Source organism: Tachyglossus aculeatus, assembly GCF_015852505.1.
Source record: "Tachyglossus aculeatus isolate mTacAcu1 chromosome 12 unlocalized genomic scaffold, mTacAcu1.pri SUPER_6_unloc_4, whole genome shotgun sequence".
In the NCBI taxonomy this organism is placed as follows: Eukaryota; Metazoa; Chordata; class Mammalia; order Monotremata; family Tachyglossidae; genus Tachyglossus; species Tachyglossus aculeatus.
In genome coordinates this window covers 482935-555023 of record NW_024044831.1, presented here as the reverse complement: position 1 = coordinate 555023, position 72089 = coordinate 482935, and the positions used below count along the sequence as shown (strand labels likewise).

Below are 72089 nucleotides of genomic sequence, written 5' to 3'. Positions count from 1 at the left end.
TTGTACTTCCCAAGAGCTTAGTACAGTGATCTGCACATAGCAAACGCTCAATAAATACGATTGATTGATTGATTGATTGTTTGATAGTGCCGTCCACAGTGATGGAAAAGTCAGGGAGAGGGCAGGGTTTGGGAGGGAAGACAAGGAATTCAGTCTTGGACATGTTGAGTTTTAGGTGGCGGGCAGACATCCAGATGGAGATATCCTGAAGGCAGGAGGAGATGCGAGCCTGGAGGGAGGGGGAGAGAGCAGGGGCAGAGATGTAGATCTGGGTGTCATCAGCGTAGAGATGATAGTTGAAGCCGTGGGAGCGAATGAGGTCACCAAGGTAGTGCCTGTAGATTGAGAACAGAAGGGGACCAAGCACTGAACCTTGGGGAACCCCCACAGTAAGGGGATGGGAGGGGGAGGAGGAGCCTGCAAAAGAGACTGAGAATGAACGACCGGAGAGATAAGAGGAGAACCAGGAGAGGACGGAGTCTGTGAAGCCAAGGTTGGATAGCGTGTTGAGGAGAAGGGGGTGGTCCACAGTGTCGAAGGCAGCTGAGAGGTCGAGGAGGATTAAGATAGAGTATGATCCATTGGCTTTGGCAAGCAGGAGGTCATTGGTGACCTTTGAGAGGGCAGTTTCCGTGGAATGTAGGGGATGGAAGCCAGACTGGAGGGGGTTGAGGAGAGAGTTGGTGTTGAGGAATTTGAGGCAACGCATGTAGACATCTCGATCAAAGAGTTTGGAAAGGAATGATAGGAGGGAGATGGGGCGATAACTGGAATTAAGATGGGGTCAAGAGAGGGGTTCTTTTAGTATGGGAGAGATATGGGCATGTTTGAAGGCAGAGGGGAAGGAACCAGTGGAGAGTGAGCGGTTGAAGATGGAAGTTAAAGAGGGGAGATGGGACGGAGCGAGAGATTTCATGAGATGAGAGGGAATGGGGTCAGAAGCACAGGTGGCCAGAGACAGAGCCCCCTCCTTCCTCTTCCCCTCCTCCACCTCCCCATCCCCACCGGCTTACCTCCTTCCCCTCCCCACAGCAACTGTATATATGTATATATGCTTGTATGTATTTATTAATCTTTTTTTACTTGTACATATTTATTCTATTTATTTTATTTTGTTAATATGTTTTGTTTTGTTTTTTGTCTCCCCCTTCTAGACTGTGAGCCCGCTTTTGGGTAGGGACAGTCTCTATATGTTGCCAACTTGTATTGCCGAAGCGCTTAGTACAGTGCTCTGCACACAGTCAGCGCTCAATAAATACGATTGAATGAATGAATGAATTCTCACCCCAGAGTCATCCTAGAGAACGTATCATTATATTTTCCTAGCCATTACTAATGCTGAAATCATTATTATATTTATTAAGAGGTTGTGCGCCTATATTGTTCCATTTGCAGGAGTAGAAACAAAAGAATCAGTTTAGACACAATTCCTGTCCCACAGGGGCTTAGAGTGTAAGAGGAAGAAATATCCTAGGCAGGTTAAGTCACTGCCCCTAGGTCACAAAGCAAGCCATTATCAGAGCTGGTATCAGAGCTCGTCTCAATCAGTCATATTTTATTGAGCACCTTCTGGGAACAGCATTAAACTAAACACTTGGAAAAGTTCAATATAACAGAGTGGGTAGACACGTTCCCTGTCTACAGTGAGCTTACAGTCTATAGGGATTCCCCTTCCTTTTTGCCTTGATGCCTCCTCAAAACTGGGTTGTTAGTCATACTTCAATCTCAACCGGCTACCTCCCAGGCTTTGACAATTCATCAGCGTGCAGCGTTTTCTGTGAAACCTGGAGGTCCGCTAAGTATCTGACTAGGTCCAAGGACAATCCCTGGTTAAGAGGTGGTGTGAGACTATTTGCACAAAGAAAGAGACATTTTGTTCCAGAGTGGAGGCTGGGTCAGTGACCCTTTGAGGATCCTGACCATGACGGCCTTCATGTACCGGTTCCTCAGCTGTAGATGAGGGGGTTCAGGGAAGGTGGCACCACCGTGCTCAACACGGATGCCAGCAGGTCCACGATCAAGGAAGAGTCTTAGGGATGCTGAGGGTTAACAAATACACCCGCAACGAGGAAAACAGTGATGACGGCGAGGTGAGGCAAGCAGGTGGAGAAGGCTTTGGCCCGGCACTCAGAGGCCGGCGTCCTCAGCAGGGCCTGGAACATGCGCTCGTACGAGATGACGATGAGAATGAAGCAGATGATGCCTAATACTACCCCGGCGGTGACGCTCATGTCGACGGCGACATGGTCCCCGGGAGCAGATGATCTTCATCAGGGAGGGGACGTCACAGAAAAGCTGCCTGACGATTTTGGACCCACAGAAGGACAGGAGAAGGTCAAAGCTGAAAATAAGACCCCAAACAGGCTTCCGATGAGCCATGACACTGTGGCCACCTTCCCTCAGGCCCCCTCGAGCCATGACGACCTCGTAGCTCACGGGGAGGCAAATTGCGGCATAGCTGGTGAACATGGCCGTGAGGTCCAACAGCTCTGAGCTGAAAAACTAGAGCAGGGAGAAGACCTGAACAGCACAGCCCACTAGGGAGATGGATCTCTTGTCGGTCAGGAAGTTGTAGATGGAGTTGGGCTCGGTGACGTAGATGAGACAGAAATCTAGGACGGACGGGTACCGGAGTAAGAAGTACATGGGGGTGTGGAGGCGCCAGTCGAGGGCGGTGAAGGCAATGATAAGGAGCTTCCCTGTCAGGGTCTCCAGTTAGACCAAGAAAAAGAACGTTGCTTGGACCAGCTGCAGCTCCCGGACCTCAGAGCACCCCAGCAGGAGGAATTCCCTCACCATGTATATGCTGGTCATTGCTAGGTGATGATGACTCCTTGCACAGGACAAAGAGTTTGAGGAAGTGAAGAATTCAACAGGAGTTTTGCCGGCTAGCCTATGGGAAGAGCAACTTAAGGTAAATTGGAAGAGAGCTATCAATAACACAATGACCTAGAACCTTGGTAAAAGACTTCCGTGTAACATGGTGGGAATTCCAAAGGAGGATTGACACCATATTTTTCTAAGTGGGGACAACAAGCTGACAAAGATATAAGAGGGGCAACCAATCTCAGTAATAGTAGCAGTAATAGCAGCAAAAGCCCTAGAAGAAGTTGTAGTATCAATCAAGCAATTTAGAATCCGTATTTTTGAGCATTTACTATGTGCAGAGCATATTACTAAATACCTGGGAGAATACAATGTAACAGTTGGTAGACATGTTCCCTCCCCACAACAACTTTACAGTCCAAAGGGGGATAAAGGTTTCAATATATAATAAATTACGGATATGTACAGAGACTGTAAGCTCATTGTGGGTAGGCAACGTGTCTGTTATATTCTACTCTCCCAAGAATTAGTACAGTGCTCTATTGAATGAATATTCATTCATTCAATCGTATTCATTGGGCGCTTACTGTGTGCACAGCCCTGTACTAAGATGAATGACTGACTGATAATAGTAATAACGGTGTTTACCGTGTTCCCGGAAGACACAAAAGACAAGGATATACCAACCCTACAAGGCACACTGAAGCTCACAAATTCATTCTCATATACAAAATTACAGCCAAACATACATGTATCCAAGGACAAAACGCCCTCACATTTATTCCCTCTCACTCACAGACCAGGGTTCTTCCAGAGAAGGACAGTCTCACAAAGTCAATCATATTTATTGAGCGCTTACTGTGTGCAGAGCACTGTGCTAATTACTTGGGAAAATACAATGCAAACAAGTTGGTAGATGCATACATACATAAACGTATCTAAGCATTCATTCAGCTCTTCCCTGACTCCCAAACCTGCTCTGTATGGAGAGATGGAAAACATTCCCCACTGTTCCCTACGCAGATGTCCCCCTTCCCTACCTAAAGTCTAGGATTTGTTCCCTGATTCTCCTACCCTGCTCTGAGCGTGCACACACATGCACGCAAACATATACAAAGCTGCAGGTCCAGGGAATCCGATGGCAGCTGTCTCTTTATGAGGGAAATGAACTACAGAGTGAAGTCTGGCTAAACAAGGAAGGGTCTGGCGTGGGACCCCAATTGTATGCATTGCCACGGGATTGGCAGAGGACTGAGGGAAATGACTAATGGATGGTATTTATTGAGCGCTTACTGTGTGTGGAGCACTGGACTAAATGGTGAAGATGAGGACAATCCAACAGAGTTGGTAGACACGTTCCCTGCCCACAACGAGATGACAGTCTAGGGGATGGAAGGATGATGGGGCGTTGATGAAGGGACGATGGAGGAATGATGGAGGGTCGATGAACGGGTGTCAGCGAGATGAGGGAGGGGGGTGTCCTAGAACAAATAGCAGATGCGTGCTCGTCCAGGTACAAAGATCATGCGACTGAAAACCTGAGCATAGGAAGTGATTCCAGTACTAGTGGCTTGTGCTGTGGTACATGCCACCGTCTCGCCCGTGCAGAAGCCTGGTTTCTGCTCCTGAAATCCCGCCTGCAATGCAGCCCTGGTCCAGACTCCAGCCTGGAGGCCGAGTGCGAGATTCACAACAAACTCAGTACGGGCTACTGGCCTCTCCCCACTTCTCCATCCCGACCCCAGGGCACACTCACTGGAGCAGCGTGGGGGTGGGGGTCACCGACCTCTGCCAGGCTGGGCTGCTCCCTGTCTCTCCTAGGACTCCTGGGTTCAGTCAGCCATGGAGGGACATCGAGGAGCCCTCAGCCCCTCTCCACTCTCCCGCGGATACTGAGGTGCTTTTCCAGATGGACTCTGTCCCCCAAGATAGAACAGCCGCCGCTCTGAGGGAATCCCTGGAGGACCGGCTTGAGCCCTACCAAGGGACCTCGGGGCCTGGGCGACATGAAAATCCTCTGGTCAGGTGCTTCTTGGTTATTGAAACTGGTCTACATGATGAAATATTGTCTCAGACGTTGTTCTGCTGTCTGCCTCCTTGTTTTCAGTTTCTCAGTTTTTGCTTTCCATTCAGTAGTTGTTTGGGTATTCTGCTGTTGCTCATTTTCCTTTCATCACTCACTCAATCAATCAATCGATAGTATTTGTTGAATGTTTGCTGCGTGCGGAACTCTATACACCACCCCACATAGTAGTGTAAAAGTGAGTATAACTTTGATGCTGAGAGACTGACTACCATCCAGAACGTCATTATTAATGGAATTCGTTAAGCACTTACTATGTGCCAAACACTGTTCTAAGCACAGGGGTAGGTACAAAACAAACAGGTTCCACATGGGGCTCACAATCTAAGTAGGGGAGTGGAAAGACAGGTATTGAATCCCCATTTTATAGATGAGGATACGGAGGAATGGAGAAATGAAGTGACTTGCCCAGCATCACATAGCAGGAAATTGGCAGAGCTTCTGACAATAATGATAATAATGTTGGTATTTGTTAAGCGCTTACTATGTGCAAAACACTGTTCTAAGCGCTGGGGGGAATACACGGAGATGAGGTTGTCCCATGTGGGGCTCACAGTCTTAATCCCCATTTTACAGATGAGGGAACTGAGGCACAGAGAAGTGAAGTGACTTGCCCAGATCGTGCCCTTTCCACTAGGCAATTCTGCTTCCCTGATATTTTCTTGTAGTTTGAGAGTTAGTCTTGAACAATTAGTGATGCTGGTGAAACTCTGCTTCAGAAAGTGTGGTGCCTGGATGGCTTAGTGGATAAATCACGGGCCTGGGAGACATGGGTTCTAATCCCAGTTCTGACACTTGCCTGCTGTGTGATCATGGACACATCACTTCACTTCTCTGGGCCTCAGGTACTTCATCTGTAAAATGGGGACTAAGACATTGAATCCCAGGAGGGACAGGGACTGTGTCCAACCTGATTAACTTGTATCTATCCAAGTTCTTAGTACAGTGCCAGTCGTATAGTAAGTGCTTAGAAAATACGAGTTAGAAAAAAAAACACAAAAAAGCATTTATTTATTGATAGATCACTCTGGGTGCCAGTAAAAAAGAAAAACAAAACAAATATTAATTAATTACTCTGGGGAAAATTACTTTTGTTTGAGCCATACGGTGCACATGCATACAGGCACACACACACACACACACACACACACACACACACACACACACACACACAATTATACATGAAACACTCTAAAGAAATGCAAAAATAGTAACAAGGTACATTCTGCACAGAAAAACTGCTGGACGACGCTGGGCCCGCAGAAGGACAGGGAGAAGGTCGAAGCCGAAAACAACACTCCAAACAGGTCCCCACTGAGCCACGAGGCGGTCGCCATCTGTCCACAGGCCACTCTGTTCATGATGATCTCGTAGCGCAGGGGGAGGCAGATGGCAGCGTAGCGGTCATAGGACATCACCGTGAAGACAAAATATTCTGCAGCTGCAAAGAAAACCACGAAGAAAACTTTTGTGAAACAGCAAAGGAAGGAAATGGTTCTACCGTTGGTCAGGGAGTTGTGGATGGATTGGGGGATAGTGACGGAGATGTAGCAGAGGTCGAGGAAGGACAGGGTCCTGAGGAAGAAGTACATGGGGCTGTGGAGGTGCCAGTCGAGGGCGGTGACAGCGACGATGAAGAGATTCCCCATCAGGGCTGCCAGGTAGATCAGGAAGAACAGCACGGCGTGGACTGGCTGCAGCTCTCGGGTCTCCGAGAATCGCAGCAGGAGGAATTCCCTCGCATGGAGACGTTGGACATGTCCTGTAAGATGTCTTTCGGCATCATAATAGGATCTGATTTCAGACGGGGATTGAAAACATTCAGCGAGAAACTCACAAGGCAAGATAATGCCCTTGTTCTGAGATGAACACCTCTCTTTAGAGAAGCAGAAGCAGAAGGTTTAGGGAAACAAAGTGACTCAGTGGAAAGAGCACGGGCTTGGGAGTCAGAGGTCATGCGTTCAAATCCTGGCTCCACCAATTGTCAGCTGTGTGAGTTGAGGCAAATCACTTAACTTCTGTGTACCTCAGTTACCTCATCTGTGAAATGGGGATTAAGACTGTGAGCCCCACGTGGGACTCCATGATCACTTTATATTCTCCTCTGTGCTTAGAACAGTGTTTTGCACATAGTAAGAGCTTAACAAATGCCATTATTATTATTATTATTATTATTATTATGAACCTCAACCAATCCTTTAATCAATCAATGGTGTTTATTGAGTGCTTACTGTGGTGCAGAGCACTGTACTAAGCACTTTGGAGAGTCCACTACAACAGAGTTGGTAGACACATTCCCTGCCCACAACCAACTTGCAGTCTAAAAGGGGAAGCAAACCTCGTCAACTCGTCCTGCCTCCTGTCTGAATTCAGGATAAAATGGATAACTTTCCACATTGATGATACCTATTTTAATCTGAAACATCAGCAGAGATTGTGTCCAGTGTTCTGAACACGGTAAGCGCTCAATATGTTCCGTTGATTGATTTCAGCTTTGAAAATCTAGAACGCAGGGGTTGTATAACCACAAAACGATGTAGTTAAGGAAGGCTGGTGCTGTACAATTCACTTTGTCAGACACTACAGGCACAAGCAATTTCTTCCAGCAGCACAGCACACCGCATCCAAAAGGGCTGGTAGTGTAGAATGCAAGGTTGCAAATTCTCAGATGGCTTCATAACCAAGACATGTTCCAGCAAAAAAAAAAAAGGGATTATGGCAAAATGTAATCTATCAACAAACTTTTACTCTCTGAGTTTTTTATGGTATTTGTTAAGAGCTTACTATGTGCCAGCACGGTATTAAGCACAGTGGAAACAATCCCTGTCCCACACGGGGCTCACAGTCTTAATCTCCATTTTACTGATGAGGTAACCGGGGCACAAAGACGTGAAGTGAATTGCCCAGTGTCACATACCTGATAAGTGGCAGAACTGGGATTAGAACCCGTGTCCTCTTGACTCCCAGGCCCATTATCTTTCCACTAAGCAACATTGCTTTTAATTTAGAGAAATTGTGACTCTGACCCTTGTCATTCCAGTTCCCTACTGAAATTTCCCTCACCTTTCCCCTGCTCCTCTGCGGAGTCACCGGGCCTGTCGTGGGCTGGTGAGCATAGACCTCGCTGAGAAAGAGGCTCACTCCATCTCGTCTGTCCTGGATACAGGTGGTGGTGACAGGAAGGTCTGGGCGAGGGGTGAGAGCTGTCAGGATCCTCCCTCCCCTTCTCGGCTCTCTGGATGGCTGTGCCGTCCCCTAAGATGAATGTCAGGTTATTTTCTGGGTGATTCCCCATTGGAAGATGGGCCCGGAGTTCCGCTGAGACAGCTGACCTTCAGGGAATCTCGGAAGGCCGGGATGGTTGGCTCCCTGTGGTCCCAGCCCCCACAAGCTAATTAACTGCCCATTCTCGTGCGTTCCCACTCTGGGACTCCTTCTTATGGCATCATCAAGAGCCTAATCACCATTCCCTTTTTGTGATTCATAATAGCATTCTGGTTAAGCCCTGAGGTTTGGAGCTTCATCCCAAACCAGGGCTTAGGACCATCTGAAATCTGCAGCAATCCATCCTAGACATTCCCCTCTAGACTGTAAACTCATCGTGGACAGAGAATGTGTCTGCTAACTCTGTTATATTGTTATATCGTACTCTCCCAAGCGCTTCGTACCAAGGTCTGCACATAGTAAATGCTCAATAAATATGATCGATCATTTGATGTGCATCATTTTCCCATACTGAATTCCTATCTGCATTATCCATTTCTTCCAAGCTCACCATCTCACTGTGCCTCGTTGCCAACTCTCCTACTCAGGCTCCTACCTCATCATCTTTCCCCTGCTTGGAATTCCCTCTCCCTTCATATTCACTAGACCACAGGGCTTCCCATCGTCAAAACTCCTTCCTGAAACTCTGTTAAATCCAAGGGACCTTCGTTGATTTTTTTAAATGATACGTGGTAAGTGTTTACTATTTTCCAGGGACCGTTCTAAGCAATGAAGTACACACAAGCTTGTCAGGTTGAACACAGTCCCTCTTCCGCATAGGATATCCATTCTTAACCCCATTTTACAGATGAGGTAATTGAGGAAAGAAGTGAAATGACTTGTTCAAGGTCATATGGTAGAGAATCAGTGGAGGTAAAATTAGAACCCAGGTCCTGTGACTACCTGGTTTATGCCCTATCCACTGGTCTATGCTGCTTCCCTGTGCTTCCCTGTCTCAGGGTGCTTACTTGTCTCGGTCTGGGCCTGTGTAAAAAGCCCCCCTCCCCACCCTTAATAATAATAATAATAGCAATTATGGTATTTTATAAGCATTTATTATGTCCCAGGCACTGTCCTAAGCGTTGGAGTGGATACAAGCAAATTGGGTCAGACAAGTCCCACATTGGGCTCACAGTCTTTATCCCCATTTTATAGGTGAGGTAACAGAGGCACAGAGAGGGGAAGTGAGTTGCCCGAGGTCACACAGCAGACAGATGGTGGAGCCAGGATTAGAACCAAGGTTATTCTGACTCCCAGGACCGAGTTCTAAGCCATGCTAAGAGCACGAGTTTGTGAGTCGGAGAACGTGGGTTCTAATCCCAGCTCCACAACTTGTCTGCTGTGTGACTTCGGGCAAGTCACTTAACTTCTCTGGGCACCAGTTGCATTATCTGTAAAATGGGGATGAAGACTGTTGTCCCCACGCAGGACAACCTGATTACCTTCTGCCTCCCCCTGTGCAGAGAACAGTGCTTTGCACATAATAAGAGTTTAAAAAATACTATCATTATTATTATGATTAGCACTTGATAATTATATTTTTGAGTGCTAAGTGTGTGCAGAACACTAAACTGAGCGCTGAGGAGAGTTCCCTATAAAAGAGTTGGTAGACATCTTCCCTGTCCACAAGCAGCTCACCGTCTAGGGAGGAAGCAGACATTAATCAGTCAAACAATCGGAGACTTTTATTCAGCGTTTACTGTGTGCAAAGCACTGTACTAACTGCTTGGAAAAATACAATCTAAATATGTTGATAGACATGTTTCCTCGAGGAGCCTACAGTCTGGAATAATGAACCTTACCTTTAGCAGCAATATCCTTTTGGTCGGCGGATGCATAAGTCCAGAGATGGTCACTGACAGATAGTGGGAAGAAGTGAATTAGCTAAATCCCCTTGAGAAGATAGAATACCAGACGACTTTTGAGGATGGAATATCTTCGGGCTGGGGAAATGAAAAGGGTGGATTTCCAGGCCAAAGGAAAGGTGGTAGCCAGAGGTGGGACGAGGAAGCATCAAAAGCAAGTTACAGTAAAAGGGTTCTATTATCAGGGTTGTTTGAAGACAGCAGATAATGAGAAGCAGAGAGAACAGGTGAATGACACTGAAGTCAGTGATCAGACATTCACTGAAGTCAACCCGAATACAGTCCGTTATTCCTCTAGACTGTAAGCACGTTGTGGGCAGGGACTGTGTCTGTTTATTATTCTATTGCATTCTTACCAGCAATTAGTATGGCTCTCTACACACAGTAAGTGTTCAATCAATGCTACTGAGCGAATTAATCAATCAATCGTATTTATTGAGCGCTTACTGTGTGCAGAGCACTGTACTAAGCGCTTGGGAAGTACAAATTGGCAACATATAGAGACAGTCCCTACCCAACAGTGGGCTCACAGTCTAAAAGGGGGAGACAAAACCAAACATACTAACAAAATAAAATAAATAGAATAGATATGTACAAGTAAAAAATAAATAAATAAATAAATAAATAAAAAGAGTAATAAATATGTACAAACATATATACATATATACAGGTGCTGTGGGGAAGGGAAGGAGGTAAGATGGGGGGATGGAGCGGGGGACGAAGGGGACAGGAAGGAAGGGGCTCAGTCTGGGAAGGCCTCCTGGAGGAGGTGAGCTCTCAGCAGGGCCTTGAAGGGAGGAAGAGAGCTAGCTTGGCGGATGGGCAGAGGGAGGGCATTCCAGGCCCGGGGGATGACGTGGGCCGGGGGTCGATGACGGGACAGGGGAGAATGAGGTACGGTGAGGAGATTAGCAGCAGAGGAGTGGAGGGTGCGGGCTGGGCTGTAGAAGGAGAGAAGGGAGGTGAGGTAGGAGGGGGCGAGGTGATGGAGAGCCTTGAAGCCCAGGGTGAGGAGTTTCTGCCTGATGTGCAGATTGATTGGTAGCCACTGGAGATTTTTGAGGAGGGGAGCAATATGCCCAGATCGTTTCTGGACAAAGATAATCCGGGCAGCAGCATGAAGTATGGATTGAAGTGGGGAGAGACACGAGGATGGGAGATCAGAGAGAAGGCTGATGGAGTAGTCCGGACGGGATAGGATGAGAGCTTGAATGAACAGGGTAGCGGTATGGATGGAGAGGAAAGGGCGGATCTTGGCAATGTTGCGGAGCTGAGGCCGTCAGGTTTTGGTCACGGCTTGGATGTGAGGGGTGAATGAGAGAGCGGAGTCGAGGATGACACCAGGTTTGCGGGCTTGTGAGACGGGAAGGATGATAGTGCCGTCAACAGAGATGGGAAAGTCAGGGAGAAGGCAAGGTTTGGGAGGGAAGACAAGGAGTTCAGTCTTCGACATGTTGAGCTTTAGGTGGCGGGCAGACATCCAGATGGAGATGTCCTAAAGGCAGGAGGAGATGCGAGCCTGGAGAGAGGGGGAGAGAGCAGGGGCAGAGATGTAGATCTGGGTGTCATCAGCATAGCGATGATAGTTGAAGCCGTGGGAGCGAATGAGGTCACCAAGGGAGTGCGTGTAGATAGAGAACAGAAGGGGACCAAGCACTGAAACTTGGGGAACCCCCACAGTAAGAGGATGGGAGGGGGAGGAGGAACCTGCAAAAGAGACTGAGAATGAACGACCGGAGAGATAAGAGGAGAACCAGGAGAGGATGGAGTCTGTGAAGCCAAGGTCAGATAGCGTGTTGAGGAGAAGGGGGTGGTCCACAGTGTCGAAGGCAGCTGAGAGGTCGAGGAGGATTAGGACAGAGTATGAGCCGTTGGATTTGGCAAGCACGAGGTCATTGGTGACCTTTGAGAGGGCAGTTTCCGTGGAGTGTAGGGGACGGAAGCCAGACTGGAGGGGGTCGAGGAGAGAGTTGTTATTGAGGAATTCTAGGCAGCTCGTGTGGACAACTCGTTCTTTCCACTTTACAGGAATCTGCTGCAATCAGGTTCCCTGTGCTAGAAGCTGTATGCCTTTGTGTTTTTATGTGTGTGCATGCAAAGTATTGGGTAGCTGGAAGCAGCGAACAAGTTCAGGCAGTTGGGAGGGTTGAAGACAAAGATAGAAAAAGATCTCCTTTCACACTATAATCTCGATGTGGCCAGGGAATGTGTCTACCAATTCTGTTCAGGTGGCGGAGGAGAGACAATCTCAGGAATCCCCATTAAAATGACCAAAATAATGTGAAAATCTGGATCTTTCTTTATCCCTGCTGGATAAGAAACTCAAAGATCATTTTGAATTCAATAACTGTCTAATTTCCATTGTGAATCACTGGCAAATGTCCTGTCAGTTTCTACACTCAACTCATCAATGGACTCCAACTTTGGCTCTTCCCTCATCCACTGCAGAAAGTCAATGCTGCCTCCCCAAAATGCCTAACTTCTCCAGGGTGACGGGATTCCTCCTGCTGGGATTCTTGAAAGTCCGGGAGCTGCAGCTGGTCCACACTGCGCTGTTCTTCCTGGTCTACCTGGCTGCCCTGACGGGGAAATCAACTCATCACCACTGTCGCTGCCCTCGACCGGCGTCTCCACACCCCCAGGTACTTCTTCCTCAGGAACCTGTCCGTCCTCGACCTCTGCTAAATCTCCTTCACCGTTCCCAACTCCATCCAAAACTCCCTGACAGATCGTAGAGAAATCTCCTTCCTAGGCTGTGGAGCACAGGTCTGTCTGGTGATTTTCTTTGGACGTGCAGAATATTTTGTCCTCACAGCCATGTCCTATGAACGATAAGCCGCCATCTGCCTCCCCCTGAGCTACGAATTCGTCATGAACAGAGTGGCCTGTGGAAAGATGTGAGCCCCCTCATGGCTCGGTGCGGACCTGTTTGGAGTCTTGTTTTCAGCTTCGACCTTCTCCCTGTCCTTTTGAGGGTACAATGTCTTCCAGCAGTTTTTCTGTGACCTCCCCTCCCTGCTGAAGATCACCTGTTGCGAAGATCACGTCGCCGTCGACGTAAGTGTCATCGTCGGGTTAGCGTTAGCCACCGTCTGATTCATTCTCATCATCGTCTCCTCCGTGCATATCTTCCAGGCTGTGCAGAGGATGCTGTCCACTGAGGGCTGGGCCAAAACCTTCTCCACCTGCCTGTTTCACATCGTCGTTGTCACTCTTTTTGTAATGACTTCGTTCAGTGCTTACCTGAAGCCATCCTCAGATTCCCCCTCGGTATTGGACCTGCTGCTGTCCGTGTTCTACAGGGTGGTGCCCCCCGCCCTGAACGCCCTCATCTACAACCTGAGGAACCGGGATATGAAGGCCGTCTTAGGGAGGGGGCCTACGTAGGGAATGGGTTCCATCTTGGGGACATGAAGTCACCATTCGTGGCCTGCTGAATTTAAAATGACCACAGTGAATGCCCCAGCATCTTTCAGAGACCAGATCTCTGTGTCTTCCACCCACAGACAACTCTAGGAGAAGGTAAAACCATCTATAACACTTATTTAGAAAAGGTCCTTGTTTTCACAGGCAGATTGGGTCAGGCTAGATTCATCTTCTGCCTCCTGAGCTGAAGGATACCCTTCAATGGAGGGCATAAATATTAATGGGAGGTGACACTCAAAGTCGTACCTTTGTCAGTCGGTACTGATTTTCCCCGAGAAATAATAATAATAATAATAATAATAATAATAATAATAATGGCATTTGGTAAGTGCTTACTATGTGCAAAGCACTGTTCAAAGCGCTGGGGAGGATACAAAGTGATCAGGTTGCCCCATGGGGGGCTCACAATCTTAATCTTAATCTTAATAATTGTTTAACTACCCCTTGTGATACCATCGCTTATTTATATCATTGCTACTGTTTTATCACTTCTGCATCTCAATTGTTAACCTCCCGCTGTACTGTCACTCGCCCTGCTGACCTCACCATGAACTTTCAATTCCCTTGCTCCCAACTGCCATTCCCATCACCTTCTCCTTCCCCTCTCCCACCCAGCTTTTTCCCTCCCTCTCCCCCACCAAGACCACTCCCCCTCACCCCCTACCAAGGATCCCTCTGTACCAGCGCCAGTCCTCCACTCCTCCCTCCCAGCCCCCTATCTCCACTTCTCCCCGCCCCCACTCCAACCCAGTTCTCCTTTCCCATCGCCACTCCTCTTCCCACTCTCCCCGCCTAGGCCCCCGCCACCTCATCCCAATCCAAACCCTCCCCACCCCTCCTACTTTTCCCCCTCCCTCCCCTCCCTCGACAGCTGCTGTCAAGTGTGGCCTCTGGAACCCCCACTCCGTTTTAAGTAAGATCCCTTTCATCCTGGACCTATTCCTTTCCAGCTCTCTACTCCTCCTCGCCCTATCTGAAACATGGTTGTCTCCGGACGACACGGTCTCTTCTGCTGCTCTCTCCAGTGGAGGCCTCTTCTTCTCCCACTCCCCAAGACTCACCGGAAAAGGAGGAGGTGTCGGTTTCCTTCTCACCCCCCAATGTCGCTTTCGCACTATCCCTCCTCCCCCTTCCCTTTCCTTCCCTTCCTTTGAAGCCCACATTATTCGCCTCTACCACCTCCTCCAGATTCTTGTAGCCGTCATCTACCGACCCCCCGTCCCCACCTCCAACTTCTTTAACGATTTTGACCCCTTCCTCACCTTCCCTCTCTCCTTTTCCATGCCCACTCTGATCCTCGGATACTTCAACATTCACATGGATATCCCTGATGACTCCTCTGCCGCCCGTCTTCTATCTCTCCTCGACGCTACCAACCTCTTGCTCCACCCCACCCCACCCACTCAATAACTTAGTCATACCCTCGACCTCATCACCTCTTATCGATGCACTGTGTCCACTCTCACCAACTCTGAAATCCCTCTCTCTGATCATGATCTTCTCACCTGCCTCCTCACTCACACTCCTTTCCCCTGTAAATCCATATTACTCCCTCACAGAGATCTCAGCTCTCTTGACCCCGTCCATCTTTCTGAGCGCCTCACACCCCACCTCGCCGCCCTCTCCTCTCTACCCAGTCTTGATGATCAGATTACTACTCTCAACTCTAAGCTTTCTAATCAGCTAGACTCACTCGCTCCCCTTTCCCTTCGCCGCTCTCGTACCACTAACCCACAGCCCTGGATCACTGCCACTGTCCGCCTCCTTCGCTCTTATGCTCGAGCTGCCGAACGCTGTTGGCGAAAGTCTAAACACCATGCCAACCTCGTTCACTTCAAGTTTATCCTTTCCTGCCTTAACTCAGCCCTCTCCTCTGCCAGACAAATTATTTCTCCTCCCTTATTGACACCCATGCCCATCACCCCCGCCAGCTCTTCCGTACATTCAACTCCTTTCTCAGGCCCCCGGTTCCTCCCCCTCCTCCTTCCCTCACCCCCAAAGATCTGGCCTCCTACTTCATTAACAAAATTAAATCCATCAGGTCCGACCTCCCCAAAGTCACTCCCCCCCTTCTCCAACCCCCAGGCTCACAACACTTTCTGCTACTCTCCCATCCTTCCCAGCAGTATCCTCAGAGGAGCTCTCCTCCCTCCTCTCAAGTGCTACTCTGGCCACCTGTGCTTCTGACCCATTCCCTCTCATCTCTTGAAATCTCTCGCTCCATCCCTTCTCCCCTCCTTAGCTTCCATCTTCAACCACTCACTCTCCACTGGTTCCTTCCCCTCTGCCTTCAAACATGCCCATGTCTCTCCCATCCTAAAAAAAACCCTCTCTTGACCGCACCACACCTTCTAGTTATCGCCCCATATTCCTCCTACCGTTCCTTTCCAAACTCCTTGAACGAGTTGTCTACACGCGCGGCCTAGAATTCCTCAACAACAACTCTCTCCTCGACCCCCTCCAGTCTGGCTTCTGTCCCCTACATTCCACGGAAACTGCCCTCTCAAAGGTCACCAGTGACCTCCTGCTTGCCAAATCCAACGGCTACTACTCTATCCTAATCCTCCTCGACCTCACAGCTGCCTTCGACACTGTGGACCACCCCCTTCTCCTCAACACGCTCTCCGACCTTGCCTTCACAGACTCCGTCCTCTCCTGGTTCTCCTCTTATCTCTCCAGTCGTTCTTTCTCAGTCTCTTTTGCAGGCTCCTCCTCCCCCTCCCATCCCTTTACTGTGGGGATTCCCCAAGGTTCAGTGCTTGGTCCTCTTCTGTTCTCGATCTACACGCACTCCCTTGGTGACCTCATTCGCTCCCACGGCTTCAACTATCATCTCTATGCTGATGACACCCAGATCTACATCTCTGCCCCTGCTCTCTCCCCCTCTCTCCAGGCTCGCATCTCCTCCTGCCTTCAGGGCATCTTCATCTGGATGTCTGACCGTCACCTCAAACTCAACATGTCCAAAACTGAACTCCTTGTCTTCCCTCCCAAACCCTGCCCTATCCCTGACTTTCCCATCTCTGTTGATGGCACTACCATCCTTCCCATCTCACAAGCCCGCAAACTTGGTGTCATCCACGACTGTGCTCTCTCATTCACCCCTCACATCCAAGCCATCACCAAAACCTGCCGGTCTCAGCTCCGCAGCATTGCCAAGATCCGCCCTTTCCTCTCCATCCAAATCGCTACTCTGCTCGTTTAAGCTCTCATCCTATCCCGTCTGGACTACTGCATCAGCCTTCTCTCTGATCTCCCATCCTCGTGTCTCTCCCGACTTCAATCTATACTTCATGCTGCTGCACGAATTGTCTTTGTCCAGAAACGTTCTGGGCATGTTACTCCTCTCCTCAAAAATCTCCAGTGGCTACCAATCAATCTGCGCGGTAGGCAGAAATTCCTCATCCTGGGCTTCAAGGCTCTCCATCACCACGTCCTCTCCTAGCTCACCTCCCTTCTCTCCTTCTACAGCCCAGCCCACACCCTCCGCTCCTCTGCCGCTAATCTCCTCACTGTGCCTCGTTCTCACCTGTCCCGCCATCGACCCCCGGCCCACGTCATCACCCGGGCCTGGTATGCCCTTCCTCTGCCCATCCACCAAGCTAGCTCTCTTCCTTCCTTCAAGGCCCTACTGAGAGCTCACCTCCTCCAGGAGACCTTCCAAGAATGAGCCCCTTCCTTCCTGTCCCCTTTGTCCCCCTCTCCATCCCCCTCATCTTACCTCCTTCCTCCCCCACAGCACCTGTATATATGTTTGTACATATTTATTACTCTATTTATTTAACTTGTACATATCTATTCTATTTTATTTTGTTAGTATATTTGGTTTTGTTCCCTGTCTCCCGCTTTTCGACTGTGAGCCCACTGTTGGGTCGGGCCTGTCTCTATATGTTGCCAACTTGTACTTCCCAAGCGCTTAGTACAGTGCTCTGCACACAGTAAGCGCTCAATAAATACGATTGATTGATTGATACAATGCTCTGCACATAGTAATTGCCCAATAAATATGATTGAATGAATGAATAAAAGACTTTGAATCCTCATTTTGCGGATGCAGATAGAATTTAAGTGACTTGCCCAAAATCATAGCAGTAAGTGTGCATAGCTAAGATCACATGCCCAGGTCTTGGACTCTCAGACACTTGTCCTTTTAACTAGGCCATTCTGCTAGCTATAACCAAAAGTCTTCCTTGGCTTGGGTGATTAGTTTAGGAATCCACTAGGTGGTATAAGATTGCTTAAATGCTGTTGTCATCTTTTGGTTTTTTTTTTTCAGGCTGAGTATCAGGGGGTTGAACATAGGGGTAGAAGGAGAGCAGCTTTTCCACATCTCCTGAGTGGTTTGACTTGGCCAGAGAATACATGACGATAGCAGCTCCAAAGAACAAGGTGATGACAATGAGGTGGGAAGAGCAGATGGAGCACGTTTGTGTTTTCCCGTAGCCTAAGGATAGTTTCTGGAAAGGGAGATGATTTTAACAGAGGACATGAATATCAGCAGGAAAGGAACTGTCACAATCAGCATGGTCACATTATATTTCAGAAGCTTATTCAGGAAGGTTTCTAGAGAAGCTTAGAAACAAGAGCACAGGCTTGGGAGTAAGACGTTGTGGGTTTCTAATCCCAACTCTGCCACTTATCAGCTGTGTGACTTTGGGTAAGTCAGTTAACTTTTCTGTGCCTCAGTTACCTCATCCTTAAAATGGGGATTAAGACTGTGGGATTGTGGGACTGTCCCAGGTGGAACAACCTGATTACCTTGTATCTACCCCAGCACTTAGATACCTTGTATCAACCCCAGTGCTTAACATGTAGTAAGCGTTTAACAAATACCATCATCATCATCATCATTATCATTATTATTATTATATTTATTATTATTAAGCCTGGGTCTTCCACTTGTCTGCTCTGTGACCTTGGGCAAGTCACTTCACCCTCTTGGGCCTCACTTGTCTCATGTGTAAAATGGCGATTGAGATTGTGAGCCCCATGTGGGATGAAAACTGTGTCCAACCCCATTTGCCTGCTTCCATGCTTAGTACAGTGCCTGGTACATAGTAAACACTTACAAATGCCAATACCCGCTTTGGAATCGGAGGCAAGTCACAGAAAAAAAATGGTTAATTTTATTCATATCACAAAGTGTTGTGTGAAGATTCAATATATTTGCCCTATCTAGATTGGAAGGTAACTTCCATATAATAACTACATGCTGGACACACAGTTTGTAGCTCATGATAAGTGGGTAACTCACGGGGTTACATATGGCCTCATAAGAGCAGCTCCATGGCCAAAATGATACAGTTTAGACTTGGGAGTTGGAAGAATCTGGGTTCTAATCCCAGCTCTGCCATTTGTGTGCTGTGTGACCTTGGGCAGGTCACTTTATTTCTCTGTGCTTCAATTTCCTCATCTGTAAAATGGGGATTAAGACTGAGAGCCCTATGTTGGACTTGAATTATGTCTAACCTTGTTCACTCATATCTATCACTAAGCTTAGTAGAGTGCCTGGCACATAGTAGGTGCTTAACAAACACCAGAAAAATCATATACCATCATTTCCAGGAGGACATATTCTGTAACACCAAGAAAAATAAAAGTAAACAGCAGAGTAGCTCAGAGAGGGAAGAAAAAAGTTCTGTCCTCTGTCTTGAGGTTCAGCAATATTCTGGGAAGAGTAACTGTCGATAACAGATTTCCAGCAAGGACAGATTCCCATGGAAAAAGGAGCTGGGTATGGGGAGTGAGTGTTTGGTTATTATAACTGTAAAGGCATTTGCCATAGTAATAATCAAGTAAATGACCAGGAACAACCAAAAGAAGCTCCTGAAGTTTGAACATGTTGGAAAATCCCATGAGAATTAATCACACAACTTTGAAACGATATTTCCCATCAAGATATCTTCAGAGTATTTTTTTCTGTAAAAACAAGCACTCCAGAATTGGTACTCATGATGAGAATAATTGAATGGAGGGTCAATGAAAACAAAGATATTTTTAATACTTTATTATTAGCCCTCAATGTGTTTCATCCCAGGCTCTTAGTACAGTGCCCTGCATTCAGTAAGTGCCCAATAAATACGATTGAATGGATGACTGAATATACTTTTTAAATGCAAGTGAAATTTTCTGTTCTCATTAAATTCATTAATAAATGACACGCAACTTCCTTATTCTGTAAAGCATCTTAGTTCATTGGAACTGTGTCCATATCCCTGGACCACTCATCCACTCCATCTTCCCCAGGATTTATGCAAGTCAATTTGAAATATTTGATATTCATACATGAAATCTATATCCGATTTACCTGCATGTACCCAGGAACATGGACAAGGAATGTGTCTGCTAATTATGTTTCATTGTATTCTCCCAAGCATTTATCACAGTGCTGTTCACAGTAAGTACTCAGTAAATACCACTGACTGATGTTAAATGTGACTCAGTAGATATCGAGTTTCATGTAGAAGGATTAGTGTCTCATTCATATAATAATAATAATAATAATGGTATTTGTTAAGCACTTACTATGTGCCAAGCACTGTTCTAAGCGCTGAGGTAGATACTCGGTAATCAGGTTGACCCACGTGGGGCTCACAGACTTATTCCCCATTTTACAGATGAGGGAACTGAGGCACAGAGAGGTTAAGTGACTTGCCCAAAGTCACACAGCTGAGAAGTGGCAGAGCCGGGATTAGAACCCATGACCTCTGACTCCCAAACCTGGGCTCTTTCCACTAAACCACGCTACTTCGTTATATAACTGTCTGCCCCTCCATCTAGCCTATATTCATTCATTCATTCAGTCATATTTATTGAGCACTTATTGCGTGCAGAGCACTGTACTAAGCACTTGGAAAGTACAATACTGCAATGAAGAGAGACAACCCCTGCCCACAACAGGCTCACAGTCTATATGGGGGGAGATAGACATCAACAGACTGGAAGCTTTTTGGGGGCAGTCAACATGAGTATTAACTCTTTAATATTTTACTAGCGTATGTGCTTATTACATGGTTCTGCACTTAATAAATGATCAGTAAATACCATTGATGATGATGATAATGATAATGATAATTTGGTCTACCTCAGTGCTGTCTTATGCTTTGCCATATAGAAATTGAATACCATAGTTAATATCTTCAGTGGTTGCCTGATACAATTCCATGAAAACTTCCTTAGTGAAGCCATACTTAAAGCAGTGCAGTTATTGAGTGTTGACGATGATGGTCTTAAATGACAGTATTCATGTGTGCCAAATCATTTAGACTCTAATCTCCTTATGGGCAGGGAGCATGTCTACAAGCTGTTATATTCTCCCTAGTACTTTGTCCAGTGTTCATTAAATACCACCATATGATTTGTAGGTTAACATTAGACTTGGGCAGATATTTCTACTATTGGCCCAGACTGATGGTTCTTCAGAAGTGAATTTCAGAATGTGGAGATTTCCTTGCCTCTCTCACTATATGCTTCTGATTACATCTTCTGCTTTAATCCAATTCTCTTAGGATTCCTAAATTACTATTTTCCCCGGAAGTACCCTTTTTCTGGGGCAACACAGTGGAAGGATGTGACTTCTTTTTTTTTCCAACCATCATGGAGACACAGATCACTTACTTTGCTTGTTGTCCTCTTTCTACCTGAATCTGAGCCTTGGTTATCTAGCAAAGACTATAATAATAATAATGGCATTTATTAAGTGCTTACTATGTGCAAAGCACTGTTCTAAGCACTGAGGAGGTTACAAGGTGATCAGGTTGTCCCACGGGGGGCTCATAGTCTTAATCCCCATTTTACAGATGAAAGCACTATAAAAGTAGTGTTTTCTGGGCAGAGATTTCAAGCATAGAGATTTCAATAGTCACCAAAACCATTTCCATTATCTCCTTCTCTCTGAATTTGATTCTCTTTTTTACCTTTTTCTCCCCATTCTCTAACTTTGGATCATTGGCCTGAGGTATGGGACTGCAGCTCTCATGACAGATATATGCTAATGGTACAAGACTCTAGAAGTATTAGTTCTGCCTCAGAGGTTCAACTCCTGCAACTAGTCACTTGGTTCCTAAAGTATTTGTGTGGATTCGAACCTAAATGGATTTCTTCTGAAAAAAATCTGCCTAAACAGACTAGTCAATCAATTTGGTTAATTAGATAAGAAGCAAGAATATAAAAGGAAACATGCAAAATACACTGAAGAGTCAGTTTGTCAGGCTCAATGTAGCTTATTACCTATTTATTCTTTCCTTAGTAAATGAATGATTAAATTTAACAGCTGAGCAAATAGAAGTTAAAGCAATGTTCACTCCTATATATTTTATCTCTTCTGAAGAGGATATCTGACCCCGTTTGCACGTGAAATGGTCTGCAGGCCATGCTGAGATTCTGTGCTTTGACACAACGTTACCCTGGACACAAGAGAGTTCGTATTGAAAGCAGAGTGGCTCAATGGAAAGAGCACGGGCTTGGGAGTCAGAGGTCATGGGTTCAAATCCCGGCTCCACCAATTGTCAGCTGTGTGACCTTGGGCAAGTCACTTAGCTTCTCCGTGGCAAGTCACTTAGCTTCTCTGGGCCTCGGTTACCTCATCTGTAAAATGGGGATGAAGACTGTGAGCCCCACGTGGGACAACCTGATCACCTTATATCCTCCCCAGCACTCAGAACAGTGCTTTGCAAATAGTAAGCGCTTAACAGTGCCATTATTATTGAGGGCATATCTATATAGGCTTGGGGTAATTGAAGTAGCTAGGAATAAGAGATTCTTGGTATCAATACATGATGAACTGTTAGGAAAACAGCTTCCTCAGTTCATGTGATCACCTAACTAAGTAATCTTTGTGATAGAAAATTTCAGGGCAACAATCACCTCCTTGTTTCTCAGGCTGCATATCATGGCATTAAATACTGGTGTTACAATTGTATAGAACAAATACAGAAATTATTCACATCTGCCAAGTGGCTTGACTTGGGCCGTAGATATGTGATGATACCGAATCCAAAGAACGAGGTGACAACAATGAGGTAGGAAGAACAGGTGGGGAATTCTTTGTGCCTCCCTGTGGCCGAAGGTAACTTCAGGATGGAAGAGTGCTAAGTGCTTAGTACAATGCTAAGTGCTTAGTACAATGCTCTGCACACAGTAAGCACTCAATAATCATGATTAACTGACTGACTGAATGAATGAATGAATGAGAAGATTTTGACGTTGGACGCGAATATCAAGAAAAATGGGGCTGTTACAAAGAGCAGGGCCACAGCATAGGCTGAGAGTTGATTCATAAAATGTCCCCAAGGGCCAGCTTGAATACTGGTAGGATATCGCAGAAAAAATGGTTCAGCTTGTTGGAATCACAGAAGGGCAGGGAGAATATCTGACCCATCTGCCCTATCTGGACTGGAATGCCACTAATTCAAGAACCAAGTGCCAGCAAGAAACACACTTTATGGCTCATGATGATTGGGTACCGCAGTGGATTACATATGACCATGTAATGATCTTACACCATCACATCCAGGAGGAAGCACTCTGTGGTTCCAAGAAATAAGAGGAAGCACATCTGTGCAGCATACGAAAGGAAAGAAATAGTTCATCCTGTGTCTGGACACCCTGACTTTCCCATCTCTGTTGATGGCACTACCATCTTTCCCGTCTCACAAGCCCGCAAACTTGGTATCATCCTCGACTCCGCTCTCTCATTCACCCCTCACATCCAAGCCGTCACCAAAACCTGCCGGTCTCAGCTCCACAACATTGCCAAGATCCGCCCTTTCCTCTCTATCCCAACCGCTACCCTGCTCATTCAAGCTCTCATCCTATCCCGTCTGGACTACTGCATCAGCCTTCTCTCTGATCACCAATCCTCGTGTCTCTCTCCACTTCAATCCATACTTCATGCTGCTGCCCGAATTATCTTTGTCCAGAAACGCTCTGGGCATATTACTCCCCTCCTCAAATATCTCCAGTGGCTACCAATCAATCTGCGCATCAGGCAGAAACTCCTCACCCTGGGCTTCAAGGCTGTCCATCACCTAGCCCCCTCCTACCTCACCTCCCTTCACTCCTTCTACAGCCCAGTCAGCACCCTCCGCTCCTCCACCGCTGATCTCCTCACCGTACCTCGCTCTCGCCTGTCCCGCCATCGACCCCCGGCCCACGTCATCCCCCGGGCCTGGAATGCCCTCCCTCTGCCCATCCGCCAAGCTAGCTCTCTTCCTCCCTTCAAGGCCCTACTGAGAGCTCACCTCCTCCAGGAGGCCTTCCCAGACTGATCCCCTTCCTTCCTGTCCCCTTCGTCCCCCGCTCCATCCCCTCATCTTACCTCCTTCCCTTCCCCACAGCACCTGTATATATGTATATATGTTTGTACATATTTATTACTCTATTTATTTATTTATTTATTTTATTTGTACATATCTATTCTATTTATTTTATTTTATTAGTATGTTTGGTTTTGTTCTCTGTCTCCCCCTTTTAGACTGTGAGCCCACTGTTGGGTAGGGACTGTCTCTATATGTTGCCAGTTTGTACTTCCCAAACGCTTAGTAAGGTGCTCTGCACATAGTAAGCGCTCAATAAATACGATTGATGATGATGATGGAGACTCATCAGCATTCTCGGTAGAGTTACAGTTGTATCACAGATTTCCAAGAAGAGGTTCCTAAGGAAAACGTACACGGTTATGTGAAGATACCGTTTGATCCTTGGTGGTAATTGTAATTAGGAGTCCATTTCCTGCCAGGATGCTCATGTAGCTGAATATGAAAACCCAAAGAGGAATTCTTTCAGTTTGGGAAGATCCAGAAATCCCAGGAGAACAAATTTTCCTACAGTCGGATTTCCCTCCTCCATTTCTTCTAAATTATTCAGCTGTGAAAAGGACAAAATCAGAAAGTTTTGATTAAATCATGTAGACAATGCACACAGGGTATTCCATATTCACAAATCCCAGAAACAAAATCAGTTAATTCTGTTCAAATAGATATCACTATCATTTACACTGCGCACTTAAATATATTTTATCTCTTCTGAACATCCTCCAGCTCACTGTTGCCCCTAAATGATATTTGTAGAAGGAACTACTGTGAATGAGGGGGCAACTGAGTAGCAGTAGTCAGACTGATTAAAAGCTTCAGGGTGCAGGTGGCTACCACTCGCTGTTATTCTCTCAAGCAAGCTACCGAATAATACTCTGCACCCTTAGTTGTGCTTTATGCACAAAGGCACCACAAAAGGATTTTGGGCTCTACACTGCGGGAGAAGGTCAAACCTCTGCAACCCCAACTCCTAAACACTCTAGAACAGGAAACCCATTCTCCTACACAGATGAAGGCAACCTTTTGTCCTCCTATGTGGATGAAATCACTGGGATCCAAACTCATAAGCATCGGAAATTTGGGAAATATTCATAGATTTTAGAATATACCATTTCATCTTTTATTATCTTAAGACTGTCTGATTACTGATAAGACCAACAGGGGGGTTAATAATTGTGGTATTTGCTAAGTACTTACTGTGTTCCAGACACTGTACTAAGTACTGGAGTAGATAATCGGGTTGGACACAGTCCTTGTCCCATATAAGACTCTCAGTCTTAATCCCCATTTTACAGATGAGGCAACTGAGGCCCAGAAAAATGAAGTGAATTCCCCAAGGACACGCCGCAGACAAGAGGCAGAGCCGGGATTAGAACTCAGATCTTTATGACTCCCAGGTCCATGCTCTAACCACTAGGCCAAGCATTTTAGGCTCAGAGTTCTGCCATTTTGCCATGAATCACTACTGTTAGTAATGGGTGACAATGGGGGATAAGGTTTTGGGGTGGTGGGGATTGGGACAATCTGCACTTCAGTCCTCTAGACTTAAAGATCATTATGGGCAGGGTTCATGTCTGCTAATTCTATTGTATTAGCACAGTGCTCTGCTTATAGTAAGTGCTCAATAAATACCATTTATTGATTGATTGCTGATATGATATGGACACCATTAAATGATGTCTGTGACAAATCTTTATATTCTAAATGACATCCATAGTCTGGGGCAGACTCAGCCCAGGACAGGGAAAGAATCTGAATTACAGTAATCATTACAGAGCAAAGAAAGGCAGTGGTGTTACAGTGGTACTAAATCCATGTTAATTTTGAAATGTTCCCTAGGTAAAATCTGGATAATTAAGAAAAATAAGCACACAATGTGCCTTTTGATATTCAGTACTTCTAGTAAGTAATCAGCTAGGTGATTTTTTTAAGTTTGTGTTTAATTTATTTTAAAGAGATAGTAAATATGTCAATCCCCTCATGTTATGTGTGTGGTTGGGAAGGAGGCGGGAGGCAGTTAGGAGAGAAAGGGGGAGTCAAAGTATACAGTCCAACATCCTTTCTTGCTGTCCCTCATGTAAAGGGAAACAGTCTAGCCACCTTCATGATTTGATTTTAACGACACCTAGAAGAATTGCAAGTGATTTTCATTAAAAAGTTACTTACAATGTATTCATAAGCATCCTAGAAAAAAATGAAGAAAAATAGATGTTAAAGTAAATAGAAATCCAATTTTATAAATTACCATATGGTTAACTTACCCACACAGGCAAATAGGATGCTTTTTGATTTTTGAGCAACAAATAGCCAAAGTGTAGATTAAAATTCTATTTTGATTTCAAACCAATTCCTTATTACTTGCAACAATTACTTTTCTGAATTCATTCATTCATTCAATCGTACTTATTGAGCACTTCCTGTGTGCAGAGAACTGTACTAAGCACTTGGGAAGTACAAGTTGGCAACATATAAAGGTGGTACCTACCCAACAACGGGCTCACAGTCTAAAAGGGGGAGACAGACAACAAAACAAAACATATTAACAAAATAAAATAAATAGAATAGTAAATACGTACAAGTAAAATAGAGTAATAAGTCTGTACAAACATATATACAGGTGCCGTGGGGAGGGGAAGGAGGTAGGGCAGGGGGATGGGGAGGAGGAGAGGAAGGAGGGGGCTCAGTCTGGGAAGGCCTTCCGGAGGAGGTGAGCTCTCAGTAGGGCTTTGAAGAGAGGAAGAAAGGTAGATCGGCGGATGAGCGAAGGGAGGGCATTCCACGCCAGGGGGAGGATGTGGGCTGGGGGTCGATGATGGCACGTATTATATATATTGAAGTACCGTCCTCATAAGGCATAAATCTTCTTACATCATTTACATTTTAAAATGATCTGATTTTTATTTATTTCTTGCTTTCAGAGTGCTTCCCAATAATTTACTTCATATCTTCCAATGCTGAAAGTCCAGTGAAATAATGTGGGTCTCTAACAGCGATCATAGTTTTTGTGTCTTTGAGATCACCAAGATACATTTGGACTCCAAAGAGGTTCACTGACCTTTAAATACAAAAGGATCTTTCTTTTACTGCTCTGTGGGGAATGCTACTCTTCGTTGCTTTTGTTTAATGAACTCCCTCTAAAAGACAATCTAGAAAACATGGCCAAATCCCTTCTTTCTTCTCTGAAGCTTTTCTCTCCTTGGACTGTACTGAATCATTTCCAAAGTCTCCCTCCTACAGGAACTCAGAAGGGTGATTTCTCTTAGGTTAGGTCTGCTTATCTGTAGTGACTCCGGGACTTCTTCCACCCATCAAGGACACCTGGAATAGCCTCCCACTACTCAAGATATGCTCATGAGGCAGAGGCACTCACTACAGGAATCAGGCTAAGAAATACAAAAGTCAATGAGAGACAGAGGTGGAAAAGAGCTGCCTCATTTTTGCACCTTCTGGCCCCTGGATCCTGGAGATGAAGCTTACCATCATAGTAAAGACTGGGTTTAGTCAAGACCACCTTATTCAGGCACGTAGCCAGGTCTGGCCAAATGATCTGAAACAACTCCCCTTTTTCGTCTCGTGATCCCAATTTCAAGACTCCTATACACTCCCTTCAACCTAACTCCCCTCCAAAGACACCAAAGGGCTTCTCTTTAAAACGTGAGGCAGGAAAGGGATGTAGGGAATACACTTCCCATAGCTTCCTTCCTTCCTCAGCCCAATCAGCAGTTTCCTACTCTTTTGACCCTAGCTCAACCCATCCCAGAGTTTGCTCTTTATTGTTCCCTCGGTGACATCAGCCTTTATCAGTTCCAACCACAGTGTAAAGACAACCTCAGAACAGAGTGGGAATTTCCCTGCCCTGACAGCCTTAAGTTGAAAGTGTGGGCTGCAATATAGTGAAACAAGCAGAGAGGTCAAGAGAGATAAGTGGAGAGCTTTATATACATTTTATTATGATATTTGTGAAGTGCCTACTATGAGCCACCAATGACCTAAGTGCTGAGGTCGATACACACTCCTCAGGGTGGACACAGTCCATGCCCCATATAGCGTTCATTTTACAGATGAGGTAACTGAGGGACAGAGAAGTTAAGTAACTTACCCAAGGTCACACAGCAGACAAGTAGTGGAACCAAGATTAGAACCCAGGTCCTTCAGACTCTCAGGTTCTGTTCATTAGGGCACGCTGCTTATATCAAATAGTTTGGAGAGAAACGAGTGACCATTAGAGATTTTGAGGAGTCTAGTAGTGCGTTCTGAATTATATTTGTGGAAGGTGGTCTGATCCCTCCCAAGATGTAGAGTAGACTGAAGGGGAGAGAAGCTGAAGCATGGGGACCATTAAGGAGACTGATGAAGTACTCCAGCCAGGAAGCGACCAGGGTTTGTATTAGAGGATGACCATAAAGTCAGAGATGAAGAAATGGATCCCGGACATACTGTGGATTAAAAACCACCAGGAGTTTGAGACAGGCTTAAGTTGGGAGGTGAAAGGGATGAGTTGAAAATTGATAGTGATATTTATGAAGTACTTCATATCAGGCATCATACTAAATATTGAGTTGCATATAAAATCAACAGTTCTACGTACAAGTTCCATTCCACACTGGTTTTCAGTATAAGTGGGGAAGAACAGACATAGAAGAGGGAAGAATAAGTTATAATCAATGGGAGCATAAAAAAATGAAAACTGACACAATAAAAGTATTACATAATTTAACAGTGCTTGGAATGGGCAGTTCTTGTGTATCTCACTACATCAGGTCAAAATCCTGGGTTATGAATGGTTTGGCATCTCCAATATTCTGGACATCTTAAAGGCAGTTTCCGGACAGGCTCTGCTCCTGCTATCAATCAATCATACTTATTGAGCGCCTACCATAAGCAGTGCATTGTAATAAGGGCTTAGGAGTGTACAATACAACAGAGTTGGTAGATGCATTCCCGGCCCACAGTGAGCTCACAATCCCGGGGGGGTGGGGGCGAGACAGATTTATATTTATTAATATGAGCAAATAAATTACAGATATTTACATAACCAACTTGCTGTCGCTCAATTCATTCATTCATTCATTCATTCAATCGTATTTATTGAGCGCTTACTGTGTGCAGAACACTGTACTAAGCGCTTGGAAAGTACAAGTCGGCAACATATAAAGACGATCCCTACCCAACAACGGGCTCACAGTCTAGAATCTTGTCTATCGCACCGCCAACCTCTTGCCCATATCTTAACTCTGGCGTGGAATGTCCTTCCTTCTCATAGCAGACAGATTCATCCATTGATTCAATCATATGTACTGAGCACTTACTGTGTGCAGAGCACTGTATTAAGTGCTTGGGAAAGTGCAATTCAGAAATAAAGAGTAAAAATCCCTGCCCACAACAAGCTAACAGTCTAGCAGGGGGGTTGGGGGGCAGGGGGACAGACGTCAATACAAATAAACAGACATCATATAAATAAATAAAATTAGAGGTATATAAATAAGTGCTTGTGGGGCTGGGGTGAGGGAGAGAAAAGGGAGCAAATCGGGGCATTGCAGAAGAGAGTGGGAGATGAGGAAAAGGGGGGCTTAGTCTGAGAAGGCTTCTAGGAAGAAAGATAATTGCTCTCCCCCACTTCAAAGCCTTATTGAAAGCACATCTTGTCCAAGGAGCTTTCCCTGATTCATTCATTCATTCATTCAATCGTATTTATTAAGCCCTAACTTTGTGCAGAGCACTGTACTAAGCGCTTGGGAAGTACAAGTTGGCATCATATAGAGATGGTCCCAACCCACTAAGCCCTCCTCTCCTCTTCTCCCACTCCCTTTTACGTCACCCTGACTTGCTCCTTTTATTCATACTCCCTCTCCCCCCCCAAAGCATATATGTGTAAATCTGTAGTTTATATATGTATTTATTTATATTAATGTCTATCGCCCCCTCTAATAATGGTATTCATTACGTGCTTACTATGTGCCAGCCACTGTACTAAGCAGTGGAGTGGATACAAGCAAATTGAGTTGGACACAGTCCCTATCCCATGTGGGGCTTACAGTATCAATCCCCAAAGCAATCCCCATTTTACAGATGAGGTAACTGAGGCCCAGAGAAGTGAAGTGATTTGCCCAAGTTCGCACAGCAGACAGGTAGTGGAACTAGGATTAGAACCCATGACTTTCTGACTCCCAGCCCGTGCTTTATCCATTATACCATCCTGGTTCTCTATTTGTCAATCTATTTACTCTCATTATACTGTGAGCTCATTGTGGGCAGGGAATGTGTATGTTTTTTGTTGTTGTAGTGTACTCTCCCAAGTGCTTAGTACAGTGCTTTGCACACAGTAAGTGTTCAATAAATATGATTGAATCAATGAATGAATACATAAATGTTATGGGGTTAAGGAAGAGATGAGTAAAGGGGGCAAACCAGGGTAACACAGAAGAGAGTGAGAAAAGAATAAATGTGGGCCTAGTCAGAGAACGCCTCTTGGAGATGTGCCTTCAGTAGAGCTTTGAAGGTGGAGAGAGCCATTGTCTGTCATGTGAAGAGGAAGCATGTTCCAGGCCAGAGGCAGGATAATAAGAATAATGATGGCATTTATTAAGCACTTACTATGTGCAAAGCACTGTTGTAAGCGCTGGGGAGGTTACAAGGTGATCAGATTGTCCCACAGGGGGCTCACAGTATTAATTCCCATTCTGCATTTGAGGTAGCTAAGGCACAGAGAAGTTAACTGACTAGCCCAAAGTCACACAGCTGAAAATTGGCAGACCGGGGATATGAACCCAAGACCTCTGACTCCAAATCCTGTGCTCTTTCCACTGAGCCACACTGCTTCTCCTAAATGCTGGTACATCCCTAAACATTGAGATGTTTTAATAAGGGCAACCAGCAATCAATAAATCGATGGTGCATATTGAGCACTTACTCCATGCAGCACTAAGCACTAAGTACTAATCACTTGGGAGAATACAATAAAATAGAGTTGGTAAGAAGATTATTTGCCCAGAAGAAGCTTACTGTCTAGAAGGGAAGAGGGGCATTAACATAATAAATAAGTAAATAACCACAAAGTTCCCTTTGCCACAAGTGGAGACTATTTTCATCTACCTCACTGCTAATTTCTCACCCACTTCCTACCACTGGCCTGGAATCTCTCCCTCTTTGTATCCAACAGATGATTATTCTCTCACTCTCAAAGCCTTATTGAAGGCAAATCTTCTCCATGAGCCCTTTCTGAACTAGGCCCTAATTTCCTCTTCTTCCACTCCCTTCCCTATCACCCTTGTACTGGGATTTTCACCCTATACTAACCCCATCAGTTCCAAAGCACCTATTTACTTATCCATAATTTATTCATTTATATTGTTATTGCATTAATGGACCCCTCTCTCAGGGTCGCACCCGGAGAGTTTCCAGTACTCTACCAGTCTCGACTATGGGAGAGAGAGTCAATCAGAAGCATACCCATTCTATTCTTAGCTTGGGCAGTGGCTAGTAATTGGAAGGCAATCTGCTACAAGTTAAAACTCAACTGCACTGGGCAGCAGCAGCATTGGAGATAATCGACGGCAGAGACTGAAGTTGACTGCGTGGAAGAAGGCAATGGCAAACTACTTCTATATTTTTACGAAGAACACTCTGTGGATCCACTACCAGAACGATTCCAGATGGAGGTGGGGCATTCTGGAAGAGATGTGTCCGTGGTGTCGCTATGGGTCAGAGAAACTCTCCATCTAATGGCAAATCTGCTTCTGTCCTTTTGGTCTAGGAATATCCATCATCCATTTCTCAGCTTTGTGGGAAATTTCCTATCCTGGTGATTTGCTCAGTGAATGTACCAAATACCAAATGGAGATCGCAGAAGATATGGGAATTGATTTCTGATCTCTCACAGATGTCTGGGAATTAAAATTGAACAGGATGTTAAGTCATTGCAGAAGCCGGATTTCAGAATAGGTTAAACTTATGCTGAAGAGCATTAAATGCGCGGCCCTGCTGCTCCCGGAAAGATCTTTCTCCTCAGAGCACCGCCATAGGAGCCTGGGATCCCGATCCTGAGATGCCCGCTCACCACCACACCAGGCGGCCCTGCTGCTCCCGATAGGATCCTCACCTCAGGGCGCTGCCAGAAGCGCCGCCATAAGTGCCCGGGATTCCGATCATGAGAGGCCCCCCCGCCCGCCATCACACCGCGCGGCCCTGGCCGCTCCTGGAAGGATCCCCTCCTCCGGACACCACCGCGAGGACCAGTGCTCCCCCTCCCTCTCTCCCTCCCTCCGTCCATCTCATCGTCGCCCATGCCCCACGGCCGAGCTTCTGGCCGTCCCCCACCCGGACATCTGCATCCCCGCCCGAGGACACCGAGGTCCCTGGGCTAGGCCCCCACCCCACCATCATCCTAGACTCACAACTCGAAGCTACCTCCACTCTGTCCAAGTAGCCAACTGGGATCGTGGGACGTTGTGTCCCCCCTGCTTGATCGTGATACACTATGTGCCCTGCTTCCATTCCCCCCCAACACATAAGAGACCTTCATTGAGGAGCCCCCTCCCCCACCCTTCCCGGTACAAACCTGACTTATTCCCCTCCTGATCCCCTCCCCGGGGAAAAAGACCCTTGATATTACCGATTTACTTTAACAACAACCTCATTTGCACCTAGTCAGCCCACCCATGCTATTCGGCTGTTCATTCCTCTCCTCAGGGATCTCCTCTCCCATGACCCCCCCTTAACAGTTCTACACTACTGCAGAACTGCCATCCATAGGACTCCATCCTCCACCTCAGAGACATTTTTGCCAAGAGCCTCTGGATTCTTCTTGCCATTAGCCTTTTCGATTTGATTTGATTTGACTGACCCATGGGCAATTCATCCTTCTGCTTTGGGCATCATCTGCTTGTTTTATGGTTGCTTCTGCATGTTAATTGTTAACTTCTCTCTATGATGTCATCGTCTGCTTATTTTATTATTCCCATCGAATGTCAATTGTTAACGGCTCTCAATGATGTCATCGCCTGCTTATTTCATTGCCATTGCATGTTAATTGTTAACTGCTCACTGTGATGCCATCATCTGCGTATTTATTTCCATTACATATCAGTTGTTAACTACTCTCTATGATGTCATCATCTGCTCATTTTATTATTGTTATTGCTTGACACCTGTCCATATGTTTTGTTTTGTTGTCTGTGTCCCCATTCTAGACTGTGAGCCTGTTGTTGGGTACGGACCATCTCTATATGTTCCAAACTTGTACTTCCCAAGCGCTTAGTACAGTGTTCGCCACACAGTAAGCGCTCAATAAGTACGATTGAATGAATGAATGAATGGTTAACTACTGTCTGTGATGTCATCATCTACTTAATTTATTATTGCTACTGCATGTTAATCAACATGAACTATCAATTCTCCTGATCCCAACTGCCGGTCCCATTCCTCGCCTTCTCCTTCCCCTCTCCCACCCAGCTTTTCCCTCCCTTTTCCCTGCCCCCACCCCTTCCCCTCACCCACTCCCTCTGTACCAGCGCCAACCTTCAACCCATCCCTTCCACCCCCCTCCCTTCCCTCCTCCCCGCCCCCACCCCATCCCAGTTCTCCTTTCTCATCACCACCGCTCTTCCCCCTCTCCCTGCCCAGGCCCCCACCAACTCATTCCAATCCAAACCATCCCCACCCTTCGCACCCCTCGCACCCTTCCCCCTCCCTCCACAGCTGCTGCCAAGTGTGGCCTTTGGGACCCCCACTCCATTATAGGTAAACTCCCTTTCATCCTGGACCTATTCCCGCACAATAACTGAAACATGGCTCACTCCGGATGACATGGTCTCTTCTGCTGGTCTCTCCAGCGGAGGCCTCTTCATTTTCTTCCACTCCCCAAGACTCACCGGTAAAGGAGGAGGAGGAGCCCACCCCGCACCCTCCACTCCTCTGCTGCTAATCTCCTCACCATACCTCGTTCTCGCCTGTCCCGCTATCGACCCCCGACCCACGTTATCTCCCGGGCCTGGAATGCCCTCCCTCTGACCATCCGCCAAGCTAGCTCTCTTCCTCCCTTCAAGGCCCTACTGAGGGCTCACCTCCTCCAGGAGGCCTTCCCAGATAGAGTCCCTTCCTTCCTCTCCCCCTCGTCCCGCTCTCCATCCCCCCAACGTACCTCCTTCCCTTCCCCACAGCACCTGTATATATGTATATATGTTTGTACATATTTATTACTCCATTTATTTATTTATTTTACTTGTACATATCTATGGTATTTATTTTATTTTGTTAGTATGTTTGGTTTTGTTCTCTGTCTCCCCCTTTTAGACTGTGAGCCCACTGTTGGGTAGGGACTGTCTCTATATGTTGCCAACTTGTACTTCCCAAGCGCTTAGTACAGTGCTCTGCACACAGTAAGCGCTCAATAAATACGATTGATGATGTTGAGGTGTCAGCTTCTGTCTCGCTCCCCAATGTCGCTTCACACTATCATTCCTCCCACTTCCCTTTCCTCCCCCTCCTTTGAAGCCCATATTATTTGCCTCTACCACCCCCTCCAGATTCTTGTAGCCATCAACTACCGCCCCCCAGACCCACCTCTAACTTTTTAAACGATTTTGACCCCTTTCTCACCTTCCTTCTCTCCTTTTCCATGCCCACTCTGATCCTCAGAGACTTCAACATCCACATTGTTGTCCCTGTTGACTCCTCTGCCGCCCACCTTCTATCTCACCTTGACTCTGCCAAACTCCTGCTCCACCCCACCTTGCCCACTCACCTACTTGGTCACACCCTCTACCTCATGATCTCCTACCGCTGCACTGTCTCCACCCTCACCAACTCTGAAATTCCTATCTCTGATCATAACGTTCTCACCCGCCCCCTCACTCACACTCCTCCGCCTGTAAATCTATATTACTACCCCACAGAGACCTTCGCTCTCTCGACCCCACCCATATTTCTCAGGGCATCACACCTCACCTCGCCTCCCTATCCTCTCTACACAATCTTGATGATAACATTACTCCTCTCAACTCTACCCTTTCTACTCAGCTAGACTCACTCGCTCCTCTTTCCCTTTGCCGCTCTCGTACACTAACACACAGCCTTGGATCACTGACACTGTGACACTGTCCACCTCCTTCGCTCTTATGCTTGAGCTGCTGAACGATGTTGGCAAAAGACTAAACACCAAGCCAACCTGGTTCACATCAAGTTTATTCTTTCGTGCCTTAACTCCTCTGCCCTCTCCTCTGCCAGGCAAAACTATTTCTCCACCCTTATTGACACTCATGCTCATCATCCCCTTCAACTCCTCCATAAATTTAACTTCCTTCTCAGGCCCCCTGTTCCTCCCTCTCCTCCATCACTCACCCCCAACTATCTGGCATCCTACTTCATTAGTAAAATTAACTCCATCAGGTCTGAGCACCCCAAAGTCACCCCTCTCCCTTCTCCATTCCCCCAGTTCTCAACTCTCTCCACTACTTTTCCATCCTTCCCAGCAGTATCTTCAGATGACATCTACTCCCTCCTCTCAAGTGCTACTCCATCCACCTGTGCTTCAGACCCCGTACCCGCTCATTTTTTGAAATCTCTTGCCCCTTCCCTCCTAGCCTCCTTAACTTCCATCTTCAACCACTCGCTCTCCACTTATTCCTTCCCCTCTGCCTTCAAACATTCCCACGTCTCCCCATCTTGAAAAAATCTCTTGACCCCATTTCCCCTTCTAGTTATCGCCCTATATCCTTCTTACGCTTCCTTTCCAAACTCCTAGAACGAGTCATCTACACCCACTGCCTCAAATTCCTCAACGCCAACTCTCTCCTTGACTCTCTCCAATCTGGCTTCCGTCCCCTACACTACCCTGAAACTGCCCTCTCAAAGGTCAGCAATGACCTCCATCTTTCCAGGTCCAACGGCTCCTACTCTATCCCAATCCTCTTCGACCTCTCAGCTGCCTTCGACACTGTGGATCACTCCCGTCTTCTCAACACGCTATCCAACTTTGGCTTCACAGACTCCTGGTTCTCCTCATCTCTCCGGACGTTCATTCTCAGTCTCCTTTGCGGGCTCCTCATCCCCCTCCCACCCCCTTACTGTGGGGGTTCCTAAAGGGTCAGTTCTTGGTCCCCTTCTGTTCTCTCTACACTCACTCCCTTGGTGAACTCATTCACACTCAAGGCTTCAACTATCACCTCTACACTGTTGACACCCAAATCTACATCTCTGCCCCTGTTCTCTCTCCCTCCCTCCAGGCTCGTATCTCCTCCTGCCTTCAGGACATCTCCATCTGGATGTCTGCCCACCATCTAAAACTCAATATGTCCAAGACTGAACTCCTTATCTTCCCTCCCAAACCCTGCCCTCTCCCTGACTTTCCCGTAGTAGATGGTAGATGGCACTACCATCCTTCCCATCTCACAAACCCGCAACATTGGTGTCATCCTCGACTCCGCTCTCTCGTTCACCCCACACCACCAACAAAACCTGCAGGTCTCACCCTAACATTGCCAAGTTCCGTCCTTTCATCTCCATCCAAACCACTACCTTGCTGGTTCAATCTCTCATCGTATCCTGACTGGATTACTGCATCAGCCTCCTCTCTGATCTCCCATCCTCCTCTATCTCCCCACTTCAGTCTATACTTCACTCTGCTGCCCAGATTATCTTTGTGCAGAAACGCTCTGGGCATGTTCCTCCCCTCCTCAAAATTCTCCAATTTTGTCAACCAAAATTGTCAACTGTCAACCTACGAATCAAGCAAAAACTCCTCACTCTCAGCTTCAAGGCCCTCCATCACCTCGCTCCCTCCTATATCACCTCCCTTCTCTCCTTCTACAGCCTAGCCTGCACTCTCTACTCCTCTGATGCCAACTTCCTCACTGTACCTCATTACTGCCTGTCCCACCATTCGACCTTTGGCCCACGTCTTTACTCAGTCCTGTAATGCCCTCCCTCCACTCATCCGACAAGCTACTCTCTTCCTTCCTTCAAAGCCCTACTGAGCACTCACCTCCTCCGGGAGGCCTTCCCCTTACCAGAATGAGTACCGTTTTTTCTCTTCTCCTTCCCATCCGGCCGCCCTACCTCCTTCTTCTCCCCACAGCACTTTTGTATATTTGTACAGATTTATTACTCTATTTTATTTTGTTAATCATCATCAATCGTATTTATTGAGCGCTTACTGTGTGCAGAGCACTGTACTAAGCGCTTGAGAAGTAAAAATTGGCAACATATAGAAACAGTCCCTACTCAACAGTGGGCTCACAGTCGAAAACGGGGAGACAAAACCAAACATACTAACAAAATAAAATAAATAGAATAGATATGTACAAGTAAAATAAATAAATAAATAGAGTAATAAATATGCACAAACATATATACATATATACAGGTGCTGTGGGGAAGGGAAGAAGGTAAGATGGGGGGATGGAGAGGGGGACGAGGGGGAGAGGAAGGAAGGGGCTCAGTCTGGGAAGGCCTCCTGGAGGAGGTGAGCTCTCAGTAGGGCCTTGAAGGGAGGAAGAGAGCTAGCTTGGTGGATGGTCAGAGGGAGGGCATTCCAGGCCCGGGGGATGACGTGGGCCGGGGATCGATGGCGGGATAGGTGAGAACGAGGTACGGTGAGGAGATTAGTGGCAGAGGAGCGGAGGGTGCGGGGTGGGCTGTAGAAGGAGAGAAGGGAGGTGAGGTAGGAGGGGGCGAGGTGATGGAGAGCCTTGAAGCCCAGGGTGAGGAGTTTCTTCCTGATGCGCAGATTGATTGGTAGCCACTGGAGATTTTTGAGGAGGGGAGTAATATGCCCAGAGCGTTTCTGGACAAAGATAATCTGGGCAGCAGCATGAGGTATGGATTGAAGTGGGGAGAGACACGAGGATGGGAGATCAGAGAGAAGGCTGATGCAGTAGTCCAGACGGGATAGGATGAGAGCTTGAATGAGCAGGGTAGCAGTATGGATGGAGAGGAAAGGGCAGATCTTGGCAATGTGATGAGCATATAGCTTTAATTCTATTTGTTCTGGCGATTTTGACAACTGTCTACATGTTTTGTTTTCTTGTTTGTCTTCCCCTTCTTGACAGTGAGCCCGTTTGTGGGTAGGGACCGTCTCTGTATGTTGCCGATTTGTACTTCCCAAGCGCTTAGTACAGTGCTCTGAACACAGTAAGCACTCAATAAATAAGATTGAACGAATGAATGAATTAACGTAACATTCGCCTTCGTGTTTTCATACTTGAAATGATGAGGGGAACCAGAGTGCTGTGAAGTCAGTGACTTCATTCTCCTGGGTTTTTCCAACTTTCCCAAACTGCAATTTCTTCTGCTTGTGGTATTTTTAATCATTTACTTAATTGTCTTGGTAGGAAACATGGTCATTTATTCATCATCACCCTGGAACAGTCTTCACATTCCTATGTACTTATTCCGGAGGATCTTGTCCATCTTAGAAACTTGCTTCAGTGGAATGATTGTCCCTAAAATGCTTGTGATTCTTTCAGTGGATCACAAAACCATTTCATTTGCTGGCTGTGCTGTGTAAATGTATTTCATTCTATTTCTAGGGATTACGGAATGCTTTCTCCTATGCACAATGGCATATGATCCCTACGTGGACATCTGTAATCACCTGCATTACTACTTCCTTATGAGTAAAGCAGTTGTCACCAAGCTCACAGTGGGTTCCGTAATTTCCGGGTCAGTTATTGGCATGATTCAAACTCCTTGGGTATTTAGCTTTCCGTTTTGTGGCCGCAATAAAATTAAACTCCTTTCTGTGAAACTACCCCGATACTGGAGCTGGTGTCTGCAGACACCTTCCTCTTTGAAATCTATGCCTGTATAGGCACCATTTCAGGGGTTATGCTTTCTTTCCTGATGATTCCTCTGTCCTACACTTGCATTCTGTACACTATTCTGAAAATGTCTTCGACAGCAGGAAGACAAAAAGCCTTCTCCACCTGTGCCTCTCATCTGACTTCTGTAACCCTATTCTATGGCCCAGCTAATCTCACCTACTTGTAGCCAAAGACCGGCTACATTGCACAGAGCAGGGAATTGCTCTCTCTGGCATATGTTCTACTCACACCTCTGCTAAACCCTCTCATCTACAGTTTGAGAAACAGTGAGATGAAAGTTGTACTGAAGAAAATATTGAGAAGAAAACTGTGTTCCCCAAAATTGTAGACATGTTCATGGTTTGCCATAGAAAATGTATTTTTGCAGAATATGGGGAGTCTACTGTGAGGTAGAGATGGAGAGTTCAGTTGGCATTGTTTAGCCTAAAATGTGAATGGGTAAGCACATGCGATTAATTCCACACTGTAAATTAAAATTTACAACAAATCTCTATAAGAATATTTTTTGGGAATATTGCTAAGTTTATTTTTACAATCCAGTAGATGGAGGTGAAAAAGATTGTTTAAACTTCCTGAATGAGGAATTATGATCCGGGAGTTGGAGCAGGAGGGAAAGGGTAGTGAATTTGAGTTAGAGATTAAAGCTGTCTGAAGCTTTTTCTTTCTTGGCAATCAGCAGACCCTCTTTGAAGTTTTTGTTAGTCATCAGGCCATAATTAGCAGCCATATTTAATAATAATGATTGCATTTATTAAGTGCTTACTAGTGTAAAGCACTGTTATAAGCGCTTGAGAGGTTACAAGGTGATCAGGCTGTCCCATAGGGGCCTCACCGTCTTCATCCCCATTTTACAGATGAGATAACTGAGGCACAGAGAAGTTAAGTGACTTGACCAAAGTGACACAGCTGACAATTGGCAGAGTCTGACTCCAAAGCCCAGACTCTTTTACACTGAGCCAAGCTGCTTTGGTTTTAAGATCTAAGTACTAGTCCCATCACTGATTTTCCATCCATCTCTCCCACCTCATCCAATCCTTCCCCGACTTCCCCTTACACCTCAAGGTAGAAATCCAGTCTTCAGGGTAGGATTCGGATTGCAGTTTGGCCTAAGGAATCCACCCTCTCAACCCAGCTATTCTTATAATGCAGTAGGACTTTCAAAGCTGGTCAGAGTTTAAAGATGGGAGGGGCTTTCAGAATTCAGGTATGTAGTCCTGGACTTACCTCGTGGGGTGATCTGGGGGACCCCACTGATTCCTCCAGTCCTTGGATTGGGTCTGAGTCTCCAGATCACCTGCGTGTACCAGCACCCACATATCTCCCCTTTCCCTTTCTGCCATTACCTTATCTCTCATCCTCTTCCTCTATTCCTCTCTAGAGACCAGGTTCTTGGATGGACACCTGTCCCCACACTTATGAAGGATTTTCTTTGTCTAGCCCCCTGTTTAAAAGGTGAATCTTCTCCAACAGGTCTTGTGTAAGGGGCACTAAAGTACCCTCTACCACCTTGCAGCTCTCCAATAACTGTAGTAGAAAATGGAATCAAAATCCCATTTGGTCAAAGCCTGGAAGAATTGCACAGTTCTAATTCTCTTGGTTTTGGAAGCACAAATCGGGCTCATAGCTAATTATTTAAAAGATATCAAATTCTTCCACGTTTACATATATGAATCTATACACAGACAAAGATCTATGTGTATATAGGTATGTATCTAATGAGATAACATAGTCCTATTTCCAACTCTTCAGCACACAGAAGAGTGCATATATATGCATATACAGTATATGTGGAAAAGATTCATATATAGATATAGTCACTTGTATCTAAGTGCATACATGTGAACATGTGTATATGTGAATATCATAAGTGCACATGTTGGTGTGCACGTAAACATATGCATATGCAAATAGATGCATGTAAGCATACACGTATAGAACAATGAAACCTCCTGGGATGAAAGAAGTTATTATCTTCCTTCTCCTGCTTTGCCCCAAGATTCTCCAGGTTGACTGGGGTTTTACAGAGAAGCAGCATTGCCTAGTGTAAAGAGCATGGGACCAGCAGTTGGAGGTCATGGCTTCGTATCCCAGCTCTGCCACAAGTCTGCTGTGTGATCTTGGGCAAGTCACTTAAATTCTCTGTGCCTCAGGTACCTCATCTGTAAAATGGGGGTCAAGATTGTGAGCACCATGAGGGACATGGACTGTGTCCAACCTGATTACCTTATCTCTACCCTAGCACTTAGAACAGTGCTTGGCACATAGTAAGCACTTAACAAATACCACAATTATTATTACTATTATTACCCTCCAATCCCCAGAATTACATAGCCACTGCCAATCAATTAATCAGTGATGGTATTTATTGAGCTGTAAATGTGCAGAGCATGGTACTGAGTACTTGGAAAAATACAATACAATAGACTGTGTAGTCACAAACCCTGCCCACAAGGAGTTTACAATTAAGAAGGGGAAACAGGCATTGAAATGAATAGATAGAGGAAATGGCAGTGCATAAAGATATGTATTTAAGTGCTGTGGGGCTGGAGGTGGAGTGAATATCTAAGTGTCTAAGGGATGCAGACCCAAGTAGAAGAGTTATGCAGAGGGAATGGTAAATATGTTGGGGAAATGAGGGATTAGTTAGGGAAGGTCTCTTGAAGGAGATATTATTTTAGTAGGGATTTGAAGACAGGGAGAATGGTACTATATGAATGTGAAATGGGAGGGAGTTTCAGATCAGAGGGAGGATATAGGTAAGAGCCCGGCCACAAGGCAGGTAAGGTTGAGATGCAGAGAGTAGGTTGGTGTCCGCGGAGGGAAACTGGCATCCCTGGTTGTAGGAAATAATGATAATAATAATAGTATTTGTTAAACACTTACTATGTCCCAGGCACTATACTAAGCGCTGGGGTGGATACAAGCAAATAGGGTTGGACACAGTCCCTATCCATGGGGTTCACAGTCTCACTCTCCATTTTACAGATGAAATAACTGAGGCCCAGAGAAATGAAGTGACTAGCCCAAGGGATTAGAAACCCTGATCCTTTGACTCCCAGGTCTGTGCTCTATCCATTGGGTAAGGTAGGTGGGGGAGAACTGATTGAATGGCTTCAAGCTAATGCTAGAGTTTTTGTTTGTTGTGGACATGGACTGGCAACCACTGGATGTTCTTGAGGAGTGGAGAGGCTTCTTTTATAAAAGAAGGTTCTAGGCAGCAGAGTGAAGAAAGGCCTGGAGTGGGGAGATAGAGGCAGGGAGGTCAGCGATAAGTCTATGCAATAGTTAAGGTGGGATATGATAAGTGCTTGGATCAGCATAGCTCCAGTGTGGATGGGGAGGAAAGAACGGATTTTAGCAAGGTGGTGAAAGTAGAACCAACAGGATTTGGTGACAGACTGAATATGTAGGTGGAATGAAGGAGATTAGTGGCGCTTCACTATGCAGAAACTACCCTTTCAAAGGTCATCAATGACCTTGGCCTTGGGGTAGAGAGTCTAAAGGGGGCATGGCTATGGGCAGGAAGGTTCTAGGCCAGGGATTGTTTCCAGGTTACTTGAGGCCCCAGGAACTCAAACTTTGTGGGCCCTGACATTCAGTCCATAGAAGGCACAAAACAGAACCGTACCTTTTTCTACCCAAGCCCTATCCTCTGCATGACTTTCCCGTCACTGTAGTTTAGACAACAACATCATCCTTCCTGTCTTCCAAGCCCCTAACTTTGGCACTGTCCTTAATTTATCTCTCTCATTCAACCCACAGATTCAATGTCATGAAATACCATTGGTTCTATCTTCTCAATCTAACTAAAATCCACCCTTTCCTTTCCATACAGAGTGCTTCTATGTACCCCTCCAATCAAAAGGGTTCTTCACTCAAGATCCCAATCCCCGGTATAAGAACCTGCTCATGGCATTCTTCACCTCATTAATTCTCAGGCTGTAGATTGTGGGATTCAACATGGGGATTACCACTGTATAGAACATAGAGGTCACTTTGTCCAAGTCCAGGGAGTAGCTGGAGCTCAGCCACATATACATGAAGACCGTGGTCCAGTAGAAAATAGTCACAGCTTCCAGGTGGGAGGTGCAGGTAGAAAAAGCTTTGCATCTCCCTTCGGCAGAGCCAGTCCTCAAAATGGTGTCAAGGATGACTATATAATAGAGAATGATTTCTAGTGATGTGAATACGCCTAGGAAGACTGCAAACAGTAGTAGTACGGTCTCGTTGACGTGGGTGTTGGAGCACGACAGTTCCAGCAGGGGAGGGAGGTCACAGAAAAAGTGGTTGATGACATTGGTGTCACAGAATGATAGACAGAAAGTCAGAATGGTCTGGGTGATTGCATTCACAAAACCCGTGAGGTAACATCCGATGACCAGTGGGCACAGATTTTGGGCAACATGATAACCTCATACAGCAGTGAGTTACAGATTGTGACATAATGGTTATAAGCCATCGCTGACAAAAAGTAACATTCTGTGGTTGCATAGATGACAAACAAAATACATCTGGGTAGCACAGACGCTGAAAGAAATCAACTTACTCTTCCTTAAGAAGTCTGACAGCATGTGTGGAGTAAGAGTGGAGGAATAACCAAGATCAACCAGAGACAGATGACTGATAAAAAAGTACATAGGAGAGTGAAGTCGAGGGTCAATCCAGATTAACAGGATCATTACAAGATTCCCCACTCACATTACAAGATACATCCCCCAAAATGTCATGAAACATGCGATCATCTATGTATCCATGTATTATCAGTCAGGCCCAAGAGGATGAACTCTTCACCTGAGGAGAAGTCAATCACTTTGCCCCCTCCTACCTTACCTCATTAGTCTCCTACTACAGCCCAGCCTACATACTCTGTTCCTCTATCACTACTCACTCACTGTGCCCTGATCTCACCTATTTTGCTGCCTATCTCTTTCCCACAAATTCCCCTTAACCTGAAACTCCCTTCCCTTCCCAATACATCAGATCACCATTCTCCCCACTTTCAAAGACTCAGTAAGGCCACATATCCTCCCAAAAGCCTTCCCTGATTAAACCCTCTTTTCTCCTCTCCCTTCTGCATGGTCTGTGTACTTGGATCGGTGACCTCTGGACATTTGATATTAACTACATCCTCAACCCTACAGCAGTCACGTGTATGTCTATTAATTCTATATCATATACTTTTTACAGTAATATTTGCCTCCCCTTTTAGACTATAAACTCATTGTGCGCAGGAAATGTGTCTACCAACTCTGTTGCATTTCACACTCCCAAGTGACTAATACAGTGTGCTGCACATAGTAAGTACACATAGTAAGAGAGCTATTAATGTTGAAGATGATGATGATGATAACTCAAACACTGGAAATGGGTTCACAGTTCTGTCTAAAGTGGTGTCAAACCGGAGATCACCAGGAGGTGTCGCCTCCACTCCCAATCAGAAATTGTTTCCTTCTGCAAAACTCCCTGTGTTGGTTATAGACAGCAGCATGTCACAATCGACAATTGTTAGGTAAAGCTACTTTTTCTACTCTTTCAGGCTTCTCTCCTTACACAGTCAACTCTCACTATATAGCAACCTTTACCCTTTAAAACAATTGAAAATAAGCATCCTGGCCCAGTAGATAGAACGTTGGCCTGGGAGTCAGAAGGACTTGGGTTCTAATCCCAGCTCTTCCACTTGTCTGTTGTGTGATCATGGGCAAGTCACTCAACTTCCCTGAGCCTCAGTTACCTCATGTGTAAAATGGGGATTAAGGTTGTGAGCCCCATGTGAGATATGGACTGTGTCCAACCTGATTAGCTTGTATCTATCCCACAGCTTAGTACAGTGCCTGAAACATAATAAGGGCTTAACAAATGCCATTCTTTTTTTAAAGCCTTCCCCGTGGGTAGGCTCTCAGATCCTAGGGAGTTGTAGGATAGTTTTTATACAAAAGGTTTCAGTCCATATTTCCCCACTCCTCAATAACCTCCAGTCATTGCCCATCCACGTCAGCATCCAACAGAAATTCCTTACTATTGGCCACAAAGTACTCAACCATCTTACCTAATGCATGCCTACCAGCTCTATTATACTGCACTTTCTCAAGTACTGAACACAGTGCTCTACATGCAGTAAGCATTCAATAAATATGATTGATTGTAGGTGAGGTACAATGGAAGATGGGCAGGGTGGTATGAAGGATAGCTCTGCATAGACCAGACTGTCTCAATAAGACTTTGAACGAACCCCCTCTCTACATTTTATGTCAGCAGGGAGAGCAGGGATGGCGTAGGGGCTCAGTTTGGTGAGGGTAGGTGTGGGTGAGCAGACAAGCCTGAGTTGAGAGCACATTTAGGAGGATGGAACACCCCAGTTCCCTAAGCCCATTCTGTCCATCCCCATGCTTTAGTCACTTAAGGCTTGGGGACTGGGGAACTTACCCATGGGAAGCTTTGTTGGCCAGAATAATGTAAAAAAATGTAGGGTTGGGATGAGATACGACAGAATAAGGTGAAAAGGATCAGAAAAAGGGGGAAGAGAAAGATGATGCAAAGTGAAAAACAACCTTACTGGATAATTATTGCCTAGGAAATAGACCGTTGCTGGCTGCAGACTTATTGTTGGGAAAGGAAGTATCATCTTCAGGTCTTTGCCAGTGACAAGCTTTGGTTGGATATATCTTATTCTTGTTGCTATCCATTCTCACTATTACTACTATTTCCATGATAGCAACTCTGGTTTTATGAGGAAAAATGAGGCCAATATCTCAGGCAAACCATATATATGTGCTTGGCCCAGGGCTCACCCAAACATACCTCTGACTCGTGAGTGTTCACCAACAGCACTGGCAGCACACAGGCCCCTGGATATTCTGGTGAGCATCGACCTAGCATAGGTGCTACTTCAAATCTTCTTGGAAGTTTATATGAGACTTTACTGAAATGCAAAAAAGGTTTATTGCATCCTGGACAATTCTTGAATGACTGTATTTGGTGTGGAAGCTTGGAAAGTATTGTACAGTGGCTATCACTTCAAAGAACTTCACACTATCGAATTATACATGTTAGAGCAGTAATCAGGTGAAGCAAGAGTTAGCTCTCCAAAGCTTATAACCAGTATATCTGTTGTACCAGAAAGATCTAAAACTAAAAAAGTCAATAAACAGGAAAGGGGAGGGTCCATGTAAGCAGGCCTCAAAGCAGTCAAGGAGTTTTTAGGTTTTTTTAATGGTATCTGTAATGAGCTTACTATGTGCCAGGCACACTATTAAGCAGTGGAGTAGATTAATTCAATTGTATTTATTGAGAGATTACTGTGTGCAGAGCGCTGTACTAAGTGCTCATACAAGCTAATCAGGTTGGACACAGCCCACGTCTCACATCTCACAGTCATAATCCCCATTTTACAAATGATACAACTGAGGCACAGAGAAGTTAAGTGACTTGCCCAAGGTCACACAATAGGTAAGTGCATGCTCAATCTACTAGGCCATGCTGCTTCTCCTAAGCACTTAAGACCGGGGAGAAGTGTCCCCAAAAGAAGGGTCACCATTAGCATTTCCACTCCCACCCTCCTATACCTCTGCACCAACTTATTCCACAAGTTCCCTCTTCCTGCTGACATTCTCCTTTAGGTAGTGCTATCCCATTGGGGATGGAGACAGACAGACTCAAATCAGGTGGCAACTGAACTTTCCTTTTGGCTAGAATCTGATGACCTGAGATTAATTAATACCCTTTAATACTATGACCTTCAAATAGCTAGACTTTTGAAATATCTATCAGTGTCTATGTTCCAAAGATACTGGGTTAATAGGAGATCACTACTAATCGTTGATTCATTGTTTTCTACACTAGTCACTGAGGTCTAAATGGGGAAAATATTCCCCTTTCTTGGAAAACATGCAAATAAATAACTGAGGCTTCTATCAGTCTGAGCCTGGGAGTCAGAGGACTTGGGTTCTAATCTCAGCTCAGCCACTAATCTGCTATGTGACCTTATGCAAATCACTTCATTTCTCTCGGCCTGAGTTGCCTTCTTTGTAAAATGGGGATTAACTACTGTTCTGTCTTCAATTTAGACTGTGAGCCCGATGAGGGACAGGAATTGTATCTGATCTGATTATCTTGTAAATATCCAAGGCTTAGTACAGTCCTTGGTACATAGTAAATACTTAACACATAGCATCATTATTATACTAACACTCGGGTCTAGACAGAGAGTATTTTTCCATTTTATACAATTGATTACCTGAAGATGAAAATACGAAGAAATCTCTCCCTCCCCCATGGCCCCCAGATTCTAGTTCTGAAGAGACAGGAGTGAATACATTTGTTTTGAGGAACATAGGGACCCAGTCCCTTGAGATTTTGACAGCATATCTGACAGTCCCCAGTAGCCATTTGGCAGATGCATGGTAGGGCTTAATTGCTCAATGCTCATTCCAGAGAATATGAACCTATAGTCAGGGAATCCAGGTCCTTTAAATATAAACCAAGAGACATGGTTGTTTCATGGAGTTTGGGGAGCTATTTCATAAACTATTGCATTCTGCCCACCAAAATATTTTGCCCCACTTAACCCAGCCCCAGACAATAAAATGCAACCTGTTGTAAACCTCTCGCTGTATTCAAATGCTAATAATAATTATGTCCTTTGTTAAGTGCTTAATGTGTGCCAGACATTGTTCTAATGCTGGAGTGGTTATAAGAAAATTGGGTTGTGCACAGTCCCTGCTTCTCTTGGGGCTCAGTCTTAACCCCCATTTTACATATGAGGTAACTGAGGCACAAAACATTCAAGTGACTTGCCCATGGTCACACAGCAGATAAATTGCTGAGTCAGGATTAAAACCCAGGTCCTTCTGAATCCCAGGTTCATGGTCTAACCTCTAGGCCCTGCTTCATCTCTGCAAGGATAAGGCAAACTATGGCCTGAGAGCAGGTACGTGTTCATGTTCTTTCAACCAAGGGAGAAAAGGGAAACAGAGATATATTGGGACATCAATCAAATAATCAATCAAATTTATTGAATGCTTACTGTGTCCAGAGCACTGTACTAAGTACTTGAGAGAGTACAATGCAGTTGAGTCGGTAGACACGTTTCTTGTCCACAAGGAGCTTATAGCCTAGAAGGAGATGGGGGGGTGGGGGAATGTTGGGAAATGTTTTGTAGCCTTATGAAAATTGAACACTACTAGTAGAGGATATTTAAAATTATTTTTTGAATTCAGTAACCCAAATAATAATTGGGGCATTTGTTAAGCACTTTGTACCAAGCATCATACTAGGCTCTGTAGTAAATATAAGAAAATCAGTTCAGACACAGACCCTGTCTCACCTTGGGTTTATAGTCTAAGAGAGAGTGAAAACAGGTATTGAATCCCATTTTACAGATGATGAAATTTAGGTAAGGGAAATATTTTCCCAAGGTCAGACAACAGATAAGGTGGCAAGAGTTGGGATTAGAATTCAGATCTACTGCTTTGTAGGTGTGTGTTGTTTCCCCTAGGCCATACAGCTTCTCAGACATGTCTGCAGATCTCTGCCGACTGTGTGGAAATATTGGCTAAGGCTGGATCTGGGCTGGATTAGTGGGGCTGGGTGATCTGTTCCTTATCCTCAGTGGTATTTATTCAGTACTTAGTGTGTGCCGAGCACTATACTAAGTACTTGGGAGAGTACAATACAACAGAGTTGGTAGACAGGTTCCTTACCCACAGCAAGCTCACATGGAGAGGAATTGAGCAGTCTCTGTAGGAAGGAGAACAGGTATTTATTCCTCACTGTACAGATGAGAAAAGTGAGGCACAGAGAAGCATCCAAAAATCACTCAGGAGGCTAGTGGCAGAGTTGCGATTAGAATACAGGTCCTGTGACTTCCAGACCTCTGCCTTTATCACTGGGCCACACTACAATATGAATCTTATTAAGCATCAGGTTTTCTTGTAAGATTTCCTTTCAAAGGTCCTTGAGACAGTCATCGAAATCCAATCAATCAATCATATTGAAATCTTACTGTGTGCAGAGCACTGTACTAAGCATTTGGAAGAATACAATATGTTATATTCCCTGCCCACAGTGAGCTTACAGACTGGAGGGGAAGACAGGCCTTAATATGAGTAAATAAATTCGGGATATGTAGATAAGTGCTGTGGGACTGAGGTGAGGGATGAATGAAAGTAGCAAATCAGGAAGTTGCAGAAGGGAGTGGGAGAAAAGGAAATGGGGGCTTAGTCAAGCAAGGCCTCTTGGAGATGTGTTTCTCCAGTCTAGTGGCTGCTCTAGGAGGACACAAGTAAGGAGATGGACTAAACAGTTTAGCCCACTTTGCACAGACCAATGACAACTTGAAGGAAAAGGTACCAGATGGAGAAGCAGAGTGTACTAGTGGAGAGAGCGCAGGCCTGGGAGTCAGAAGGACCTGGGTTCTAATCCTGACTCCCCCACTTTTCTGCTGTGTGATCTTGGGACAGTCACTTCACTTCTCTGTGCTTCAGTTACCTTGTCTGTAAAATGGGGATTAATACTGTGAGCCAATGTGGGACAGAGACTGTGTTCAACCCAATCACCCCAGCGCTTAATACAGTTCATGTCACATAGTAAGCACTTAAAAAATGCCACAATTGTTATTATTATTAAAACCTTTCACAACTAAGGACTTAATTCAAAAGTGAAGAGCTGAAAGCAGCAACTGAATTCCTCCCTTTGCTTTCCATGAGCAGTCCTCAGAGTCCACTGTCTCTGCCTGCAGGTATTTGCTCCTCAAGGTCAGGGATCGAATCTATTATCTCTATTGCAATATTAATATTAATAGCAATAATAATAGTGTTTGTTAAGTTCTTACTATGTGCAAAAAAACTGTATTAAGCACTAGGGAAGAGACAATGGCTGGCTACCTGAGCTTCACAATCTAAGAGGGAGAACAATGACTGAATCCCCAACAGTCATTGAATCCCCCTTTTACAAATGAGGAATCGGAGTCGGAGAGAAGTTAAGTGACTCGCCTAAAGTGACTCGCCTAGGACCCTCCGCAGGCAAGTGCCAGAGTTGAGAGTAGCACTCAGGTGCTCTGATTCCCAGGCCTGTCTTTTTTCCACTAGGTCATGCTGTGACAATGCTCAGCACAGAATAGAAGCTCAATAAATGCTATTGATTGACTGATTGATTGAAGATTTGCTGCAATCTCTTTTCTCCTGCCTCTTTTCAGATTTTCATCCTGAGGCAGAAATGGGAGAAGGTAAGCTCTTCGGCACACACAAGAACTACTGAAACTTCCGTCAATGTCTTTCTTGAAAAGCTTGTCAAAAATAGCTCATTTCACTGTTGCTTTGCCTCTCCATTGCAAACTGTTGATCCTTCATTCCCTAGTGAAGGGACAAAAACCCACTTGAGGTATAACAATATTGAAATAATTCAAAGATTTATTATATTAAGATAAAATGCAAAAGGCCAAAGGTAAATTATTTAACAGTGTTAGCAATAGAAACAATAGCAATCATTAGTGTTCCTTTTCACGTGGTATCTCTTTCAGCAAAATGGCATGTGGAACATTGATACAAAGAATTCCAGTCCCTCAGTCATGGCCCTAATTGCCAGTGATTGAGTGTTTCAGCAACATTTGAATACAGGAGGGATTTTCCAATAAAAGTACTACATATGGAGATGTGAAAGAAAATTCAGTCTGAAACCATACTACCTTAGAAGTATCCAGATAGTGGCCTTAATTTTCTCCTTAGCTATGGTTTTTCACACGTGGCTTGTTTGTTACATCTATAGCAATCCCTACCCATGACATTTTAACAACTGTTATTAAATATAAATATTTCAACACCCAATTCAAAGATACAATGCATAATTTACAGAACTAACGATGAGAACATGCACCTTGAAACAAATTAATCATTTAACATAAGAAATGCATTACATCCTCCAGGATGATGCTTTTCTATGTGTTATTTTCACAGGGCATCTTTCACATCCTTCTTTCTCAGGCTGGAGATCAGAGGATTCAGCATTAGCATCACAGGAGTATAAAACATGAAAACCACTTTGTCATTTTCTGGTGTGTACTGTGAACTGGGCCGAATGTATATGAAGATGGTGGTCCCGTATAATGAGCCAACCACCGTTAGGTGTGAGACACAGGTGGAGAAGGCCTTGCATCTCCCTGTTGCAGAGCGAATCTTCAGGGTGGTGATGAGGATATATACGTAAGACACCACAATTTCCAGAGAGGTGACAGTTCCATTGAAAAGCCCCAGGCTGAAAAGCAAGACCTCACTGGGGAAGGTGTTACTGCACAATAATTTTAATATTGGGGAGAGATCGCAGAAGAAATGATTGATGATATTTAACTTGCAAAATGGCAGATGAAATATTAGCAGCACCTGAATGAGTCCCTGGAGAAAACCAATGAGATATGAACAAAGAATGAGCTGAGTGCAAACTCTGGGGGACATAACAACCGTATAGACCAGAGGGTTGCAGATTGCCGTGAAGCAATCGTATGCCATGACCACCAGGAGGTAACCCTCTATGGTTACACAGGCCACAAAGTGATAAATCTGAATGGTACATTCTATCAAGGAAATAGTTCTCACCTCCAGAAAAAAGACTGCTAGCATCTTGAGAGCAATAGCTGAAAAATACGAAAGATAAAAGGCAGACAAGTAGCCAAGAAAGAAGTACATCAGGGTGTGAAGTCGAGAGTCGATTTTGATTAGCACAGTTAATCCCAAATTTAACAAAAGGCTGATCGGATAGACTGCCAGAAACACCAAAAAGTGAAGGACCTGTAATTCTGGGAGATCAGTAAGTCCCATAAGAATGAATTCAGGGACTGCAGTGATATCGTTCTGGTCCATCTCCCTAATATATGTGATTAATCGGAAGGTAACTGGAAAAAAGTAGTATTAGAGTAAATGATGACAAAATTGCATTTGATTCCATTAATTCAGACCCTGGCATGATTCCTTTGGTTCCAGAGAGAGGGCTGATCACATGCTTCCTGTGTCCTCACTGGGCTCAACTGTCTTTCAGGTCTTATTCTCCTGAGCCTTCTGAGGTCAGATCCCGAGTCTTATGCTTCTGGTGGTTCCTCAGTTCTTAGTGCAGGGCTCTGCACACATATGTGCTCTATCCACTTTGCCAGTTTGTGAAGTTTCCAAAGAAGCTTTTTAATGCCCTGAATCCTTCTCTCTCCTCACATGACAGTATGGGCTAATGGAAACAGCACAGGCCTGGGGGGTCAAAAGACCTTGGTTCTAATCCTGGCTCTGCCAATTGCCTGCTGGATGACCTTGGGTAAGTCATTAACTTCTCTGTAAACGTCTGTAAACCTCTCTCTTTTCTCACCCGTAAAATGGGGATTCAAGTGCCCATTTTCTCTCCTACTTAGATTGCGAATGCAATGAGGAGCTCGTACTGTGTCTAACATGATTGTCTTTTATCTACCCCAGCGCTTACTTCAATGTTTGGCACAGAGTAAGCATTTAACAGATAGAACAATAATAATTATTACATTTTAGGAAGATCCTGTTATACCTAGCTTGTGTTGCATGGGAGGTGGGACATACTCTGGGCAGGGAGTAGGGGAGATGGGACCTCTATGTACCAGCAAGGAGTGGGACTGGAACTCCACTTTGGAAGGCAGTGTTCCTGAGAGGAGTATAGAGAGAAGGAAAGAGAAGGATACAAGGACTTAAAATTCAAAATGATATCTCTTTTCCTGGAGTCCTCCAGGTAAATGTAATTCCTATTTTAATATAGAAACTTTGAATTACATTGTAAGAGGGTTCGTTTCATGTCCTAAAGTGTGGAGTGGAACATTTTAAATCATTTTTATTGAGACTGTGAACCCCACATGGGATAAGGACTGTCTCCACCCCAGCTCTTAGTACAGTGCTTGGCACATAGTAAGCATTTAAAAAATACCACAACTATTATATGTTCAAATGCTTCAGGCATCACCGAATGTTGCCAAATAAATAGTAAAATGTCCAAGAGTAATGGTGTATACTGAATCCAACCTAGTGCACTAAGGGTTTTGGTTAGGCAAGAGGGCAATGCTCTCTTTCCTTCTCACACGGAGCTTACACTCTAGTGGGAGAGGCAGGCATAGATATTTTCGTGACCCGTAGAACCAGAATAAATAAAACTGAGTTTTTAATTCATTCAATCATATTTATTGAGCGCTTACTGTATGCAGAGCACTGTACTAAGCGCTTAATGGAACACATACATTTACAAATCTGGGAGAGGGAAAGAGGCTGAGAGAGTCATGTCTTCTCATTTGAAGATGACAGATCCTATTGACATCAAGATAAGCAAATGGATATTGTTGACAAGGGTGATGCCTGACTGAAAATCCATTCCATTCTGTGCATATAAATCTGTTATTTCACAGTGCTGATGAACTGAAATGCTTCTTGGTCTGAAATTCCCAAAGGTTCTGCTTAGGATGAGCAAACTCTCTTCTGAATGCCTTAGCCCAGACTGTACTATGTGTAGAAGTTCTGTCTCACTATTCTACGAATTACCTGAATTCTCTGTCCACTACAATCACCTTAAATATACAACATTCAATTCAGCCTTGGAAACAACTTTCAAGAATCTGCTGGTGACAGAAAGCGTCTTAATTCCCTTCACACTAATGCCAGTTCGGTATCCAAGATAGTTCACACTCTGAGGCCTGATTCCACCTTCATTCAATTATATTTATTGAGCACTTCCTGTTTGCTGTACTAAGAACTTGGGAGAGTACAATATAAAAATAAACAGTTACATTCGCTGCCCCCAAGGAGTTTACAGTCTAGAATAAGCTTACATTTGGAGAGATGGGAGGGTTGTCATGTTTTAATATTTTTTCATTCAAATATCAGCCTACTACGTTCCAGAACGAGCAAACACTGACAGACTTTTTTAGTGCTAAGTCAAGGTTTTTAAATGGTCAAGCACTGTACTAAGCACCAGGGTAGGCCTGGCACATAGTAAGTGCTTAACAAATACAATAATTATTATAATAAGGTTAGACATGGTCCTTGTCCTGCATGGAACTCACAGTCTAAGTAGGAGGGAGGAGACTTTAGTCCCCATTTTACAGATTAGGTAATTGAGGCACAAAATAACTGACTCGCCCATGTCACCTGACTCGCTAATATCATCTGTCTCCTCAGGCTTTCTTCTAGAATTTTTAGAATGTCCCACCTCAGAATTCCCCAAATCACAATAGTCTGTCAGGGGGCCTCTGGTCTGGTGGGATTCACTTGGGTGGGATCCTTAGGGCAGATTAGCCAGAACAATCAATCAATCAATCAATCAATCAATCAATCAATCCATCAGTCAATCAGTGAATCATATTTATTGAGAGCTTACTCTATTAAGAGCACTGTTCAAAGCACTTGGAAGTTGACAATATAACAGAGTTGGTAGACACATTCCCCACCCACAGCAAGCTTACAGTCTAGAATGGATCGACTGTAAACTCACCGTGGGAAGACAATGTGTCTGTTTATTGTTGTAACTTACTCTCCCAAGCACTCAGTACGATGCTCTGCATACAGTTAGCACTCAATGAATAAGATGGAATAATTGCCTAGAACAGTCCTCTAATCTTGACCTGAATTTAAAAGCAGGTCAAGAAAATGCTCAGCAGCCTTTCTGAAACTGCTGAGTGACCACTAGGTCTTTTCATAATAATAGTAATAATAACAATAATAATGATGCTTGCCAAGCGCAGTTCTAAGCACTGGGGTTCGTACAAGTTAATCAGATTGGACATAGTTCCTACCCCATAAGAGGATCACCATCCTAATCCCATTTGACAGGTGAGGCAACTGTGGCCCAGAGAAATTAAGGGACTTGTCCAAGGTCAAACAGCAGACAAGTGCCCGAGCTGGGGTTAGAACCCAGAGCCCCCTGACTTGCAGACCTGTGTTCTACTAGGCCACACTGTCTTTCAAAAGGTCTTTTGGCCTCTGGAATGTAGTATCTGGCTACCATATCATGGCTAGAGTCTGCAGCAGTGGGAAGGAGTCCAGTAGTACATCCCTTTGGGGGAGGCAACACTGTGACCAACGTTGTGGGAGAATAATAAAGTCTCAATTCTGCTTCAAAATAGCCAGTTATTTTTTCCCATTAATAATATAATCCAGAGTTCTTTACTCTCTCGAGAAATCATCGTGAAATAAGATCAAAGAGAAAATAATAATTATGGTACTTGTTAAGCACTTACTACATGCCAGGCACTGTACTAAGCACTGGGGTGGATACAAGCAAATCAGATTGGACACAGTCCTTTGTCCCATGTGGAGCCCACAATCTCAATCTCCATTTTACAGATGAGGTATCTGAGGCATAAAGTGAAGTGATTTGTCCAAGGTCACCCAGCAGACAAGTGGTGGAACAGGAATTAGTACCCATGACCTTCTGAGTTACAGGCTCATACTCTATCCATTACACCATGCTGCTTCTCATTTGATCTGCAAACAATTTGTAACCATCTGAATTGTTTAACTTCTGAATCTTTAACCTCCCCTGAATTTAGTGGTGCCTTCTCCCCCTTTATCCCTCTAGACCGTAAGCTCTTTGTGGGCAGGGAATGCATCCATCAACTCCATTGTATTGTATTCTTCCAAGCATTTAATACAATGTTCTGCACATAGTAAGTGCTGTATAAATGCCATTGATTGATTCCTCAGAATATTAAACCCATGATTTAGCATTTTAAAACACAATTCGTATTCTTAACCCATGAATCACTTTAATATCAATCCATCAGTGTTTTTATTGGCTGATTACTGTGTGCAGAGCACGATATTAAATACTTGGCAATATACAATTCAGTAGAGTTAGGTGTGATCCTTGCCTACAAGGATGCCACCTGGAATTTAGTCCACTGAAGAAGTTGAGAGCTGTCACTTCTTCCAGGAATTAAGCTATGTTTCCCAAAATCCTAATAGATAAAGGAGACATAGAACCCTTCCAGATCCCTATGACTTTACCTGTTGGACTGGTCTCTGGATTGAGGTGTGAAATGTAGTTGTTATTAAGAAAAAGTGAAAACTTTTTGTTACCTGAAAGTGCAGACCATATTTTACATCTTCCTTTTAACATACCCATTGCATAGAACAATATGGTGTCCATCTTAAGAGGTCACATGATTGATTAAAGATCGAATTTCAGGTTTTTCAGATTTCTAGCTATCAAATTAAAGGAATGAACATAGGCAAGAAACAGAACGTCACACTGGTAAAAGGATAGGGAATCCTAAACAACCATGAAAAAGTTATACATAAAAAAAATCTAGAATAAATAGAGAAAAAGAGCTTGCTGACAGCTCACAGTGAATAGTTTGATTGGCATCTCTAGCATTTTCTTAATGCTGGTGTGAGTATTACCTTTTGTGTTGAACGTTTTCCTATATATCACTTGTCTGAAGGCATTTTTCACTTTGTTTCTCAAACTGTAGATAAGGGATTTCAACATGGGGACCACAACAGTATAGAACACAGAGGCCACTTGGTCCCTAAGTAAAGAGTAGGATTTCCTTGGCTTTAAATAATTAGGGATCATTGTCCCATAAAATAAGATAACCCTCATCAAATGGGAACCGCAAGTGGAGAAAGCTTTTTTCCTACCCTCTTTCAAATATATCTTGAAGATGGCACAGACGATGGTGACAAGGGAGACAAAAATTATTATTAGAAATAATAATAATTATTATAATAATGACATTTATTAAGCGCTTACTATATATAAAGCGCTGTTCTAAGCGCTGAGGATGTTACAAGGTGATCAGGTTGTCCCACGGGGTAGCTCACAGTCTTAATCCCCATTTTACAGATGAGGTAACTGAGGCCCAGAGAAGTGAGTGACTTGTCCAAAGTCACATAGCTGACAATTGGTGGAGCCGGGATTTGAACCCATCACCTCTGACTCCAAAGCCCGTGCATTTTCCACTGAGCCATGCTTGTTTTCATATATGAAAATTTCTGTCTCAAGTGTGTTCTTGCAGGACAGAGATAAGATAGGAGAAGTATCACAGAAGAGATAATGGGTGAGATTAGACTTGTCGAACGGTAATCCAGATATAAAAACTATAATGACCAGAGAGTTGATGGTGGACACTCAATATGTCCCAGCCAGGAGCCAGGCGAAACTCTCAATGATACCACAACCATGTAGAACAGTGGGCTACAGACGGCTACATAATGGTCAAAGGCCATTGCAGGTAACAGAAAGCATTCAGTACCAGATAAAGTAATGAAAACGTACATATAGGCAAAGCATCTGAAGAAAGGGATGGTCTTCTAGGCTGTTAATAAATTCATCATCATTGAGGGCAAGATGACTGAAGAATAACTCAGGTCGATGAAAGACAGGTTGCTGAGGAAGAAATGCATGGCGGTGTGAAGTCGGTAGTGTAGCCTGATGAGCACGATCATTCCCAGGTTTCCCACCAGGGAGATGCTAAACGTAAAGAAAAATACACTAAAGTGAATCAGCTGCAGAACTAGAGAATCTGTCAGTCCTGAGAGGATGAAGTGAGTCTCTAATGGGCCATTCCCTTCGGTCATTTTCCTCAACTTCTGAAATCTGATGAAGGAGGAATAAAGAAAGCGGTTTTGGTATTGATATTGGACATGAAAGTCATTGAGGATTCTGGTGCATAAAGAAAAAGTTGGACTAAAGAACCATTGTTCTGGTGAGATATCTGATTAGTATTGGGGCACTGAATTTTTAAAATTCCCTCCCATGCCTCAGGAATGGGAAATCATATCATGTTTAGACAAACTCAATAATATCTAGGTACGCTAAGGGGATATATCATTTTAAACCCTAAATTCCCTTTTATTTTCAAAATTAATTCATTTCTGTTTACATCAATTTCATGTCTTTCGAATATGAGACTTACCAGAAGCAGAGTCAATCAGGGGATCCAAATAGCTTCCTGGAAAGTTCTCTTTGGAAAGTTTCCCACTGAAGGACACTCTGTACTTCACAACCCCCTGCACCGCCCCCCCCCCCGCCCACAAATCCAAACTTCTAGACTTAACTGGTTTATTTGATTTCTGCATATCTTTTTTATATAATTACAATTTTTAATCCAGAAGAAAAGCTGTGATTTAGCTGTTGCAGAGATCAGGACTTCACAACTGTGACTGCATTAAACTATGCTTCAACTGTAATGTTGATACCATGACCATCCAAGGCAAACTTTTTCCCTTTTCTCACCTTCCTTCTCTCCTTTTCCATGCCCACTCCGATCCTCGGAGACTTCAAAATCCACATGGATGTCCCTGGTGACTCCTCTGTTGCCCGCCTTCTATCTCTCCTTGATGCTGCCACCCCACCTCTCCCACTCACCAACTTGGCCACAACCTCGACCTCATCATCCCCTACCGCTGCACAATCTCCACACTCACCAACTCTGAAATTCCACTTTCTCACCTGCCTCCCCACTCACACTCCTCCCCGCCGTAAATCTATATTACTACTCCACAGAGACCTCTGCTCTCTCAAGCCCATCCATCTTTCTCAACGCATCACACCCCACCTCGCATCCCTATCCTCTCTATCCACTCCTGACCACATGATTACTGCTCTCAACTCCACCATCTCTACTCAATTCAACTCGCTCACTCCCCTTTTCCTTCGCTGCTCTTTCACCAGTAACCTACAGCCTTGGATCACTGCCACTATCTGCCTCCTTTGCTCTTATGCTCGAGAGGCTGAACGCTACTGGAGAAACTCTAAACATCAGGCCACACTTGTTCACATTAATTTTATTCTTTCCTGAGTTAACGCTGCCCTTTCTGCTGCCAGGCAAAACTATTTTTCGTCCCTTATTGACACCCAGGCCAATCATCCCCGTCAGAAGATTCAACTCCCTTCTGAGGCCCCCATTCCTCCCCCTCCTCCACCCCTCACTCCCAATGATCTGACTTCCTACTTCATTAGTAAAACTAACTCCATCAGGTCTGAACTCCCAAAGTCACCCCTTCCCCTTGTCCAACCCCCTCGACTTTCAATGCTCTCCGCTTCTCTCCCATCCTTCACAGTAGTATCTTCAGATGAGATCTCCTCCCTCCTTTCAAGTACTACTCTATTCACCTGGGCTTTAGACCCCATTCCCCCTCATCTAAAGGAAACTCTAGCCCCTTCCCTCCTCCCCTCCTCCCCTCCTTAAATTCCATCTTCAACCGCTCACTCTCCACTTGTTCCTTCCCCTCTGCCTTGAAACATATCCACATTTCCCCATCCTAAAAAATCTCTCTCTTTACCCCACCTCCCCTTCTAGTTATCGCCACATCTACTTCCTACCCTTCCTCTCCAAACTCCTAGAATGAGTCGTCTACACTCCTGCCACGAACTCCTCAATGCCAACTCCCTCCTTGGCCCCCTCCAATCTGGCTTCTGTCCCCTACACTCCATCAAAGCAGCCCTCTCAAAGGTCACCAGTGACCACCTTCTTGCCAGATCCAATGGCTCCTACTCCATCTTAATCCTTCTCGACCTCTCAGCTGCCTTCAACACTGTGGATCACCCCCTTCTCCTGACCACGCTATACAACCTTGGCTTCACAGACTCCATCCTCTCCTAGTTCTCCTCTTATCTCTGTGACCATTCATTCTCAGTCTCCTTTGCAGGCTCCTTCTCCCCCTGCCATCTCCTTACTGTAGGGGTTCCTCAAGGGTCATTTCTTGGTTCCCTTCTGTTCTCTCTCCCTTGGGGAACTCATTCGTTCCCCCGGCTTCAGCTATCATCTCTCTGCTGATGACACCCAAATCTACATCTCTGCCCCTGCTCTCCCTCCCTCCCTCCAGGCTCATATCTCCTTCTGCCTTCAGGACGTCTCCATCTGGTTGTCTGCCTGCCATCCAAAACTCAGTAGGTACAAGACTGAACTCCTTTTCTTCCCTCCCAAACCCCATCCTCTCCCTGACTTTCCCGTCACTGTAGATGGTACTTCCATCCTTCCCATCTCACAAGCCCACAACCTTGGTGTCATCCTCGACTCCACTCTTTCATTCACCCCACACATCCAATCTGTCACCAAAACCTGCAAGTCTCATCTCCACAGCATTGCCAATATCCACCCTTTCCTCTCCATCCAAACTGCTTCCTTTCTGAGTCAATCTCTCATCCTATCCAGACTGGATTACTGCCTCAGCCTCCTCTATTATCTCCCACCCTCCTGTCCCTCCTAACTTCAGTCTATACTTCACTCTGATGCCCCGATTATCTTTGTACAGAAACGCTCTGGGCATATCACTCCCCTCCTCAAAAATCTCCAGAGGTTGCCTGTCAACCTACGAATCAAGCAAAAACTCCTCACTCTTAGCTTCAAGGCTCTTCATCACCACGCCCCCTCCTAAATCACCTCCCTTCTCTCCTTCTACAGCCCAGCCTGCATCCTCCACTCCTCTGCCACTAACCTCCTCACTGTGCCTCGTTCTCGCCTGTCCCACCGTCGAGGCCTGGCCCACGTCCTTCCCTGGCCTGGAATGCCCTCCCTTCACACATCCACCAAACTAGCTCTCTTCCTCCTTTCAAAGCCTTACTGAGATTTCACCTCCTACAGAAGGCCTTCCAAGACTGAGCCCTCTTTTTCCTCTCCTCTTCCCCATTGCCCCGCCCTACTTTTTTCCCTCCTCAAAGCACTTCTTTATATTTGTACAGATTTATTACTCTATTCATTTTATTTGTACATATTTATTATTCTATTTATTTTGTTAATGATGTGCATATAGCTATAATTTCTTTGTTAGGTTGATTTTGACACCTGTCTACCTGTTTTGTTTTGTTGTCTGTCTCCGCCTTCTAGATTGTGAGCCCGTTGTTGAGTTGGGACCGTCTCTATATGTTGTCGACTTATATTTCCCAAGTGCTTAATACAGTGCTCTGCACACAGTAAGCGCTCAATTTATACAATTGAATGAATGAATGAAAAGGAACTCTGCTTCTAAATGTTAAGTTTCTTTCCTAGTTGAAAAACAGTGACTGGAAAAGTCATAAAGGCCAAAGTCATTTTTAAAAAGATTCCAATCATTGCTTTATAGTTGTAGTTCATGCACCCCCAAGATAGAATTCCTCTGTTTCCAGGGCTTTCTGTTCCTCCCTCTCCAATCTCATTCCATGCCCCAAGCAGAGTTTTAATCATTACAGAACAATGTTTTGTGCTTCTGGGATGGATGGGGAAAGTCACTTAGGTCATTTTGACTATTTATTACTTGCCAAGTGCATTAGTCATGTCTGATTCATCCTTACCTGAAACAAGAGTTTTTGAATTTGACTTTGGATAGGATCTGTCCATCTATCTACCTACCTTCAGTTTACTTTCTTTTATTCTTCTTGCTAATGGCAGTAGATCCCCGATTCCCCTAATGCATTGCACCAAACAAAATAATTTCTTGGTTGTCATTCCCTGACTTTTGAAAAGAGTTATGAAAGTGCCGTTTCATATTCAGTTTTACTGAATAGTCAGTTTATTTTTCTTCCTAGATTAAAATAAAGGGCTTTTCTAATCAAATATGAGCCAGAAGCAGCAAAAAAAAGAAAGGGTCCCTGGAAGGATTCTCATTACTCCAGTTTGAGAAGCAGCGTGGCTCAGTGGAAAGAGCATGGGCTTTGGTGTCAGAGGTCATGGGTTCGAATCCCGGCTCCACCACATCTCTGTTGTATGACCTTGGGCAAGTCACTTAACTTCTCTGAGCCTCAGTTACCTCATCTGTAAAATGGGGATTAAGACTGTTACCCCCACGTGGGACAAACTGATCACCTTACATCCCCCCACAGCCCTTAGAACAGTGCTTTGTACATTTTAAGCGCTTAACAAATGCCATCATTATTATTATTACTTTCAAAGGTAAGGCAGTGTGGTGCAGCAGAAAAAGCTAAGATTCAGAAATATGAAGAACAAGCCTCTGGACCCAGCTCTGTTTCTGACCTGCTGAGTGACCTTGGGCAAGTCTCTCTATGCCTTGGTTTCCTGATATTGTAAAATGGGAATAATAGTATCAGACTCCACCTCATTGAAATGGTTAGGAACAAAAGTAATGTGAAAATACCTTGGGAAAAAATGCTATATAAAAATACAAGGTATTATCAGACAATTCTTCCATCATTGGGGATAACAACTTAATTAGATAATATCACTAAATTCTATGCATAGGAGAATTTATACTTGGGTCAAATGGAAAGATACAGAGTGACATATTAATTCAGGTCCTAGTTATCAGTTTTAGGTGAGCTGAATGAGCACTGAATAATTTTAACGTGGCAAGAAAAACCAGCAGTGACAGTATACAGGTTCAGGAGCCCCTCTTTCATTAACCTAAGGGATTATCTATTTGGTTTTGATGTAATTATTCACACAAGTTTATTTTCATTTTCACTCTGTTCAAACAACTGAATTTCATATTTCCTGAGTATAGCCACAAGCTTCAAGTACCACGATGGACATTTAAGTCGATACTCAGTAGGTAATTTTAGAGAGAGCTAAGCACATGTCAAAAGGAATGACTACTTTTCAAATGAATGTTGTGGAGTCCACGTTCTAAATACGACTGGCACATGGAGAAAAATTCTCTTTTTGATTTGTAAGTCACACAAATTTGTTTTGTCCTCCTCTTCCTTCCCTCAGAAGATAAGGTGTTTTTACCTCTGGCCCCCTACCCAGCCCCTCACTAACCTTTCAAGCAATGTTAATGAAAGATTACCCCCAATCCCAACTCCTCCTCTCTTTAATCCATCAAACACTCACTGAAATCATGAGTTAGGAGAGATAGGGAAACTCAGAAGAGGTCAAGTCTTTAGGACTTAGAGATGGATCTTTCAACTGCAGAACTAAAGAGTGAATTTTATTTGAATGAACCGCTAAAAAGAACTTTCCAAACAATTTCAGGGTTCTGTATTAATAATAATAATGATGATGGTATTTGTTAAGTGCTTACTACATGCCAAGCCCTGTTCTAAGCCCTGGGGTAGATACAAGGTAATCAGGTTGTCCCACGTGGGGCTCACAGTCTTAACCCCATTTTACATGTGAGGTAACTGACACACAGAGAAGTTAAGTGACTTGCCCAAGATCACACAGCAGACAAGTGCCACAGCTGAGATTAGAACCCACAACCTCTCACTCCCAACCCCGTGTCTTGCCACTAAGCCACCCTGCTTCTCTATTACACTTTAATATACCTAAACATATCTTTCCCATTGAAAGTTGAGGCTGCCTCAAGTGTTGGGTGCAATGGACTCTTGTGTTTTAGTTTTATTTTATTTCATCGTTTTAGACTGTGAGGTCATTGTGGACAGGAAATGAGAATACCAACCCTGTTTTATTGTACTCCCCTAAGCCCTTAGTACAGTGCTCTGCACACAGTAAATGTTCAATAAATATGATTGATTGATTGGTTGAGTATTTTATTTTGAATTCCCTACTCATTACAATATGCTGTAGCATGCTGTATATGTTGTATCATCACGCTGATGCTATACATGGACTTTATGAGTGTTTAATTCTGAATCAAAAGCCTCCAATTTTCCATTCACTGTGGCATTTGCCTCTGAGAAAATTAAGCACTTTCCTCCTCCTGTTCCTTCCCCTATCCCCACCACCACCGGAGGTGGTGGTAGCAGTGGTGGAGGTCCCCCAGCTACACTTCAGTCCTCTAATACTAACCTATTCACTGTACCTCGATCTCATCTACCTCACTCCCACATTCCGCCTCTGGCCCGGAAAATCCTCCCTCCTGTTATCTGATAGACAGTTACTCTCCCCAATTTCAAAGCCTTATTGAAGGTACATCTCTTCCCTAACTAAACCCTCTTTTCCTTTTCTTCGACTCCCTTCTGAATCACCCTGACTTCTATCTTTATTCATTCCCTCCTACCAGCCCCATAGCACTTATGTACATATCTGTAATACATTTATTCATATTAATGTCTGTCTCCCCTTCTAGACGGTACGTTTGCTGTGGGCAGGGAATGTGCGTATTATATTGTACACTCTGAAGTCCTTAGTACAGTGCTCTGCACATAGCAAGTGCTCAATAAATGTGAATAACTGAATGACTGACTGATGGGGTGGGGAGGGAGAACGATCAATCAATCAATCAATCATCATCATCAATAGCATTTATTGAGCGCTTACTGTGTGTAGAGCACTGTACTAAGCGCTTGGGAAGTACAGGTTGGCAACATATTGAGACAGTTCCTATCCAACAGTGGGCTCACAGTCTAGAAGGGGGAGACAGAGAACAAAACCAAACATATTAACAAAATAAAATAAATAGAATAGACATGTACAAGTAAAATAAATAAATAAATAGAGCAATAAATATGTACAAACATACATACATATATACAGGTGCTGTGGGGAAGGGAAGGAGGTAAGACGGAGGAATAGAGAGGGGGACGAAGGGGAGAGGAAGGAAGGGGCTCAGTCTGGGAAGGCCTCCTGGAGGAGGTGAGCTCTCAGTAGAGCCTTGAAGGGAGGAAGAGAGCTAGCTTGGTGGATGGGCAGAGGGAGGGCATTCCAGGCCCGGGAGATGACGTGGGCCGGAGGTCGATGGTGGGACAGGCGAGAACGAGGGACGGTGAGGAGATTAGCAGCAGAGGAGCGGAGGGTGCGGGCTGGTCTGTAGAAGGAGAGAAGGGAGGTGAGGTAGGAGGGGGCGAGGTGATGGAGAGCCTTGAAGCCGAGGGTGAGGAGTTTCTGCCTAATGCACAGATTGATTGGTAGCCACTGGAGATTTTTGAGGAGGGGAGTAACATGCCCAGAGCGTTTCTGGACAAAGACAATCCTGGCAGCAGCATGAAGTATGGATTGAAGTGGGGAGAGACACAAGGATGGGAGATCAGAGAGAAGGCAGATGCAGTAGTCCAGACGGGATAGGATGAGAGCTTGAACGAGCAGGGTAGCGGTTTGGATGGAGAGGAAAGGGCGGACGTAGGGAGCGGGGGAAGTCGCTGAGACAGGCAGTATGTGCACACAAACCGTACCCAACGGCTCAAGGCCAAACAGATTCAACAACAGGAGGTAAAGGGACTAGGGCAAGAAAAACAAGCTTGCACCTGCAAGGTTCGGAGACAACCTCAAGGCCATATCCGCAGCCAGCGATGGCTGGCAACGGGTGGCTGGGGGCGAGCCAGAGCAAACGCTTCGTGACTGGACAGAGCTGTTGCTAGGCTAGTGGCTGGAGGGCGGTGTGTGCTACATGGCAAAGCCTCGATACGCCATTCCCCGAGAAAACCCTGCCCCCGGGCAGCGAAGGGTATAAGAGACGAACAAGACAAGGGGGGGCGCTCTCTCTCCCTCCCTCTCTCTCTCTCTCTCACTCTCTCTCTCTTTTTTAACCATGTAATCGCTGATAGCAAATAAACGGCAACCAAGCTTTGGACCTCTGGCTGACTCTTCCTGGTTTGAACGCGCGGCCCGCGTCCGGAGACGTCCGAAGACCCGGAGAGGGTAAGAACCCGAGAGTTGCCCCCGAAACCGCGGGAAGCAACGACTGGCGCTCAACGTGGGGTTCGGGTACCTCATAGGGGAAGACCAGGGAGAGTGCCCCGTAGGCCAGGTAGCTAAAGGTCAGGCGGGAAGATGGGGATGGTACGATCGCTGCCCATACATAAGCCAGAAGATAAGGAATTGTATACCCGGCACTGTTACAAGATATTTAGAAGTAAAGGGGTAAAGATTGAGCTGAAAACAATAAGGGAATTTATAGAGAAGGTAACTATGACCTCCCCGTGGATATTTGATTCCGGGATCACGGAGGAGCAGTGGGACGTTATTGGGGAACAGATAACGGCCTATGAAGACTCCCACCCGGGGGAGCTGAAGGACGTGGACTTTCTTATACACGATATCCTCCGTGCAGCCTTTCAAGGGCCAGAGAGACTCGTTCGTAAGTTTGACGTGACCTGCCAGACTGACAAGGAGGAAGCGGGGCAGGAAGGGGAGAACAGCCGAAAACCCGAGGAGACTGGTCAGGCCGAGGCAGAGACACCCCCCCCGCCCCCACGGGCCCCGAGTTACCACCGCCTCTACCCTGATCTCGGACCTTACACCCAGATTGAAACGCCCAACGCCGAGCGGGAAAGAGGAGGTCAGGCTACACAGGCGAGGGTTGAGAGTGAGATAGGGGATACGCGGGAACAGTTCAGGCAGATGGGTGTGGGAAGCAAGAAATCGATCGTTAAAAGCGGGGAGGGGATAAGAGCGGTTTCAGCCCTACAGCTGGCTCTGGAAGAGGCGGCGGCGAGGGGAGAGGACATCGCGGGATGGGAGGTATTCCCCGTAATAGAAAGACCAGACGGGGAACGAGGTTTCGCCCCGATACCTTGGGTGAAACTCAAAGAGTTGAAGGCGGCGTGTGCCGCCTACGGTCCCAGCTCCCCTTATGTGAGCCAGCTCCTGGACAATATGTCCCTGGAAAGCGTTTTGATCCCGAATGATTGGAAATCCCTTGCCCGCGGGTGTTTGGATCCCGGGCATAGCCTTATATGGATATCTGAGTTTACCACCGCTGCGAAAGAAATAATATGCAGACGGGGTTTCCCGAACCCCACCGAGGCTTTTGCAGCTATGACAGGGACGGGACAATTCGAGACTGCTGAGACGCAGGTCAGCTACGATCCCGAGACATATATAGTGATTGCCAGGGTTGCCCTAACTGCCTGGCAAAAGGTTCCCGAGAAAGGGGACCGTCGCTCCCCCTTAACGCAGATCAGACAGCACCCAGACGAGGCGATTCAAGATTTCGTTTCATGCATGCAGTCCGCGGTCACCCGTTTTATAGGGGACCGGGACGGCGCCGAAATTGTACTGAAGCAGATGATCCGAGAGAACTCGAATAGTGCCTGCAGGAAAGCATTGGCAGGGCTGCCCAGAGAGGCCACATTGGGGGACATCCTGCAACGATGCGAAGGGGTTGGAGGAGAAGAGTACAAGGCACAGATGCTTGCGGGGGCAAGAGTGAAAGGATTATCGGGAGTCGGGGAAAAGGGGCGACAGTGCTTTCGGTGCGGGCGGATGGGACAGCTGATGGCTCAACGCCGAGCTCAGGACAACAGCGGCCGCCCAGCACAGCCGAGAAAGGGTGTGACCTGCTTTGAATGCGGGAAGCACGGGCATTATGAGAAACAATGCCGCTCGAGGCAGAGACCCCGAACGGCGTCGGGAAACGGGTGGAGGGGCCCCGCGCGGGCCCCGAATCACGCGTTCCCCGTGTCAGCCGCGGGAGAGAGCCCGAAAAGGGGTTCTCTCATAGAGGAGTACCAGAGGCTTCGGTCGCGGGAGCCACTTGGACTGAAGTCCGATGCCTGGCCCCAGTGGAAATCCGACCCGGGGACACTGTAAACGTCCCAGTACAGCCCCTCCCCTGGAGGGCCCTAGTGGTGGGGCTTCAGACAAGAGCGGCGGGGGTCGTTCATTCGTGCGAACAGGGGGAAGGGCCCGGGAAGATCCCCCTCACCAATCATCATCCGTACGGTATATACCTGGGATCGGGAACGGTCATTGCTCGCGCTACGCCTCTTGACCCCCCGCCCCTTGATCCCCCGCCCCCAGCCATTGGAATAATACAAGAAATAACCCTTGATAAACCCTGGCGGACCCTCTTAGTTGAGGGAAAGCCCCTTAACGGGCTCCTGGACACCGGGGCCGACCGCTCCGTTATTCAGGATTGCTGCCGGGCAGCAGAGTGGCCACTAGCAAACCACTCGATGGGGGTGCAAGGCGTGGGAGGACTGCAAGCCGCAAGAGAGGGGGGCCGTTCGTTGATTTGGTCACGCCGGGGAAGGCAAGGTGCGTTCGTCCCACTGTGCGTTCAAGGGCTCCGTATGAATCTGTGGGGGAGAGATGTGCTGCAGGGGTTGGGAGCCCACCTTATAGATGAAGCGGATCCTTTTTAGGTGGGGCCACTGGGTTCCGGAGCTTGTCGACACCCCCACTGGTATGGCTTCCACACACACCGGTATGGGTGGATCAGTGGCCTCTGACCAAGGACAAGCTGCAGGCGCTGCGGGAACTAGTTGCGCACCAGTTTGCACAGGGGCACCTAGAGGAATCGTTCAGTCCCTGGAATGCCCCCGTATTCGTTATAAAAAAGAAAGCCGCGGGGAAGTGGCGCTTCCTCATGGATTTAAGAAAAATCAATGCGCTCATTGTACCAATGGGACCCCTACAACCCGGATTGCCCTCCCCTAACATGATTCCAAAAACTCACCAGATCCGGGTCATAGACATTAAGGACTGCTTTTACAGCATCCCGTTACACCCTGACGACAGGGTGAAGTTCGCTTTTACTGTCCCGAGCCCGAATTTCGCGGAGCCAGCACTCCGGTACCAGTGGAAGGTGCTGCCACAGGGCATGTCTTGTAGTCCCACCATATGCCAGTGGTTCGTGGGGCAGATACTCGCCCCTTTCCACAAGGAATACCCGGGGGCAACGATCGTCCATTACATGGACGACATGCTTCTTGGTATGCCAGACCAAGGGCAGGTACAGACACTCACCCGGCGAGTGGTGGCAGCCCTCGCAGACCAGGGTTTATTCGTAGCACCAGAGAAGGTACAAGAATCAGCCCCGTACACGTACTTTGGGTTTGACGTCACCGAGACTCGGGTGACTCAAAGACCACCCCAAATTGACCCCCGAAAATACGTCACGTTAAACGATATGCAGGGTTTGGTAGGGAAGATTCAATGGATGCGAACGAGAACGCCCATCCCCTCCGCCCTCATGCAACCCCTGTACGATCTCCTAAAAGGAGACCCCAATTTTAAATCGCGCCACGAATGGAAGGAGTCCGCGAAAAGCGCGCTCCGAGAATTCACACAGCGGTTGGCGGGTAGCCATACTTGCCGAGCTGAACCCCGCCTCCCCATGGAGGTCACGATATTTCGGGAGGGCAGCCTTTTCGTGGCTATACACCAAGAGGCCGAGATTCTCGAATGGTGTTATCCTCGAAACCCCTCCCGTGTTCTCCCAAAGGAGACTGAGCTTCTCGGTCGCTTTTGCCAGAACGCCATACATAGGGTTGTGGCGCTCTCAGCCACTTACCCTATAGTTCATGTCGGGATAGCCATGGGAGACCTTGAGGCGATAGCCAGGGACAGCTTCCTGTGGGCCATGCTCCTACAGCGGGCCACATTTACAGAACGCTCCCCATTGACTCTTCGCCACTTATACGAGGGATTGGACATTCTGACCCCTCGGGTGATCTCCAATACTCCGGTCGGAGGAGACAATGTCTTTACAGACGCCACCAAGGAACACCGGGCGGCAGTTTTCAATCAGACCACCGGTGCCTTGTAGGTGCTCGACACACCATACAGCTCGACTCAGCGAAATGAACTTTTCGCTATCATATGGGCAATGACTAACTACCCCCAGGCGATCAACATTATCTCGGGTAGCCTGTATGCCGTTAATCTTGCCCGGCGAATCGAAACCTCCATACTTTTCGACCGTCACTCGGAGATTGGGAACATGATCTCTCGGCTTCAGGCTGCCGTAGCGGCTAGGGAATGTAGGGTATACCTTATGCACGTCCGTTCCCACACGGACGGACAAGGGCCGATCTTTGAAGGCAACCGCACTGTGGATGCCAGCCTACACCCCACAGGGCCGTCACTAATGGGGCTGGATGCTGCAGCTGCGGCGCATAGGGAGTTCCATCTCCCGGCTACCTCGCTCCGCGGGCTGTATGGGATCACTAGAGAGGAAGCCCGGTCTATTGTCCGGCGCTGTACTCGGTGCCTTCCATTTGCCCCACGGCCGGCAGGGTCGACGGGAGTGAACCCCCGGGGGCTCACGCCGAACGAGCTGTGGCAAATGGACGTCACCCATTGGGGGACCTCCACGGTTCATATGACCATCGACACCTTCTCCGGATTCATGCTGGCGACACGCCAAGCCGGAGAGGCCGCAAAACATGTGCAAAACCATTCGTACCATTGCTTCGCCTCTATAGGCACACCCCAGGAGATAAGGACCGGTAATGGCCCCTGTCATGTCTCCAAAGCCATGTCCCTCTTTTTCTCCTCCTTTGGCATCTCCCATATTACCGGGATACCTTACAACCCCAACGGTCAAGGTATAGTGGAAAGGGCAAACAGGACGCTGAAAACTCTCCTGCAAAAGCAGGGGGTGGGGAAGCGGGTCACGCAGTGCGCCCTAGACAAGGCAACGTACACCCATAACTTTCTATCCATCGATCGAGAGACTGGAATCTCCCCCGCCATGCGGCAACTCTGCCACACGTCCACGACCATGAAACCCCGGCGCCACCACCTGCACGCACGCACTACGGGGCGAGCGATGTGGCATACTGTGGAGGGCGATTGGCGCGGTCCTGATCCGGTACTAATTCGGGGTCGAGGATACGCTTGTATCTCCACAGGTGACAGCCCCGTTTGGATCTCTTCGCGACACCTCCGCCTCGTCGAGGAAGACGAAGCCCAGCCGCAGGGGAAGTCCCAGCGCCCTGATTCCCCTCCTCCTCCCCCTCCTTCCCCTTCCCTTTCTTCTCCCCGGGGGCGCAGTGGGGAGGGAGGCCGGGACACGGATTAACTGGACTGCTCTGGTAAATAGCCACCTAAAGGATGTTGAGGAGCAGAGCTGGGTTTGGAGGTGGGCCCTCCTCGCCAATGTGCATTTGTTACGCATGGTCTCCTGGAAGGAGGACTCCCCCCAACTCTCATTCCAAGGGAACGTGACCAAGCTCACGGGCCAGCACCGGGGTCAGCCACCGGAAACAGACCAGCGTGAGATCCGTATTCGGGGCACTATCTTGTGCAGCACTGGTCCCCCCGTATGCTGGTACACCGGCAATGGGGCTTTCTCGAACCAGCCCGAGGTAACCCAATCTTGCTTGCGGTTGCTAAATTTCACTTATACACTGGAAGTCAACATACCCCAAGGTCAGGGGCACCCCACACACCGAAACCTTACCCTGCTGGGGATCCACGGCACACTTCAGTGCAACCCCAACGGCAAAGCCTCTGGCGAGGGAAGCGGGGGGTACTTCGGCCATATCCGAAATGCGAGCTCTCTCCCCGGTCCCGAGAGAATGTGCGCCGAGGGTCGGGGTGGGGTCTGGACGCCTCTAACTGACTGTTCCACGGGCATATTCCGCTGTATTCCCCATAACGGAAACGGTACCCTCCTACTTACCTGGGATAACCACATTAGGAACCACACACATACGGAGGCGGCCGCGCCCGGGCTTTATGCGCTACTGTGGGGGACGCGCCACCCCGGTCTCTGGAAAGCCTTTACATCCCTACGCTCTCCCACCGCGACCGTCAGGGTCCGCTCGTGCGCCTGCCCTGACGGGGCGACGTGCCAGGACTACCCTTTCTCGGTGCATCGTATTATTTTCCGTGAGGGTCTGAACGTTTCCCTGCACTCGCAGGGCAATTGTGCCGACCATGATTATGCCTTTCAAGGGAACGCCCGCATCCCTGCCCCTTACGCACTTATAGCCTGCCTGAGTACTGACCCCAGCTGGAACCTTACCGCCTCCCGGTAGGCTTATGGCAACTTCTCCTTGTCCACCACAGGTTCCTCACAATGCGTCCTTATGTCTCAGGCGCGACCCATGACCACGGAGGGTGCGGAAGATTACGCTGTTTGGTTGGTCCGGCGGCCCCGCTACACCCTTGTACCCGTTAAGTCCGCTGACCCTTGGTTTTCCCAGGCCTCCGATCATCGGTGGCACACCCTGGCGACCCGCTTGCACGGCTTGTGCACCCGCAGGGAATTATTTGAGGCCATACTGGGTATCGCGAACCTCGCGTTTTCGGCCTTCCAGGAATGGCAGATCCAGAATCTGTACGATCGGACTGGTTTCCTCACGTCTCAGCTCTCGGCCTTCATGCACTCCACCCAACTGGCGTCGGGGGTTCAGCGTCACCTGGACGCTTACCTGCAGCAAGAGCTGATCGGCCTTGAGCATGTGATCGAGACGCTCGGCGACGAGGTTCACCTCCTGTCCCTACGGCAGGCGGTGAAATGCGACTACCGGTATCGGCATGTCTGCGTGCTTCCGCTCCGCTGCAACGCCACCAATTCTTCGTTCCCTGCCTCCTGGGACGGAGTGAAGAAACACCTGGAGGGACTCTTCCTGGCCGCCAACGTAACCGGCGAGTTACAGGAGCTGTGCCACCTTATCGAGAGCTCAACGCCCAGTCGCTGCACTTCCCCTAGGCTTGGGACGACCTCAACCGCGGGGAGGACGCGGTGGAGGAACTCTGGGACTGGATCAAACGTGTGACACCAGGGGGATTGGCCCCTTGGCTGGTCTCGATCCTTGCCGCCACTGGGGGGGGTTTGCTTTTGCTCATGTGCCTCCCGTGCCTCCTTCGTCTCTTTTGCTCCATTGTTGCCCGGGTGATCCGCGAGATTAAGGTCGAGATGCTCCCATTGCGCGGACGCCCTTAGCGGTCCCCGCCATAACGGGAGGGGGACACGTAGGGAGCGGGGGAAGGCGCTGAGAC

At 46.2% G+C, this 72089-nt stretch overlaps 1 protein-coding gene, 1 non-coding gene and 1 pseudogene across 2 annotated transcripts; 2 read left to right on the top strand and 1 right to left on the bottom strand.

Annotated features, from left to right (window-relative positions):
• The first annotated feature begins 28105 nt into the window (after positions 1–28105).
• On the top strand, positions 28106–38924 carry LOC119921647 (annotated as a pseudogene).
• LOC119921724 lies at positions 31146–31283 on the top strand. Its single transcript, XR_005448579.1, has one exon. It is a non-coding gene; the product is annotated as a small nucleolar RNA SNORA7 (small nucleolar RNA).
• An 11614-nt stretch (positions 38925–50538) lies between the features above and the next one.
• LOC119921646 (olfactory receptor 5L1-like) lies at positions 50539–51444 on the bottom strand. Its single transcript, XM_038741737.1, has one exon. It carries the CDS (start codon positions 51442–51444, stop codon positions 50539–50541), a length of 906 nt encoding a protein of 301 aa, XP_038597665.1.
• Between the last annotated feature and the right edge of the window lie 20645 nt (positions 51445–72089).

What these genes read in the sequence shown, in the direction of transcription:
- LOC119921646 (XM_038741737.1), bottom strand. Translation starts at nt 51,444, where the DNA reads ATGGACCAGAACGATATCACTGCAGTCCCTGAATTCATTCTTATGGGA.